Source organism: Sebastes umbrosus, chromosome 6, assembly GCF_015220745.1.
Source record: "Sebastes umbrosus isolate fSebUmb1 chromosome 6, fSebUmb1.pri, whole genome shotgun sequence".
Taxonomy (NCBI): domain Eukaryota; kingdom Metazoa; phylum Chordata; class Actinopteri; order Perciformes; family Sebastidae; genus Sebastes; species Sebastes umbrosus.
In genome coordinates, this window is record NC_051274.1 from 7,629,146 (window position 1) to 7,690,093 (window position 60,948).

Consider the following 60,948-nt stretch of genomic DNA (forward strand, 5'->3'; position numbering starts at 1 on the left):
TTAATGCACCACCCTGCCAGCACGCTCTGTGACCCAAATCAAACACACCAGAGATGTTGCAGACCAAGGTTATTTATAGGTTATTTTATTTATGTGGATTAGTAATGCTTGATGCACGTGGTGTCCATAGACTTATTTATTGTTCGTTATTTTAGTTTAATTGTCTGAATTTTTGTCTTTTTTCTGATTAATTCTGAAAAGGCTGCTCTGAGGAAGGCTGTTGTTTAGATATAATTGATGCTGCAAAGTGCGTCAATAGAGATATAATTTAATTGTTGGTTTGGACATCAGTGCTCTGTGGTGTGATGTTGCTTCACTAGTGTGTACATTGACTTTTAATGCAATTATTTTGTAGCCTAAAGGCGTAACAGTAGTATTGAGAACTTTGAATCAACAAAGGAACTGCAGAAGCAGCTGATCTGTTCAATCATGTCTTTCTGGATTCAGAGTTTCAGCAAAAAGCTTGTTTGATCAGTAAAAGAAAAATTGAACTGAATTTGAGGATGAGTCAGAGAAATATAGGAGCCATCACCAAGAAGTATTTTAAAACTAAACACTTAAATGTTTTCAATATGTGGAGCAGGTTTTAACCGAGGCTTCGTTGTAAATGAGGAAACAGAGGCTTTGTTCCAAATCGCATACTTTTTACTTTTAGTACATACTGCAGCTGTCCTTACAAAGTACGCACTGTTGCATGCAGTAATTGGGACATACTACTTCGCCTTGACCTTTGACCCTCTTTCTCATATATCTGCTGCGCAGAGGATTAGTGGGTCAGAACAGCCAGAAAAGCATGCTTACTTGCATTCTGCAAAATGTGACCAGATGTAGTAGGACATCCTGGTATTTTTGGCATACTGCATTTGACATACTATGTATTGGGACATACTAAATCTTTTTCTGTCATACTAAATAGTATGGTAGTGTGGGTATTGGAACGCATAGAGTTAAAATTCAACAAGCTCCGTGTAGCACACAGCTCCTATCACTATAATTATACTGGACCAGAATCAGAAGATAACAGACTCGAAACAGGAGGCATAAAGAGTTGATTGCAATATGCAAATGACCACAATTAGACAAAAGCTATGAAGCTGGTACCAGTGTATTTCAAAAAAATAACAAGAAAAATAAAATGAATACCCAGTGAGTTCAGTATACAGATAAATTCCACAAAGATGCTTTCAGTTTCATCTCAGCAACAAAATATTTCTTTTATCACACTCTGGGTTTGAACCACTTGAGTTTTTACCAGCTATTTTTTTCTGACTGGGTGCACCCTAATATCAATAACTCAAAATCTCAATTCTCAATATTTGGATCAAACATTCAATGAGTAACAATATTAAAACATTACCCGGTTCAATATTATCACTTCTCAACTTGTTTCAACCTTATTCAACAATAATTCAATATTAACTGTTTCCAGTAATAGACATTGTTACCAAGGCATAACAACAACACCATATCAATAACATGAATATTCAGTCCTATTTCCTTTAACCAGTGTGATGGTTAAAACTCAGTCCTTTCACCAGGACAGGGAATGTGTTTCAGGGAGCACGAAGAGGGCTAAATGTTTTTCAAGTCAAAGTAAAATAAAAGGGTTTAAGTCAGAGTCTGGGGTTTGAGGTTGTGCACGGGATGCTGGGAGTTGAGTGTAAAGGGTGGTGTAGCCTTGTACAGTTTGTGATGTTTACCCTACCGCCATGACAGAAGAGGGGTAAGGTCGACAGTTCTTGGCTCTGGGATCTTCACTCCAGGGATCTAGAGGTCTCGTCTGGGTTAGCTCGCCATCAACTTTGAATCACTCCAAAAAACCTGACCTGCAGTTATTGACATGGCCAGAATTGTTTCATGAATCAATTGCCATTTCTGATTCATCAGGAAATTGAATAATTCCTTTAACTTCAACACACATATTCATATAACGTAGATTTTACAATCAACATATTTTAAACAATCCTTCACGGTACATGAATTACAATGAACTGAGGTAACATGAGACTGCATTTCTATCTTAACATAACATACTTTTGAAATTAAAGCAAATAATGTTACATGAATTATAATATAAGTGTAAACCCTGAGACAATACTAATGCCTTCTTCTATGTCTGTCTTTTTATTTAAATCAAATTCACTATACAATGAAATAAAATACCTGACAAAAATAACTCATGTTGCTTCAGTATTAAACAGTTCAGTAGCTTTACTAGCCAGAGAAAACATTGAGCAATTAAACACTCTTTATGTCACGTTTTATATTCTTCCCAATGCAGCTTTCATTTAGTTGAGCTCTACAACAGTCAGCTAAATGCACTGTTCATCGCTTAATGCTAAGTCTGTTAACTCTGGGCCTTTTCACTTGAACTTGCCAGCTTAGCACATCGTGGCACAGCACTTCTTTATTACAGCGACTCAACGATTCGGGAGTTTCTCTGTGTCGCTCAGCAGCTTTCAGTGAGCAGGGCCTCTCTCACACACACATCTACGAGCTTATAACAGAGTTTCAGACTGTTACCATTCTGATTTGAACAACGTTATACTGTGTTTACTGTTTTATCTGAGCTATATTGTTACGACAGTGTCTCTCTAACGTTTCAGTAGCGTACACTGTCCTAGCCTGCCTAGGGTGCAGTAGACCTGCCTCTGATTGGCTAAGGCAGTGTCCGATGTTGTTAACTCTTTGTGGACCTGGATTACACAGAGGTGACGGGAGGCGCAAAACAGTCGGCCTTCATCGCTGCTGTTCTTGGTGTTTGTTTGGTGCGTCTGTGTCTTTAAGAATTTTAAGGTTAAGATGAAAATAACACATTTGAGTGTGGTCTCTGTTGATTAGCTGTGAAAATGCTGTAAAAACCCCAAACAACAAAAGTTTTATCCATGTTACTGATTCATGGATTCATATTAATCAACAAATGAACTGCAGAAGCAGCTGATCCGTTCAATCATGTCTTTCTGGATTCAGAGTTGCAGCAAAAAACGTGTTTGATCAGTAAAAGAAAAACTGAACTGAATTTGGGATGAGTCAGAGAAATATGGAGCCATCACCAAGAAGTATTTTAAAACTAAAAAACTTAAATGTTTTCAAATGTGGAGCAGGTTTTACCGGAGGCTTCGTTGTAAAATGAGGAAACAGAGGATATGTTCCAAATCGCATACTTTTGATTTTAGTACATACGCAGCTGTCTGTACACAGTACGCATGTTGCATGCAGTATTGGGGACATACTACTTCGCCATGACCTCTGACCCTCTTGCTCATATATCTGCTGCACAGAGGATTGTGGGTCAGAACAGACAGAAAAGCATGCTTACTTGCATTCTGCAAAAATGCGACCATATGTAGTAGGACACCCTGGTATTTTGGCATACTGCATTTAACATACTATGTATTAGGACATACTAAATCTTTTTCTGTCATACTAAATAGTATGGTAGTGTTGGTACTGGAATGCACAGAGTTAAAATTCACAAGCTCCGCTTCCTGGAATGAATCATAGCTTGATAACCCCTCCCTCCTCCTCCTGCTGCTCTCAAAACACAGACTGCTCCACGCTTGTCAGTTTATTTCCTTGTTCTCTCCCTTCAGATCTACAGTTTGAAGACGGGTGTAACCAACTGTGGTGAAGTGCAAGAGCTGACAGGGCCCCATTCACTGCATCACACATGTTGATTAGATCAGAGCTCAAACTAGTTTCAGTTATAGGGAAGTGAACTCAGACAGTCGTTAGTCACTGAGAGGTGAAATGGCGCAGAAAGGAGTTCATCTGGAGCGGGAAAACCTTCTCTTGTTCCATCTGTCTGGATCTACTGAAGGATCCGGTGACTACTTCCTGTGGACACAGCTACTGCTGAACTGTATTAAAAGCTTCTGGATGGAGAGGATGAGAAGAAGATCTACAGCTGCCCTCAGTGTAGGCAGACCTTCACACAGAGGCCTGTCCTGCTGAAAAACACCATGTAGCAATTTTAGTGGGGAACTGAAGAAGACTGGACTCCAAGCTGCTCCTGCTGATCACTGCTATGCTGGACCTGAAGATGTGGTCTGTGGATTTCTGTACTGGGAGGAACTAAAAGCCTTCAAGTCCTGTCTGGTGTGTCTGGTCTCTTACTGTGAGAAACACCTCCAGCCTCATTACGATGTAGCTAAATTAAAGAAACACAAGCTGTGTGGAGCCCTCCAAGCAGCTCAGGAGAACATCTGCTCTCGTCACGATGAGGTGATGAAGATGTTCTGTCGTACTGATCAGCAGTGTATCTGTTATCTCTGCTCTGTGGATGAACATAAAGGCACGACACCGTCTTCAGCTGCAGCGAAAAGGACTGAGAGGCAGAGAGACTGAGGGTAGTCGACTCAACATCCAGCAGAGGATCCAGGACAGAGAGAAAGATGTGAAGCTGCTCCACAGGAGGTGGAGGCTGTCAATCGCTCTGCTGATAAAGCAGTGGAGGACAGTGAGAAGATCTTCAACCGAGCTGATCCGTCTCATGGAGAAAAGAAACTGTGATGTGAAGCAGCAGGTCAGATCCCAGCAGAAAAACCCAAGTGAGTCGAGTCAAAGAGCTTCAGGAGAAGCTGGAGCAGGAAGATCACTGAGCTGAAGAGGAGAGACGCTGAGATGAAGCTGCTCTCACACACAGAGGATCACTACCAGTTTCTACTCAACTGCCCTCACTGTCCACCACTCAGTGAATCTACATCCAGCATCAATATACGTCCTCTGAGCTACTTTGAGGACGTGACGGCGGCTGTGTCAGAAGTCAGAGAGATAAACTACAGGACGTTCTGAGAGAGAAATGGACAAACTCTCACAGACAGTGACTGAAGTGGATGTTTTACTGCCACAACCAGAGCCCAAGACCAGAGCTGGGTTCTTAAAATATTCACGAGAAATCACACTGGATCCAAACACAGCAAACACACAGCTGTTATTATCTGAGGTGAACAGAAAAGCAACATTAAAGCAACAAAGTCAGTCTTATTCTAGTCACCCAGACAGATTCACTGGATGTTGGCGTCAGGTCCTGAGTAAAGAGAGTCTGACTGGACGTTGTTACTGGGAGGTGGAGAGGAGAGGGAGAGGAGTTTATGTAGCAGTCGCATACAAGAGTATCAGGAGAGCAGGGTGGTCGAATGAAAGTTTGTTGGATACAATGACAAATCTTGGGCGTTAGATTGTGACCAAAACGGTTATAGATTTTTGTACAACAATGTCAAACCCCCGTCTCAGGTCCTCAGTCCTCCAGAGTAGGAGTGTACCTGGATCACACTGCAGGTATTCTGTTCCTTCTACAGCGTCTCTGAAACCATGACTCTCCTCCACAGAGTCCAGACCACATTCACTGAGCCTCTCTATGCTGGACTTAGGCTTTATTCCAGTTTTGGAGACACTGCTGAGTTTCTGTAAACTGAAATAGACAGAAGTCATTTAAGGGTTCAATTCTGTGTTTTAACTCTTAAACTCATGTGGTCTCCATGTTTGTTGCTGAGAGCTGATTGTTGTGTCATTTCTTCACTGCACAGAGATCAGCTGTCAATCAAACATTATGGCGGTACTTTGACATCTTCTCATCAGTTGTTCTGTAAATGTTTGAGTGTCTTCAGGTGGCGCTCCTTCCTGTGTCTGTTTCACTGATCATGATGATGTTTGTTCACCTGAACTGATATTTCTCTGCATGAATATGTAAACTTCTCTGTGCTCTAAAAGATATTTTGTTCTTTCCGCTTTGTATTGACATTTATTTGTTTGGCAGACCTGTGAGCTTTATAAACCTGTAATTATCATGATCATAATCAATAAGGAGATCCTTCATTATTCTCGTTCACATCGCTGAGATTCTGGTCAAACAAACTGATTGTGTTGATGAAGGTGAATCTGAACATGAGATCATTGAACAAGAGTCATTTAACATACTTTACTGATTGGGATGTGTGAACAAACTGAAGGTTTATATAATCAATAAACAAATATGACCAAAGCATTTTCTTCCTGTCTTCATTCCAGGGTATCATACAAAGCTGATGGAGAAAATGTGAAACTAATATGAGAGAATAACTGAGGCAGCTTTTCCTCCTGAAACACCACAAAGTCCAGTGTTCATGTTTAGAGTCAGTCAGTCCTCTGTCCTTTCAAATAAAACAGTTTGTCACAGAGAAATGAGCAGAGTTTTCTATCAATTGCTGCATTTTTCTCTATATTTCTTTGTGCACTTAGTCAATAAAGAGGATTTATTACACAGACTTAAAAACTGTTAGAATAGTAAAGATTAATTTGGTGAAGTTTGGGTGTGAGGAGGTTTTGTTGAGTCCTGACACACATGAGACAACAGATATTGTGTATTTGATTCTCTACATTTGGGTTAAAAATATTTCAATGTTGTTTAAACAGAATTCAAGAAAATCAGAGAAAATTTAACCTACAGCCTCAAATCTCACATTCCCAAATACTATTTACAAAACCTGAGAGCTGATGTTATAATAATATTTGTAAAGTGGAAACTCCTCTCTACCATCTTTTTCCATGTGACCTGAATGCAGCATCAGTGTTACAGGGTGTGACTCCTGTGAACAAACTGACATAGTGTGATATTACATAGATTTAAATGTCTCTTTACTGATGTTGTTTGAAGCTGCCAAAGGCTCAGTAAAGTTTTGACATGTCTTCCTGCAGTGAACATCACAGCAGGTTAACAAGAGAAATGTGAAACCTGATGCACAACACAAGAGGGCGCCCTCATCCTGCTAACCAGGGATGTAGTGGAGGTTAAAGCACCTCTACTCAGTTTGTCTGCATGTTTTAAACCATGTTTTTAAGCCCATCACAAACTTTCTAATGTCTCATACATCATGGTCAGGGGTGTGGGACTTCTGTTAGTCAAAGTGAATTCTCCTTTTTAGTTAAAAACCCCCATAAATGAGTGATTTTCCTGGTGGTAGTTTGGCTTGCGTCCCTCACTAAACCGAGGCGTTTACTGTATGTCCTCCTTCATTTCACTTTTAAAAACCTCCCCTGTGTTTTTTAATGTTTTAACACTGTTCTAGTATATTTTCTACTAGCTTACTTTTTTTCTGCCAGCTACTGAAGTTCAGGTTGACCACAGTGTGTTTGGGTTGTGTGTCAGAAGGTTATTCTCATATTGATGCTTTCTTTTGTGAAGAATTGTATCGATAGCACTGATCAATAAATATCAGTAGTGTAGGTTAAAGCACCTCAACTCAGTTTGTCTACAGTTTCAGTTAAGAACATATTTTTAGTCTGATAAAAACCTTTATAGTAAAAGTACATTGTGTCATACATCATGGTAAATGGTGTCAACCCGATATTAGTTCTTTAGTTATAGTTATTTAGTGAGGAACCATACTGTCACTGATTTAATGCACCACCCTGCCAGCACGCTCTGTGACCCAAATCAAACACACCGAGATGTTGCAGACCAACAGGTGCATGCTGGATCTGGCCAACCTGCTAAATGCTAACATGCTCATGGTGCATCCTCCAGCGGTGACGTCTGTGTTCACTGAGGAACTTTTACCGTCAGTGAGGTGTGTGTGAGGCCTTTCTGCTGTTTGTGACAATAATCCCTGATGTGACTGCAGAGCCTCATTCAGCTCAACATGTCTGAAAACTTTGAGGAGGCAGCAGAGTTGAACCTGGAGCAGATCATGGAGGACTTCATGGAGCACAAGACTCCCAGAATAACGTCCAGACAGGTGAGTACAACAAACTCACTGATGGATGTAACTCACTGTACAGAGAGGGACGTCAACAAAACACTGCGCTGTATAGAAACGTAGCATTGTGTCTGTGTGTGTGTGTGTGTGTGTGTGCTACATGGTGTGTATAAAACTGTCCTTTACTTTAACATGTGTGTATGCAGCTGCAGTAGAGTTTATATAGTTTATATGACTCCATGTCTGCTGGGTGATGTTTTATTATGCTGTTGATTTTTTTTTTTAAACTTCTTTTTATTTCCTTTCAACAGGTACAGTCGTACAGCACAGTCACATGTTTTGACATAACACAGCAGGGTCACGTGTCCTTAAGAGGCAGTCCGTGAGCCTCAGCATCCCCACAATGTCCTCACATCGCTCCATCAAGTAGGAACGAGCAGCACTCTTCTTCCATAGGCCCAGAGAATACACAGATGTACAGGGAGGAAAAACAACATGCATACCCATACTCAAACTAGGCGAGAAGATAAGTATAAACAAGTAAACAGTGATAAAAAAAAATCACAAACAAAAAAAATAAATACATACAACAGAAATGAATAGAAGACTAAAAAATAAAAAATCCCCAGGTTGTTACATATTCATTTAGTTCACATCAATTAAGAAAAATTAGGATATTGGGACCACTTAATTAAGAATACATCTGTCCTTAGTTGTAACCTTGCAGTGATGTTTCCATGTCGTAAACCTCTTTAACCTTCTCCTTCCATAGTGTTACTGAGGGGGGCTGCAGCCTCAACCAGGAGACTGCAATCATCTTCTTAGCAATTAAAAGTAGGACTCTGAGTAGTAATGTCCGATTGTTGTCTTCTATATCCTCTGGTGTTATTCCCAGTATAAAATAAGATGGTTTTAAGGGCAGTTCTATATCCAAACATTATTTTATTTCTTTTGTATATTTTGCCAATATTCTAGTAGTTTTGAACAGTCCCAGAAGATGTGCGTGTGGTCTCCTCAGAGGAGTCCTGAAAAACCTCATCCTGACTTTCCAGTCAAATTCCTTCCAAGTGGGGCTTTTCATTATTCTATGTCCCTCTCTACACGATCGTTCCCAGTTTTTATCCGAAATTATAGTGTTCATCTCCAGTTCCCATTTTTCTTTAATGTCCAAGCTGTTATCCATTAGTTCTTATTGTAATATCTTGTATATATATGATATTATCTTCTTTTTAATCGTCCCTTTAATTTTTATTTTTTAAATTTTTTTATTTAAGGTTAAAGGAATACATACACATACTTGTAAAGGGACATACAGACAGCAGCAACAACATATATAAACAAAAAAAAAGAAACATAAGAATAAGAAAAGAGAAAAACTCTTACTCTTACTACCCGTTGTAATAGTGCAGGGTCAAGAGATAAGTTCATATTCATATACATACATATTCATATACAATTAACCTCATATATACAGTATATATATATACACACAGTATATACATATGTCTATATCTACATGCACATTCATATACATATCCACTTAGACACATTTGCTTACACAATTATCTATTCTATTATACAGACAAAAAAAGGACATATTTACATCTCTTGTTTCAAAAACATTTTGAAACGTTCAGTGTTTAACGGTTGTCTTTTTATAGCTTTAAATATAAAAGCTTTCCCCATCATAATGATGATTTTTGTTCAGGTTTTTACTTTTTCATCATCCCTTAAATCACCAAACATTATAGATAAAGGACAACTATAGAAATTTGATTTATAGACTGAGATCCACTTTTCAACTTGATCCCAAATAATGCAACTTCCTTACAATACCAAAATAAATGAATGTCTGACTCCTCTTCCTCCTCACAGAATCTACATAAGTCACATTGTTGGATGCCCCATTTTTTTTAGCATTCTCTTAGTAGGTAAGGATTTGTAGATTAGTTTTAGTTGTAAAATTCTAATGGAGACATTAAAAGAAGTTGTGTAAATACATGCATATACTACTGGCGCAGCAGAAATGTTTTTAAGATGCATGTATAACTGATATATTTTCTTGTTTATTTTTCTCTTATTCATCCATGTTGTGTTCTTAATGTAGGGGCAACATGCCATTTGCTTTGTACATAATGATAGCTTCCTTTCCAGATGTGAGGTATAGCTGCACAGAGTTGATTATATGTAAAACGGTCACAAACATTACCGTATACTATTTTAAATTCATCATAAGACTAGATTTCGCCCCCCACTATTCAAGAGGTCATTTATAAATAATATTCCTTTTCCAAACATTGATTCAATAAAGATAGGTTGATCATTAATCAAAATATTTCTATTGTACCACAACACTTGGCTCTGGATTTCATAACTTAACTCTGGTTGATGATATTGGTATTGAAACCAACTATCTATGGCCTCTTCCAATAAGTATGGAAATGACTTTCTCTTTAATATAGTGAACTGAAAAGCAGTTAACTGGAGGTAAGGATAGAGTTCTTTGTGGAACAGAAGATGAGCAGACCTCAATAATTTTGCTGAAAACCACTGCGGATTTAAGATACCTTTTGGTATAAGAGATGCTTTTAGTGCAAAGTTGAGTGCCTTAAGGTTTAACAATTTGAGGATATAGATAAACTGAGGAATCACTAAGGAATTTATCACTGTTATTTTCCCATATAAAGTTAGATTAGTCATTCCCCAAACTTTTAATTTTCTGTCGACTGTATGTAGCTTTCCATCAAAGTTTTCCTTCGTGATAAGTTCCATGTTTTTAGGGATATGAATACAAAAGACATCTATTGGGCCATCTGACCATTTTAGTGGCAGATTACTATAGATGTTAAAATGTGTACCTTTCAGAGATCCAATTCGCAGCATAGTACATTTATCACAGTTAGGTTTTAGTCCGGAAATAACTGAAAAGTTATTCAGCTCTTCAACTAATGCAGTAAAGGATGCGACATTTGGTTGAATTTGAAAGTTTACATCGTCCGCATAAATTGAGATTTTTGATTCCAAACTATTTATTCTCAAACCTTCTATTTTGTTATTCATTCTTACTTTTTGGGCTAAGATTTCTGTAGCTAGAATAAATAGATACGCAGACAGCGGACATCCTTGTTTCAATCCTCTGTACTGCTTAATTGTTTCAGAAAAAAAACATTGTTTATTACTTTACACTTTGGATTACTATACATTACTTTTATCCAACTAATTAAAGAATCTCCAAAGTTAAAATATTCTAAACATTTATAAATAAAATCAAAACGTACTTTATCGAAAACTTTTTCAAAGTTAGCGAAAAAATTAAAGCAGGGGTTTTTGTTAAGTCATAATATTCAATTATTTCAATTACTTGTCTAATACTGTCACTGATAGATCGACCCTGTAAGAAGCCACACTGATCTGGATGAATAATAATGGGCAGTACTAGTTTTAATCTATTTGCAAGACACTTGGCTAATATTTTAGCATCGTTACATTGTAGTGTGATTGGTCTCCAATTCTTTAAAGTAGTTGGATCTTTATACCTTCCACCTGAATCTTGTTTCAATAATAGTGAGATTAAACCTTCCTGTTGAGTTTCTGTAAGTTGTTTTTTGCTATATGACAAGTTGAAGGTGTTCAGCAAAGGTGTTTTAACAGACTCATAGAAGGTTTGATAAAAGTCTTCAGGGATGCCATCGGCTCCTGGACTTTTACCTTTTTCAAAGGAGTTAATGGCTTGATGTAACTCCTCCAGCGTAATAAGTCCCTCACAAGATTTTTTTTCTTTCTCTGTTAACACTACGGTATTATCGTCTTGAGAATTGGGGCCAGTATTTTGATGCAATAAATCCTTTGGTGGGCTCTGAAATGAGTACAATTTTGAAAAGTAATTATGTTGTTCCAGCAAACTTTCCATTGGTTTTTCAATAATTGTATTTCCTACTACAAGCTTCAAAACATTTTTCTTTACAGTGTTTTTATACTGCAGATTTAAAAGATATTTGGTTGATCTCTCCCGATTCTATTTCTCAAATATGATACGTTGGCTTTCTCTGCATATAGTCTTTCTAACTCTCTTTCCTTGTGCTCAAGATTGTCCAGTAGAGTTTGTGATATTGTATTATTGTCTACCCCAGGATGTCCAAACTTTTTCACTGAGGGCCACATACAGAAAAATATACGAAAGGCTGGGCCACTCACTAGAGGTGAGGTATATCGCCTCACCTCTAGGGTTTAAAATTAACAAAATTAATCAAATGAGGTAAATTATGCTTGATATTTGAATATGCTTAAAGAAAAAAAAATCCTACATCAGAACTTTCCATTAATGTGTTTTCATTTATTTTGTTACAAAAAGGGTTGGCAGCTCATTCTCAAAACAGCAGCCTGAGATTGCTTCTTAGTCAGGATGGTGATCCCCTTTCACAGCTCTGTATACAGGGAGACAATAAGGGGAAAAGGGGATGGGTATATTCATAATAAGTTATTGGGGTTGTTAACAAATCAACTAATGTTTTGATTAAATGTTATCAACTTTAATTGACTGAATTTATTAAGTAATTGGGCTTTTGAACACATGAATACTGTGTAATATATTTTAACTCACCTATAATGGGAACAGTACTGCACTTAGTGGGAGCAGTGATGCTGCGCTTTGGACTGAAGGATGGCTGGCAGGTCGGGAGTAAGTTTGGTGGTTGAGATGCGGAGGACATCACAGAGATGGCTGTCAGTCATTTTGGTTCTCAGTCTGCTTTTGTTCAGAGTTAACAGAGAAAATGTTTGCTCATGTATGTTGAGCCGAACAGACTCATCATTCGTTTTGCGTGGCGTCGCATCAGAGGAAACTTGGCCTCTTCCAAGCTCCGGTAGAAGTCGGGTAGGGGGAGAAGCTGATGCTGATTCTTCAGAGAATCATCACACTGCATTTCGATGAGCTCTAATTGCAGACTCTCTTCTACTTCTTCTGCATCCACATTCCATTATATTTTTAGAATTTGCTGCAGGCCAATTAAAAATGAACCACGGGCCGCAGTTGGCCCGCGGGCCGTAGTTTGCACAACCCTGGTCTACCCGTTCTGCTTAATTTTCTATCTCAGCTATCAATGTTTTTTCTTTCTCCAACGATTTTGAATTTTCCTGGAGCTTTATTGAATGCATTGTCCCATTAGAGTGCATTTAAAAGCATGCCATATAATCAAATGATCCGCTGTATCATTATTCACTACAATGAAATCTTTTATGAATTTGTTTGTTGTATCTATAAACTCTTTATCCTTCAATAGCTTCTGATTTAATTTCCAGTATCCTGGACCTCTATGAAACGTTTCGGTACAAATGCTCAAGGTTATAAGATGATGATCTGACCTAAATCTCTCTTTAATCTCAACTTTATTAATTTTTGGAGTCAATGAAAATGATGTTAAGGAATAATCTTTTCTGCTTGCCTGATTTCCTCGTCTCCATGTATATCTTGTTTGCTTTGGATTCTGCTATCTCCATATGTCAATCAAATCTAGTGAGGTCATGATGCCAGAAATAGCATTATATGCTCTAGAATGGTAATTCTTAGTTTGTATGCCTTTTTGATCCAGATCTACATCCAACACAGTGTTGTAGTCTCCTGTCATTATCACATTTCTATCATGTAGTTTTTTTTCTTGCAACATATTGAATATATCTTGAAAGAAGAGTGGGTCGTCAGAATTAGGTGCGTACAGATTTACTAATTCAAATTCTAGGCTATCCACTAATATATCTTGTATAATATATCTACCTGCTTGATGTGTTATTGTATCTTTGACCACAATATCTACTTCCTTTTATACATTATCATTACACCTTTAGAATTTGAGCATCCATGTGAAAAGTATAAGTTACCCCCTCCATTCTGTTTTCCATTTAATCTCATCCAGTTGGGTAGAGTGAGTCTCTTGCAAACAAATAAATCATAGTTTTTATCCGTAAGCCAACTAAAAAAGTGTCCCCTTTTCTTCTTATCAGCTAAACCGTTACAGTTGAAGCTTGATATTACTAAGTTGGACATATTTGATCTTCAGTGGATTCTATACTTTCCTGATTCTTGAAAAAAAGGAAGGAAATAATAATAGTGACACCAAAACAACAGGAATGGGCTGAAAAAAACAAACATACCAAAAGCAAAAACAACTAAGGTAATACAATAAAGTAAATTAAAAAAAATAAAATACAGAAAACAGAAGCATATAACGTAGGATCATATTTGGATCCCTCGAGTAAACTGACATGAAATGGGGATGCTCAGCCTGAGCTCGCCTTGCTTGATTATAAAAGGGGCACCTTAAGTCTGACTGTCTTAATTGAAGGTGGTTTAAATAATGCAATCTGCTTTGCTACACTAAGCTATTCCCCTCTCCCCTCTTCTCATTGCCCACTCCTGGACACACCTACCAACCCAGCTTCCCGCTTTCGCTTATTTCCTGATTCCTCCATCCTCTGCTAATATATTTCCCAGTGTCATATTTTTCTCCCTTGTAAATAGCGTCTAAGAGAAAATTGTACAATAACAAAACATCCAATCCCAATGTATGAGAACAAAACTAAGACCAAAAATCACCAATGCAGAAAAAAAAATATTTCCTTTAAATAGGGATCAAAAAAATACAAGACCACTTCGCAATTCTATCAAAGAGAACGGAAGGTGTTTCTAGTAGTACACAATAAATTCAAATTCCACAAGCCAGATGTAAAAGGGGGAAGTAGCACCATGAAGAAGACTGGCCCTAAGAAATGTAGCCTACAGCACAAAAAAAGCGTGTATATATACATAGAGTATCTTGTGGAGGACGATGGTGGGCGGGGGGTGGGGGGAGGAAGCCTTCAGGATGAGGATCAGAATAACCCCTCCATGAATTTCCGAGCTTCATCAGGAGAATCAAACAGGAGGGTCTCTTTATTGCGGGGGACCTTCAACTTGGCAGGATACATGAGAAAGTTCTATACTCCTTTTCTTCTTAGATCTTTCATGATCGGTGCAAAAGCCACTCTGCGTCTTGAGGTAAATGGGGAATAATCAGCAAACAGCAGCAGCTTATTTTTCCCATGGGCGATAGATGAGCCAGCCGCTCGGTAAGCATCCAGTATGGCCTTCCTGTCGGTTTAACGAAGTAGCCTGAATATAACTGGTCTAGGTTTGTTATCACCTGAGGATTTGGTGTACATCCTATGGGCCTGCTCCATCTCCATCACCCCTCTTGCCGACAGCGCCGGGAGCCATATAGGGAGTTTGTGCTGGAGGAAACCAATTATGTCACTGCCCTCCTCTCCTTCAGCTAGGAAGATTAATCTTAAATTGGATCTGAGTGAATAATCCTCCTGTTCAGCAACCCGTTCCTTTATGTTTTGGATTTTCCCTTTGTTTAGTTGAGGAGGCCTCACGCTGTGCACGTACAGTAGGTCGGACTGTATGATATCGGTTCTTTTGGAGAGCGCTGTGAGCGAGTTAGACAGGCCGTGAAACTCGCTCTCCATTCTGGAGACGGTAGTCTTTAAACTGCTCATGTCTGTCTGGATTGCAGTGACAGCAACTCTTGTAGCACAAACATCTTGACGGATTTCAGTCAGAGAGTCCTTTAAGTCAGCAATAGCTCCGGAGATATTGATCAGATGAGAGGTAACAGAGACATCCTACAGATGGACAGACACTTTGCATGGCAGCGTCTGTGTGTGGTTGCTCGGGGGTTGTGCTATATCAGTGTGGTCCGAGTCCAATATAGAGAACTTGGCTTTCTTATCATCTTGAATAAATGTGGGAGAAGGCGATGCAGGCTCCATCGTGTCACAGCTTTGTTTGGAAGAGTTATCCATTAATCCCAATGTAAGTTTTGAAATTTCTGTTACATTGGGAACACCATTAAATCAGCATAAAAAGTTTGCAAGGAGAGCTCCAGACTTACGCCGCCGTCTTACCCAGTGACCCGGAAGTCCATTCAAGTGATATTCTGAAATTGAAGTATTTTGTTGCTTTGTTATTATTCAGCAATTCATTGATTTTGTGACAGTTTATTTGATAGTTCTACTAACCTACTGTCAGACAGCTGTTTTAATCAGTTAAAGAAAATTTAACTGAATATGAGGATGAGTCAGAGAAATATGGAGCCATCACCAAGAAGTATTTTAATACTAAAAACTTAAATGTTTTCAGATGTGGAGCAGGTTTTAACCGAGGCTTCGCTGTAAAATGAAGAAACAGAGGCTTTGTTCCAAATCACATACTTTTTACTTTTGGTACATACTGCAGCTGTCCTTACAAAGTACACACTGTTGCATGCAGTATTGAGACATACTACTTCGCCTTTACCTTTGACCCTCTTGCTCATATATCTGCTGCACAGAGGATTGTGGGTCAGAACAGCCAGAAAAGCGTGCTTACTTGCATTCTGCAAAATGCGACCAGATGTAGTAGGACATCCTGGTATTTTGGCATACTGCATTTGACATACTATGTATTGGGACATACTAAATCTTTTTCTGTCATTCTAAATAGTATGGTAGTGTGGGTATTGGAACGCACAGAGATACAATTCACAAGCACTGCTTCCTGGAATGAATCATAGCTTGATAACCCCTCCCTCCTCTTCCTGCTCTCAACACAGACTGCTCCACGCTGTCGGTTTATTTCCTTGTTCTCTCCCCTTCAGATCTACAGTTTGAAGATGGGTGTAACCAACATGGTGGTGTAGTGCAAGAGCTGACAGGCCCCATTCACTACATAACACATGTTGTTTAGATCAGAGTTCAACCTAGTTTTCCGTTATAGGGAAGTGAAACTCAGACAGTCGCTGTCACTGAGAGGTGAAATGGCGCAGAAAGGAGTTCAGCTGGATCGGGAAACCTTCTTTTGTTCCATCTGTCTGGATCTACTGAAGGATCCGGTGGCAATTCCCTGTGGACGCAGCTACTGCATGAACTGTATTAAAAGCTTCTGGGATGGAGAGGATGAGAAGAAGATCTACAGCTGCCCTCAGTGTAGGCAGACCTTCACACCGAGGCCTGTCCTGCTGAAAAACACCATGTTAGCAGTTTTAGTGGAGGAACTGAAGAAGACTGGACTCCAAGCTGCTCCTGCTGATCACTGCTATGCTGGACCTGAAGATGTGGCCTGTGATGTCTGCACTGGGAGGAAACTGAAAGCCTTCAAGTCCTGTCTGGTGTGTCTAATCTCTTACTGTAAAAAACATCTTCAGTTTCATTATGAATCACCTGCCTTTGACAAACACAAGCTGGTGGAGCCCTCCAAGAAGCTCCAGGAAAACATCTGCTCTCGTCACGACGAGGTGATGAAGATGTTCTGTCGTACTGATCAGCAGTATATCTGTTATCTCTGCTCTGTGGATGAACATAAAGGCCACAACAACGTCTCAGCTGCAGCAGAAAGGACTGAGAATCAGAGAGAGCTGGAGGTGAGTCGACTCAACAACCAGCAGAGGATCCAGGACAGAGAGAAAGATGTGAAGCTGCTCCAACAGGAGGTGGAGGCTGTCAATCGCTCTGCTGATAAAGCATTGGAGGACAGTGAGAAGATCTTCACCGAGCTGATCCGTCTCATGGAGAAAAGAAGCTGTGATGTGAAGCAGCAGGTCAGATCCCAGCAGAAAACCCAAGTGAGTCGAGTCAAAGAGCTTCAGGAGAAGCTGGAGCAGGAGATCACTGAGCTGAAGAGGAGATATGCTGAGATGAAGCTGCTCTCACACACAGAAGATCACAACCAGTTTCTACTCAACTACCCCTCACTGTCACCACTCAGTGAATCTACATCCAGCATCAATATCCGTCCTCTGAGCTACTTTGAGGACGTGACGGCGGCTGTGTCAGAAGTCAGAGATAAACTACAGGATGTTCTGAGAGAGAAAAGGACAAACATCTCACAGACAGTGACTGAAGTGGATGTTTTACTGCAACAACCAGAGCCCAATACCAGAGCTGGGTTCTTAAAATATTCACGAGAAATCACACTGGATCCAAGCACAGCAAGCACACGTCTGTTATTATCTGAGGGGAACAGAAAAGCAACATTAATGAGAGAAAAACAGTCTTATTCTAGTCACCCAGACAGATTCACTGGATATTATCAGGTCCTGAGTAGAGAGAGTCTGACTGGACGTTGTTACTGGGAGGTGGAGTGGAGAGGGGGAAGCGTTTATGTAGCAGTCGCATACAAGAGTATCAAGAGAGCAAGGGGGTCGAATGAATGTGAGTTTGGATGCAATGACAAATCTTGGGCGTTAGATTGTGACCAAAACAGTTATAGATTTTTGTACAGCAATGTTAAAACCCCCGTCTCAGGTCCTCAGTTCTCCAGAGTAGGAGTGTACCTGGATCACAGTGCAGGTATTCTGTCCTTCTACAGCGTCTCTGAAACCATGACTCTCCTCCACAGAGTCCAGACCACATTCACTGAGCCTCTCTATGCTGGACTTAGGTTTTATTACGATTTTGGAGACTCTGCTGAGTTCTGTAAACTGAAATAGACAGAAGTCATTTAAGGGTTCAATTCTGTGTTTTAACTCTTAAACTCATGTTGTGTCCATGTTTGTTGCTGAGAGCTGATTGTTGTGTCATTTCTTCACTACACAGAGATCAGCTGTCAATCAGACATTACGGCGGTACTTTGACATCTTCTCATCAGTTGTTCTGTAAATGTTTGAGTGTCTTCAGGTGGTGCTCCTTCCTGTGTCTGTTTCACTGCTCATGATGATGTTTGTTCACCTGAACTGATATTTCTCTGCATGAATATGTAAACTTCTCTGTGCTCTAAAAGATATTTTGTTCTTTCCGCTTTGTATTGACATTTATTTGTTTGGCAGACCTATGAGCTTTATAAACCTGTAATTAACATGATCATAATCAATAAAGAGATACTTCATTATTCTCGTTCACATCGCTGAGATTCTTGTCAAACAAACTGATTGTGATGATGAAGTGAATCTGAACATGAGATCATTGAACAACAGTCATTTAACAGACTTTACTGATGGGATGTGTGAACAAACTGAAGGTTTATATAATCAATAAACAAATATGAACAAAGTATTTTCTTCCTGTCTTCATTCCAGGGTATCATACAAAGCTGATGGAGAAAATGTGAAACTAATATGAGAGAATAACTGAGACAGTGTTTCCTTCTGAAACACCACAAAGTCCAGTGTTCATGTTTAGAGTCAGTCAGTCTCTGTCCTTTCAAATAAAACAGTTTGTCACAGAGAAATAAGCAGTTTTCTATTAATTGCTGCTTTTTTCTCTTTATTTTCTTTGTGCACTTAGTCAATAAAGAGGATTTATTACACAGACTTAAAAACTGTTAAAACAGTCAAATTAATTTGGTGAAATTTGGGTTTGAGGGGGTTTTGTTGAGTCCTGACACACATGAGACAACAGATATTGTGTAGATGATTCTCTGCATTTGGTTACAAATATTTTAATGTTGTTTAATCAGAATTCAAGACATCAGAGAAAATTTAACCTACAGCCTCAAATCTCACATTCCCAAATACTATTTACAACCTGAGAACTGATATTATAGTTATATTTGTAAAGTGGAATCTCCTCTCTACCATCTTTCCCGTTTGACCTGAATGCAGCATCAGTGTTACAGGGTGTTACTCCTGTGAACAAACTGACATAGTGTGATATTACATAGATTTAAATGTCTCTTTACTGATGTTGTTTGAAGCTGCCAAAGGCACAGTGAAGTTTTGACATGTCTTCCTGCAGTGAACATCACAGCAGGTTAACAAGAGAAATGTGAAACCTGATGCACAACACAAGAGGGCGCCCTCATCCTGCTAACCAGGGATGTAGTGGAGGTTAAAGCACCTCTACTCAGTTTGTCTGCATGTTTTAAACCATGTTTTTAAGCCCATCAGAAACTTTCTAATGTTTCATACATCATGGTCAGGGGTGTGGGACTTCTGTTAGTCAAAGTGAATTCTCCTTTTTTAGTTAAAAAAAACACCAGAAATGAGTGATTTTCCTGGTGATAGTTTGGCTTGTGTCCCTCACTAACCAAGGCGCTTACTTCATTTCACTTTTTAAAAACCTCACCTTTTTTTAAAGGGACTATTTGTAACTTTCAGAAATGCTTCTTAACAGCGACACCTGTGGCCGTGAAATCAACGAAAGTCAGCGTCGGGCTCGCGCTTGCTCGCTCTAAATATACCTGAACGAGCATCGCTCAAAACAGTGAGGCGACACACGTCACCTAAAACCACAATATCACTCTATATTTCAGCTGCTTGGCAGTAATGTTAGCTGACCAGACGAAGGTCTCTCCATGAACATGATTTAGATCTGATCCTAGTGTTGGCTTTTCCTGCCTAAGTGCAGGCTGAGGCAGCGGGGCTCTGCAGCGTGTCTCCCTGCTCTCTCCGCCCGCAGCCGGAGAGAGCAGAGGAGACACCGGCACCCGGTCGGTAACGAGAAGACAACGTAAAGCTCCGTCACTTCACAAGACAAGGAAAACCTCTGTTGGTCTGGAGGAGCTGCAGCAGTTATTTCTGCACAAACCTCCCCTGTGCATTCACTAGATATTCTCAGAGCTAAACTAACTCTTCTGCAGTGAGGAGTGAGCACGCGTTCACGTTGAGAAGTGGAGCGAGCTGAGCTGTCTGAATGAAGGAGAGCAGGCAGAGGAGGAGGGTACAGCGGCTACACGCGAACGCGCATGTGTGACGACCCGCTACATTTATACGCTTACAAAGTTACAAATAGTCCCTTTAATGTTTTAACACTGTTCTAGTATATTTTCTACTAACTTTGCTTTTTTTCCTGCCAGCTACTGAAGTTCAGGTTGACCACAGTGTGTTTGGGTTGTGTGTCAGAAAGTTATTCTCATATTAATGCTTTTTTTGTGAAGAATTGTGTTCAATAAATATCAGTAGTGGAGGTTAAAGCACCTCAACTCAGTTTGTCTACAGTTTCAGTTAAGAACATATTTTTATTCTGGTAAAAACCTTTGTAGTAAAAGTGCATTGTGTCATACATTATGGTAAATGGTGTTAAAACCGATATTAGTTCTTTAGGTATAGTTATTTAGTGAGGAACCATACTGTCACTGAGTTAATGCACCACCCTGCCAGCACGCTCTGTGACCCAAATCAAACACACCAGAGATGTTGCAGACCAAGGTTATTATAAGGTTATTTTATTTATGTGGATTAGTAATGCTTGATGCACGTGGTGTCCATAGACTTATTTATTGTTCGTTATTTTAGTTTAATTGTCTGAGTTTTGTCTTTTTTCTGATTAATTCTGAAAAGGCTGCTCTGAGGAAGGCTGTTGTTTAGATATAATTGATGCTGCAAAGTGCGTCAATAGAGATATAATTTAATTGTTGGTTTGGACATCAGTGCTCTGTGGTGTGATGTTGCTTCTCTAGTGTGTACATTGACTTTTAATGCAATTTATTTTGTAGCCTAAAGGCGTAACAGTAGTATTGAGAACTTTGATCAACAAAGGAACTGCAGAAGCAGCTGATCTGTTTCAATCATGTCTTTCTGGATTCAGAGTTTCAGCAAAAAGCTTGTTTGATCAGTAAAAGAAAACTGAACTGAATTTGAGGATGAGTCAGAGAAATATGGAGCCATCACCAAGAAGTATTTTAAAACTAAAAACTTAAATGTTTTCAAATGTGGAGCAGGTTTTAACCGAGGCTTCGTTGTAAATGAGGAAACAGAGGCTTTGTTCCAAATCGCATACTTTTTACTTTTAGTACATACTGCAGCTGTCCTTACAAAGTACGCACTGTTGCATGCAGTATTGGGACATACTACTTCGCCTTGACCTTTGACCCTCTTTCTCATATATCTGCTGCGCAGAGGATTGTGGGTCAGAACAGACAGAAAAGCATGCTTACTTGCATTCTGCAAAATGTGACCAGATGTAGTAGGACATCCTGGTATTTTTGGCATACTGCATTTGACATACTATGTATTGGGACATACTAAATCTTTTTCTGTCATACTAAATAGTATGGTAGTGTGGGTATTGGAACGCACAGAGTTAAAATTCACAAGCTCCGTGTAGCACACAGCTCCTATCACTATAATTATACTGGACCAGAATCAGAAGATACCAGACTCGAACAGGAGGCATAAAGAGTTATTTGCAATATGAAATGACCACACTAGACAAAAAGCTATGAACAGGTACCATGTATTTAAAAAAATAACAAACAAAATAAAATGAATACCCGTGAGTTCAGTATACAGATAAATTCCACAAAGATGCTTCAGTTTCATCTCAGCAACAAAATATTTCTTTTATCACACTCTGGGTTTGAACCACTGAGTTTTTACCAGCTATTTTTTTCTGACTGGGTGCACCCTAATATCAATAACTCAAAATCTCAATTCTCAATATTTGGATCAAACATTCAATGAGTAACAACATTAAAACATTTACCCGGTTCAATATTATCACTTCTCAACTTGTTTCAACCTTACAATAATTCAATATTAACTGTTCCAGTAATAGACATTGTTACCAAGGCATCACAACACACCATATCAATAACATGAATATTCAGTCTATTTACTTTAACCAGTGTGATGGTTAAAACTCAGTCCTTTCACCAGGACAGGGAATGTGTTTCAGGGAGCACGAAGAGGGTAAATGTTTTCAAGTCAAATAAATAAAGGGTTAAGTCAGAGTCTGGGGTTTGAGGTTGTGCACGGGATGCTGGGAGTTGAGTGTAAAGGGTGGTGTAGCCTTGTACAGTTTGTGATGTTTACCCTACCGCCATGACAGAAGAGGGGTAAGGTTGACAGTTCTTGGCTCTGGGATCTTCACTCCAGGGATCTAGAGGTCTCGTCTGGGTTAGCTCGCCATCAACTTTGAATCACTCCAAAAAACCTGACCTGCAGTTATTCACATGGCCAGAATTGTTCATGAATCAATTGCATTTCTGATTCATCAGGAATGAATAATTCCTTTAACTTCAACAACACATATTCATATAACGTAGATTTTACAATCAACATATTTTAAACAACCTTCACGGTACATGAATTACAAATGAAACTGAGGTAACATGAGACTGCATTTCTATCTTAACATAACATACTTTTTAAATAAAAGCAAATAATGTTACATGAATTCTAAATTATACAGTGTAAACCTGAGACAATACTAATGCCTTCTTCTATGTCTGTCTTTTTATTTAAATCAAATTCACTATACCATGAAATAAAATACCTGACAAAACATAACTCATGTTGCTTCAGTATAGGGGTGGGCGATACATCGAATATAGTCGATGTATCGCGGCTTGTCCCACGCGCGGTATATAAAATGATTATATCGCGAACATCGACTACAAATTGTCACGTAATGTTTTTAAGCCACCCCGCCGGCATGAGACTCGCTTTGACGTTTCCTTCTCTCTCCTCCGGCTCCCTCTCACAGACACAATTACACACGTCACAGTCTCCAACTCCATCCAGACCACCACTCTCCTGGGCGAGTGTGTGACGTATTCGGCCAGCATGTTTTTGTCTATGGAGGGAAGCAGCGGAGAGGAGGAGCCCGAAAGAACTGAAGCGGCAAAGCGAGTATGGTAGCGAGAACACGACATAAGCAACGAGAACCAGCCCAGAGGCAAAGGACTCTGGCTTCCTCGCTTTCCAAAGCAATCCCATATGACAAAAAAGTGCAAAATGCAAAGAAAACATGGCCGCTGTAAACTGTAGTTGAAAAGCCCGGATTCAAAAGACTCATTAAGACACTTGATCCAAATATGAACGTCCAGCTAACAGAACCAAAGCTGTGAGCCTGAATAAGTGGACCAGACTGCAGTTTTTGGCCACAGGCTACACCTCGCAATTGGTGAGTCTTTCTACACTAGTGGGAAAATAATATTTTTTATTATCAGCGATGTTATAACAGCTTACTATTAAACATAACAATAAGTTACTTTACATTTATTACACGCCATTAAAAACGGTGTGTGTGTTATGTATTTATCAAAATAAACTGGAAAAACAAAGTTTGGAAACTTATGTTTGGTCGATTATTTCTCTGTTGTTACAATGCTAATTGGCATTGTATTTTACATCGTTGGAAAGCCTGTTTATTTACCTTCGCAATGATGTCCAACTTGTAAGGATCATGCATTTGTGGGATGAGCAGCACAGCTGAATATGTGGGGAGCGCCCAAGAAAATTTTGCCAAAATGCTCCGTCAATGGTAAACAGTGTATTCTCCTGTTGGTATTGACTCTTGTTTTGAGTTGTTTGGTGGATTGGATGATTGAACTCTCTATCAGTAACAAGGAACAAACAAGACATATTGGCAATTTTACACTTTATTCATTTAATACACCGTCAGGAGCCTCAGTAGCGGTGGAAGATCCATACGCAGCCACAACAGCCTGGCACCTCCTCCTCATGCTGGTCACCAACCTGGTCACACGTTGCTGTGGGATGGCGTTCCATTCCTCAACCAGGATTCGTTGCAGGTCAGCCAATGAGGTTGTGTTGGTCACTCTAACACATACAGCACGCCCAAGCTGATCCTACAAGTGTTGAATTGGGTTGAGGTGTGGACTCTTGGCAGGCCGTTCCATTCTCTCTACTCCCACATTGTGGAGGTAGTCTGTGATAACCCTGGCTCTGTGGGGGCGAGCGTTGTCATCTCGGAGGATGAAGTTAGATCCCAGATTGTGGAGATATGGGATCGCCACTGGCTGCAGAATCTCATCCCGATATCTCACTGCATTGAGATGGCCTTCAATGATGACAAGCCTTGTTTTGCCATTGAGGGAGATGCCGCCCCACACCATGACACAGCCCCCACCAAAAGCTGTTACTCCATCGGTTCAACAATCAGCATAGCGTTCTCCACGTCGTCTCCATACTTTGACCCTGCCATCCAACTTTGGCAGACAGAACTTGGACTCATCACTGAACATGACATTCCCCCACATGTTCAGGTTCCATTGTCTGTGTTGTCGACACCAGCGCAAATGGGCCTGACGGGGAAGGGCAGTCATTGCAGGCTTCCTGGTAGCCTTATGAGAATACACTGTTTACCATTGGCAGAGCATTTTGGCAAATTTTTCTTGGGCGCTACCCACATAATCAGCTGTGCTGCTCATCCCACAAATGCATGATCCTTACAAGTTAGACATCATTGCAAAGGTAAATAAACAGGCTTTCCAACGATGTAAAATACAATGCCAATTAGCATTGTAACAACAGAGAAATAATCCACCAAACACAAGTTTCCAAACTTTGTTTTTCCAGTATATATAAAGCATGTATTGCCAGATAACTATTTGGTTAAAGTGAATACTGTTGGATACTGTTTTGTTCAATTTAACTTGTGATTTCCCCCTTTTTGCATGCAAGATTAAAATAGTTCAAACAGAAACCACTAATGAATATAAACAAGAATGTTTTAATGCAGACATACAGTGTGCTGCAGGGACTACAAGAATCATCATATTGGTGTGATTGTACGTATCAAAGGTTTAAATCAAGCATTTATGAAATGCTTAGAGGATATTTGAAAATATCGCGATATATATGGTGTATCGCGATATTGCCTAAAAATATCGCAATATTATTTTTAGGCCATATCGCCCAGCCCTACTTCAGTATTAAACAGTTCAGTAGCTTTACTAGCCAGAGAAAACATTGAGCAATTAAACACTCTTTATGTCACGTTTTATATTCGTCCCAGTGCAGCTTTCATTTAGTTGAGCTCTACAACAGTCAGCTAAATGCACTGTTCATAGCTTAATGCTAAGTCTGTTAACTCTGGGCCTTTTCACTTGAACTTGCCAGCTTAGCACATCGTGGCACAGCACTTCTTTATTACAGCGACTCAACGATTCGGGAGTTTCTCTGTGTCGCTCAGCAGCTTTCAGTGAGCAGGGCCTCTCTCACACACACATCTACGAGCTTATAACAGAGTTCAGACTGTTACCATTCTGATTTGACAACGTTATATTGTGTTTACTGTTTTATCTGAGCTATATTGTTACAACAGTGTCTCTCTAACGTTTCAGTAGCGTACACTGTCTAGCCTGCCTAGGGTGCAGTAGACCTGCTCTCTGATTGGCTAAGGCAGTTCCGTGTTGTTAACTCTTTGTGACCTGGGTTACACAGAGGCGACTGGAGGCGGCAAACAGTCGGCCTTCATCGCTGCTGGTTCTTTGGTGTTTGTTTGGTGCATCTGCGTCTTTAAGAATTTTAATGGTATGATGAAAATAACACATTTGAGTGTGATCTCTGTTGATTAGCTGTGAAAATGCTGTAAAAACCCCAAACAAACAAAAGTTTATCCATGTTACTGATTCATGGATTCATATTAATCAACAAATTAACTGCAGAAGCAGCTGATCTGGTTCAATCATGTCTTTCTGGATTCAGAGTTGCAGCAAAAAACTTGTTTGATCAGTAAAAGAAAACTGAACTGAATTTGAGGATGAGTCAGAGAAATATGGAGCCATCACCAAGAAGTATTTTAAAACTAAAAACTTAAATGTTTTCAAATGTGGAGCAGGTTTTAACCGAGGCTTCGTTGTAAATGAGGAAACAGAGGATATGTTCCAAATCGCATACTTTTGATTTTTTAGCACATACTGCAGCTGTCTGTACACAGTACGCACTGTTGCATGCAGTATTGGGACATACTACTTCACCATGACCTTTGACCCTCTTGCTCTTATATCTGCTGCACAGAGGATTGTGGGTCAGAACAGCCAGAAAAGCATGCTTACTTGCATTCTGCAAAATGCGACCAGATGTATGTAGTAGGACATCCTGGTATTTTTGGCAAACTGCATTTGACATACTACGTATTGGGACATATGTGATAGGTAGAATATTATATGAGGAAAGCTGATCAGCTATAAATAACTTCGAGTAATAAAAACAGTTATAGTGACATAAAAGATTAATTAATTGTGAAATGGGTCATAAAAACATTTAAAAGGTTTGAGTGTTCGAAACAGTCTTTTTAAAAAAGATTAAAAACACTTTAAAAACATTATTTTGGTTAAAACCTCTCTAAATGTCAGAATATGTCCTATCTTCCTGTCCATCTGTGATCTACCTGTTAAGTCTGTTCAGAGATTGATTAGTAGTACCTGCCGAGGCCTGAAGGGGAAGCTCGCGACTATGGTGCCTCATTCTCATGAGACTGCAAGAGAGTAGGCGTCGTGTCAAGAGTCTCAATACAAATATTTCCCTATTCAGGGCACAACACATACTAAATCTTTTCCTGTCATACTAAATAGTATGGTAGTGTGGGTATTGGAACGCACAGAGTTAAAATTCACAAGCTCCGCTTCCTGGAATGAATCATAGCTTGATAACCCCTCCCTCCTCTTCCTGCTCTCAAACACAGACTGCTCCACGCTGTCTGTTTATTTCCTTGTTCTCTCCCCTTCAGATCTACAGTTTGAAGACGGGTGTAACCAACATGGTGCTGAAGTGCAAGAGCTGACACGCCCCATTCACTGCATAACACATGTTGATTAGATCAGAGCTCAAGCTAGTTTCAGTTATAGGGAAGTGAAACTCAGACAGTCGTCACTGAGAGGTGAAATGGCGCAGAAAGGAGTTCAGCTGGATCGGGAAACCTTATCTTGTTCCATCTGTCTGGATCTACTGAAGGATCCGGTGACTACTTCCTGTGGACACAGCTACTGCATGAACTGTATAAAAAGCTTCTGGGATGGAGAGGATGAGAAGAAGATCTACAGCTGCCCTCAGTGTAGGCAGACCTTCACACAGAGGCCTGTCCTGCTGAAAAGCACCATGTTAGCAGTTTTAGTGGAGGAACTGAAGAAGACTGGACTCCAAGCTGCTCCTGCTGATCACTGCTATGCTGGACCTGAAGATGTGGTCTGTGATTTCTGTACTGGGAGGAAACTGAAAGCCTTCAAGTCCTGTCTGGTGTGTCTGGTCTCTTACTGTGAGAAACACCTCCAGCCTCATTACGATGTAGCTAAATTAAAGAAACACAAGCTGGTGGAGCCCTCCGAGAAACTCCAGGAGAACATCTGCTCTCGTCACGATGAGGTGATGAAGATGTTCTGTCGTACTGATCAGCAGTGTATCTGTTATCTCTGCTCTGTGGATGAACATAAAGGCCACGACACCGTCTCAGCTGCAGCAGAAAGGACTGAGAGGCAGAGAGAGCTGGAGGTGAGTCGACTCAACATCCAGCAGAGGATCCAGGACAGAGAGAAAGATGTGAAGCTGCTCCAACAGGAGGTGGAGGCTGTCAATCGCTCTGCTGATAAAGCAGTGGAGGACAGTGAGAAGATCTTCACCGAGCTGATCCGTCTCATGGAGAAAAGAAGCTCTGATGTGAAGCAGCAGGTCAGATCCCAGCAGAAAACCCAAGTGAGTCGAGTCAAAGAGCTTCAGGAGAAGCTGGAGCAGGAGATCACTGAGCTGAAGAAGAGAGATGCTGAGATGAAGCTGCTCTCACACACAGAGGATCACTACCAGTTTCTACTCAACTGCCCCTCACTGTCACCACTCAGTGAATCTACATCCAGCATCAATATCCGTCCTCTGAGCTACTTTGAGGACGTGACGGCGGCTGTGTCAGAAGTCAGAGATAAACTACAGGACGTTCTGAGAGAGAAATGGACAAACATCTCACAGACAGTGACTGAAGTGGATGTTTTACTGTCACAACCAGAGCCTAAGACCAGAGCTGGGTTCTTAAAATATTCACGAGAAATCACACTGGATCCAAACACAGCAAACACACATCTGTTATTATCTGAGGGGAACAGAAAAGCAACATTAACGCTACAAAATCAGTCTTATTCTAGTCACCCAGACAGATTCACTGGATGTTATCCAGTCCTGAGTAGAGAGAGTCTGACTGGACGTTGTTACTGGGAGGTGGAGTGGAGAGGGGGAGGAATTCATGTAGCAGTCGCATACAAGAGTATCAGGAGAGCAGGGGGGTCGGATGAATGTGAGTTTGGATGGAATGACAAATCTTGGGCGTTAGATTGTGCCCAAAACAGTTATAGATTTTTGTACAACAATGTCGAAACCCCCGTCTCAGGTCCTCAGTCCTCCAGAGTAGGAGTGTACCTGGATCACAGTGCAGGTAATCTGTCCTTTTACAGCGTCTCTGAAACCATGACTCTCCTTCACAGAGTCCAGACCACATTCACTGAGCCTCTCTATGCTGGACTTAGGTTTTATTACTGTTTTGGAGACTCTGCTGAGTTCTGTAAACTGAAATAGACAGAAGTCATTTAAGGGTTCAATTCTGTGTTTTAACTCTTAAACTCATGTTGTCTCCATGTTTGTTGCTGAGAGCTGATTGTTGTGTCATTTCTTCACTGCACAGAGATCAGCTGTCAATCAAACATTATGGTGGTACTTTGACATCTTCTCATCAGTTGTTCTGTAAATGTTTGAGTGTCTTCAGGTGGCGCTCCTTCCTGTGTCTGTTTCACTGCTCATGATGATGTTTGTTCACCTGAACTGATATTTCTCTGCATGAATATGTAAACTTCTCTGTGCTCTAAAAGACATTTTGTTCTTTTCTGCTTTGTATTGACATTTATTTGTTTGGCAGACCTATGAGCTTTATAAACCTGTAATTATCATGATCATAATCAATAAGGAGATCCTTCATTATACACATCGCTGAGATTCTGGTCAAACAAACTGATTGTGTTGATGAAGTGACTCTGAACATGAGATCATTGAACAAGAGTCATTTAACAGACTTTACTGATGGGATGTGTGAACAAACTGAAGGTTTATATAATCAATAAACAAATATGAACAAAGTATTTTCTTCCTGTCTTCATTCCAGGGTATCATACAAAGCTGATGGAGAAAATGTGAAACTAATATGAGAGAATAACTGAGGCAGCTTTTCCTCCTGAAACACCACAAAGTCCAGTGTTCATGTTTAGAGTCAGTCAGTCTCTGTCCTTTCAAATAAAACAGATTGTCACAGAGAAATGAGCAGAGTTTTCTATCAATTGCTGCTTTTTTTCTCTTTATTTTATTTGTGCATTTAGTCAATAAAGAGGATTTATTACACAGACTTAAAAACTGTTCAAACAGTCAAATTAATTTGATGAAGTTTGGGTGTGTGGAGGTTTTGTTGAGTCCCGACACACATGAGACAACAGATATTGTGTAGATGATTCTCTACATTTGGTTACAAATATTTCAATGTTGTTTAATCAGAATTCAAGACATCAGAGAAAATTTAACCTACAGCCTCAAATCTCACATTCCCAAATACTATTTACAACCTGAGAGCTGATGTTATAATAATATTTGTAAAGTGGAAACTCCTCTCTACCATCTTTCCCGTGTGACCTGAATGCAGCATCAGTGTTACAGGGTGTGACTCCTGTGAACAAAATGACATAGTGTGATATTACATAGATTTAAATGTCTCTTTACTGATGTTGTTTGAAGCTGCAAAAGGCTCAGTGAAGTTTTGACACGTCTTCCTGCAGTGAACATCATAGCAGGTTAACAAGAGAAATGTGAAACCTGATGCACAACACAAGAGGGCGCCCTCATCCTGCTAACCAGGGATGTAGTGGAGGTTAAAGCACCTCTACTCAGTTTGTCTGCATGTTTTAAACCAGCCATTCTCAATCCGGTGTGCCGCAGAGCGCCATCTAGTGGGCCGCGGAGGCAGTGGTACTAGATTATTTTTTTATTATTATGTAGCAAAGTGAACAGGTAAAACCTAAAGGAGGTAAGATGCCAGCTGCTGTAAAACCAAAGCCTATTGAAGGAGGCTGAGACACGGGCGGACACGGGTCTTGCATTGGGTATAACACATGCGCAGTGTAACTGGAGCTGCGGTCGTGCGTTGCGATTGGCTCAATTTCGGCGAGTGCAGAGCAGATATTACTGCGAATGTGCGGTACCCCGAAGGCGCGTTGATTAAGTGTGACCCAACCTCCTTCAATAGGCCTTGTGTAAAAACACCAAACATCATCAGGTAGAGACAAACGTGTTTGCCACTGTTAGCTAGCTAACGTTCTGGGATGCAGTGAGACAAAATGGATCGGTTTTTAAAGCGAAAAAGTGATGTGGGAGACAACCCTGCGCCAGTAAAAGCTTCGAAGCGTGTGGTGAGGAAATATGAGAAGTGCACACATTTGTGGAAGAGCAGCACTCCCCTCTTGCTGAGCATTACACTGATGGTAACTTTTGTGCAAAACTGGCCTACTTATCAGATATATTTGACCAGTTAAATCAGCTCAATATATCAATGCACGGCAGAAACAGCACAGTGTTTTTGGTTTCAGACAAAATTGAGGGCTTCAAGAAAAAACTTATTCTGTGCAACAGAAGAGTCAAGGAGGGACGATTTGACGTGTTTTCACTCCTCAGTGAAACTTTGGAAGCCACTCCTCATGTCAACATATCCAGTGTTATAACCCAGCATTTGACTCAGTTGTCGGGAAAGTTTGCAGACTACTTCCCAGAAGATGCACAAGATGGAAACCTTTAGATTTTGGACCCTTTCTCTGTGGATCCTGCTTCAGAAGACATAGCTCTCTCCACTGTGTTGGAAAATGAACTGATGGAACTATCAGCAGACAGCAGCCTGAAGCTTCAGCTCACACAAGTAGACCTTGCTTCATTTTGGATACTGGCTGCCAGTCAATATCCCTCTCTGTCAAAACGGGCAATCAAATTTCTGTTGCCTTTCACCACCACCTATTTATGTGAGTCAGGGTTTTCCATTGTGACTGTCACAAAATCAAAGGCAAGGAACAAACTGAAAGCAACTTTGAATGCTACTCTGCGTGTCAGCCTCTCACCCATCCCACCACGACTTGATCTCATTATTTCCCAGAGGCAAGCCCAAGTGTCTCACTGAGGGTAAGCAGAAGATGTATTTTGGTCATCACAGCTGACAGTGGCATAACACATATCTACAGCCCAGTTTATTATTTGTTGTATAAACATGTTAGGTTTTTTACTCATTTATTTGGGAAGGTGGTCCTCGGAAATGTTTTGACAATCACAAGTGGGCCTTCAGTTGCAAAAGGTTGAGAACCCCTGGTGTAGATGATTCTCTACATTTGGTTACAAATATTTCAATGTTGTTTAATCACAATTCAATACATCAGATTTAACCTACAGCCTCAAATCTCACATTCCCAAATACTATTTACAACCTGAGAGCTGATGTTATAGTAATATTTGTAAAGTGGAAACTCCTCTCTACCATCTTTCCCGTGTGACCTGAATGCAGCATCAGTGTTACAGGGTGTGACTCCTGTGAACAAACTGACATAGTGTGATATTACATAGATTTAAATGTCTCTTTACTGATGTTGTTTGAAGCTGCCAAAGGTTCAGTGAAGTTTTGACATGTCTTCCTGCAGTGAACATCACAGCAGGTTAACAAGAGAAATGTGAAACCTGATGCACAACACAAGAGGGCGCCCTCATCCTGCTAACCAGGGATGTAGTGGAGGTTAAAGCACCTCTACTCAGTTTGTCTGCATGTTTTAAACCATGTTTTTAAGCCCATCAGAAACGTTCTAATGTCTCATACATCATGGTCAGGGGTGTGGGACTTCTGTTAGTCAAAGTGAATTCTCCTTTTTTAGTTAAAAAAAAACAGAAATGAGTGATTTTCCTGGTGGTAGTTTGGCTTGTGTCCCTCACTAACCGAGGCGTTTACTGTATGTCCTCCTTCATTTCACTTTTTAAAAACCTCACCTGTTTTTAATGTTTTAACACTGTTCTAGTATATTTTCTACTAACTTTATTTTTTTTTTTCTGCCAGCTACTGAAGTTCAGGTTGACCACAGTGTGTTTGGGTTGTGTGTCAGAAGGTTATTCTCATATTGATGCTTTTTTTTGTGAAGAATTGTGTCGATAGCACTGATCAATAAATATCAGTAGTAGAGGTTAAAGCACCTCAACTCAGTTTGTCTACAGTTTCAGTTAAGAACATATTTTTAGTTCAATAAAAACTTTATACTAAAGTGCATTGTGTCATACATCATGGTAAATGGTGTCAAACCAATGTTAGTTCTTTAGTTATAGTTATTTAGTGAGGAACCATACTGTCACTGATTTAATGCACCACCCTGCCAGCACGCTCTGTGACCCAAATCAAACACACCTGAGATGTTGCAGACCAACAGGTGCATGCTGGATCTGGCCAACCTGCTAAATGCTAACATGCTCATGGTGTATCCTCCAGCGGTGATGTCTGTGTTCACTGAGGAACTTTTACCATCAGTGAGGTGTGTGTGAGGCCTTTCTGCTGTTTGTGACAATAATCCCTGATGTGACTGCAGAGCCTCATTCAGCTCAACATGTCTGAAAACTTTGAGGAGCAGCAGAGTTGAACCTGGAGCAGATCATGGAGGACTTCATGGTGCACAAGACTCCCAGAATGACGTCCAGACAGGTGAGTACAACAAACTCACTGATGGATGAAACTCACTGTACAGAGAGGGACGTCAACAAACACTGTGTGTGTGTGTGTGTGTGTGTGTGTGTGTGTGTGTGTGTGTGTGTGTGTGTGTGTGTGTGTGTGTGTGTGTGTGTGTGTGTGCGTGCGTGCGTGCGTGCGTGCGTGCGTGCGTGCGTGCTACATGGTGTGTATAAAACTGTTTTTTTCTTTAACATGTGTGTATGCAGCTGCTGTAGAGTTTATATAGTTTATAAGACTCCATGTTGTCTGCTGGGTGATGTTTTATTCTGCTGCTGATTCTATAAGAAGTGGCAGGTTATTTTATTTATGTGGCTTAATAATGCTTGTTGCACCCGCTGTAGTGTCCATAGACTTATTTATTTGTTCGTTATTTCAGTTTAATTGTCTGAGTTTTGTCTTTTTTTTATATTAATTCTGAAAAGGCTGCTCTGTGGAAGGCTGTTGTTTAGATATAATTGATGCTGCAAAGTGCGTCAATAGAGATAAAATGTAATTGTTGGTTTGGACATCAGTGCTCTGTGGTGTGATGTTGTTTCACTAGTGTGTACATTGACTTTTAATGCAATTTATTTTGTAGCCTAAAGGCGTAACAGTAGTATTGAGAACTTTGATCAACAAATTAACTGCAGAAGCAGCTGATCTGGTTCAATCATGTCTTTCTGGATTCAGAGTTTCAGCAAAAAGCTTATTTGATCAGTGAAAGAAAATTGAACTGAATTTGAGGATGAGTCAGAGAAATATGGAGCCATCACCAAGAAGTCTTTTAAAACTAAAAACTTAAAGGTATTTCAAATGTGGAGCAGGTTTTAACCGAGGCTTCGTTGTAAATGAGGAAACAGAGGATATGTTCCAAATCGCATACTTTTGACTTTTAGTACATACTACAGCTGTCCTTACAAAGTACGCACTGTTGCATGTAGTATTGGGACTAATACTTCGCCTTGACCTTTGACCCTCTTGCTCATACATCTGCTGCACAGAGGATTGTGGGTAAGAACAGTCAGAAAAGCATGCTTACTTACATTTCTGCAAAATGCGACCAGATGTAGTAGGACATCCTGGTATTTTTGGCATACTGCATTTGACATACTATGTATTGGGACACACTAAATCTTTTTCTGTCATACTAAATAGTATGGTAGTGTGGGTACTGGAACGCACAGAGTTAAAATTCACAAGCTCCGCTTCCTGGAATGAATCATAGCTTGATAACCCCTCCTTCCTCCTGCTGCTCTCAAACACAGACTGCTCCACGCTGTCGGTTTATTTCCTTGTTCTCTCCCCTTCAGATTTACAGTTTGAAGACGGGTGTAACCAACATGGTGGTGTAGTGCAAGAGCTGACAGGCACCATTCACTGCATAACACATGTTGTTTAGATCAGAGCTCAAACTAGTTTCAGTTATAAGGAAGTGAAACTCAGACAGTCGTTGTCACTGAGAGGTGAAATGGCGCAGAAAGGAGTTCAGCTGGAGCGGGAAACCTTCTCTTGTTCCATCTGTCTGGATCTACTGAAGGATCCGGTGACTACTCCCTGTGGACACAGCTACTGCATGAACTGTATTAAAAGCTTCTGGGATGGAGAGGATGAGAAGAAGATCCACAGCTGCCCTCAGTGTAGGCAGACCTTCTCACAGAGGCCTGTCATGCTGAAAAACACCATGTTAGCAGTTTTAGTGGAGGAACTGAAGAAGACTGGACTCCAAGCTGCTCCTGCTGATCACTGCTATGCTGGACCTGAAGATGTGGCCTGTGATGTCTGCACTGGGAGGAAACTGAAAGCCTTCAAGTCCTGTCTGGTGTGTCTGGTCTCTTACTGTGAGAAACACCTCCAGCCTCATTACGATGTAGCTCAATTAAAGAAACACAAGCTGGTGGAGCCCTCCAAGAAGCTCCAGGAGAACATCTGCTCTCGTCACGACGAGGTGATGAAGATGTTCTGTCGTACTGATCAGCAGTGTATCTGTTATCTCTGCTCTGTGGATGAACATAAAGGCCACGACACCGTCTCAGCTGCAGCAGAAAGGACTGAGAGACAGAGAGAGCTGGAGGTGAGTCGACTCAACATCCAGCAGAGGATCCAGGACAGAGAGAAAGATGTGAAGCTGCTCCAACAGGAGGTGGAGGCTGTCAATCGCTCTGCTGATAAAGCAGTGGAGGACAGTGAGAAGATCTTCACCGAGCTGATCCGTCTCATGGAGAAAAGAAGCTGTGATGTGAAGCAGCAGGTCAGATCCCAGCAAAAAAGTGAAGAGAGTCGAGTCAAAGAGCTTCAGGAGAAGCTGGAGCAGGAGATCACTGAGCTGAAGAGGAGAGATGCTGAGATGAAGCTGCTGTCACACTCAGAGGATCTCAACCAGTTTCTACTAAACTGCCCCTCACTGTCACCACTCAGTGAATCTACATCCAGCATCAATATCCGTCCTCTGAGCTACTTTGAGGACGTGACGGCGGCTGTGTCAGAAGTCAGAGATAAACTACAAGACGTTCTGAGAGAGAAATGGACAAACATCTCACAGACAGTGACTGAAGTGAATGTTTTACTGCCACAACCAGAGCCCAAGACCAGAGCTGAGTTCTTAAAATATTCACGAGAAATCACACTGGATCCAAACACAGCAAACACACATCTGTTATTATCTGAGGGGAACAGAAAAGCAACATTAATGAGAGAAGAACAGTCTTATTCTAGTCACCCAGACAGATTCACTGGACGTTTTCCGGTCCTGAGTAGAGAGAGTCTGACTGGACGTTGTTACTGGGAGGTGGAGAGGAGAGGGAGAAGAGTTTTTGTAGCAGTCGCATACAAGAGTATCAGTAGAGCAGGGGGGGATGACTTTGGGTTTGGATACAATGACAAATCTTGGGCGTTAGATTGTGACCAAAACAGTTATAGATTTTTGTACAACAATGTCAAAACCCCCGTCTCAGGTCCTCAGTCCTCCAGAGTAGGAGTGTACCTGGATCACAGTGCAGGTATTCTGTCCTTCTACAGCGTCTCTGAAACCATGACTCTCCTCCACAGAGTCCAGACCACATTCACTGAGCCTCTCTATGCTGGACTTAGGCTTCATTCCAGTTTTGGAGACACTGCTGAGTTCTGTAAACTGAAATAGACAGAAGTCATTTAAGGGTTCAATTCTGTGTTTTAACTCTTAAACTCATGTTGTCTCCATGTTTGTTGCTGAGAGCTGATTGTTGTGTCATTTCTTCACTGCACAGAGATCAGCTGTCAATCAAACATTACGGCGGTACTTTGACATCTTCTCATCAGTTGTTCTGTAAATGTTTGAGTGTCTTCAGGTGGCGCTCCTTCCTGTGTCTGTTTCACTGCTCGTGATGATGTTTGTTCACCTGAACTGATATTTCTCTGCATGAATATGTAAACTTCTCTGTGCTCTAAAAGATATTTTGTTCTTTCTGCTTTGTATTGACATTTATTTGTTTGGCAGACTTATGAGCTTTATAAACCTGTAATTATCATGATCATAATCAATAAAGAGATCCTTCATTATTCTCGTTCACATCGCTGAGATTCTGGTCAAACAAACTGATTGTGTTGATGAAGTGAATCTGAACATGAGATCATTGAACAAGAGTCATTTAACAGACTTTACTGATGGGATGTGTGAACAAACTGAAGGTTTATATAATCAATAAACAAATATGAACAAAGTATTTTCTTCCTGTCTTCATTCCAGGGTATCATACAAAGCTGATGGAGAAAATGTGAAACTAATACGAGAGAATAACTGAGGCAGTTTTTCCTCCTGAAACACCACAAAGTCCAGTGTTCATGTTTAGAGTCAGTCAGTCTCTGTCCTTTCAAATAAAACAGTTTGTCACAGAGACATGAGCAGAGTTTTCTATCAATTGCTGCTTTTTTTCCTTTATTTTCTTTATGCACTTAGTCAATAAAGAGGATTTATTACACAGACTTAAAAACTGTTCAAACAGTAGAATTAATTTGGTCAAGTTTGGGTGTGAGGAGATTTTCTTGAGTCCCGACACACATGAGACAACAGATATTGTGTAGATGATTCTGTACATTTGGTTACAAATATTTCAATGTTGTTTAAGCAGAATTCAAGACATAAGAGAAAATTTAACCTACAGCCTCAAATCTCACATTCCCAAATACTATTTACAACCTGAGAGCTGATGTTATAATAATATTTGTAAAGTGGAAACTCCTCTCTACCATCTTTCCCATGTGACCTGAATGCAGCATCAGTGTTACAGGGTGTGACTCCTGTGAACAAACTGACATAGTGTGATATTACATAGATTTAAATGTCTCTTTACTGATGTTGTTTGAAGCTGCCAAAGGCTCAGTGGAGTTCTGACATGTCTTCCTGCAGTGAACATCACAGCAGGTTAACAAGAGAAATGTGAAACCTGATGCACAACACAAGAGGGAGCCCTCATCCTGCTAACCAGGGATGTAGTGGAGGTTAAAGCACCTCTACTCAGTTTGTCTGCATGTTTTAAACCATGTTTTTAAGCCCATCAGAAACTTTCTAATGTCTCATACATCATGGTCAGGGGTGTGGGACTTCTGTTAGTCAAAGTGAATTCTCCTTTTTTAGTAAAAACAAAATAAAACAGAAATGAGTGATTTTCCTGGTGATAGTTTGGCTTGTGTCCCTCACTAACCGAGGCGTTTACTGAATGTCCTCCTTCATTTCACTTTTTAAAAACCTCACCTGTGTTTTTAATGTTTTAACACTGTTCTAGTGTATTTTTTACTAACTTTTTTTTCTGCCAGCGACTGAAGTTCAGGTTGACCACAGTGTGTTTGGGTTGTGTGTCAGAAGGTTATTCTCATAATGATGCTTTTTTTTTTGTGAAGAATTGTGTCGATAGCACTGATCAATAAATATCAGTAGTGGAGGTGAAAGCACCTCAACTCAGTTTGTCTACAGTTTCCGTTATGAGCATATTTTTAGTGTGATAAAAACCTTTATAGTAAAAGTGCATTGTGTCATACATCATGGTAAATGGTGTCACACCGATATTAGTTCTTTAGTTATAGTTATTTAGTGAGGAACCACACTGTCACTGATTTAATGCACCACCCTGCCAGCACGCTCTGTGACCCAAATCAAACACACCCGAGATGTTGCAGACCAAGCTTATTTATAAGGTTATTTTATTGCTTATTTTATTTACTGTCATACTAAATAGTATGGTAGTGTGGGTACTGAAACGCACAGAGTTAAAATTCACAAGCTCCGTGTAGCACACAGCTCCTATCACTATAATTATACTGGACCAGAATCAGAAGATACCAGACTCGAACAGGAGGCATAAAAAGTTGATTGCAATATCAAATGACCACATTAAACAAAAAGCTATGAACTGTTACCGTGTATTTTAAAAAATAACAAACAAAATAAAATGAATACCCGTGAGTTCAGTATACAGATCAATTCCACAAAGATGCTTCAGTTTCATCTCAGCAACAAAATATTTCTTTTATCACACTCTGGGTTTGAACCACTGAGTTTTTACCAACTATTTTTTTTCTGACTGGGTGCAGCGTAATATCAATAACTCAAAAATTTAATTCTCAATATTTGGATCAAACATTCAATGAGTAACAACATTAAAACATTTACCCGGTTCAATATTATCACTTCTCAACTTGTTTCAACCTTAATTCAACCAATAATTCAATATTAACTGTTCCAGTAATAGACATTGTTACCAAGGCATCACAACAAACCATATCAATAACATGAGTATTCAGTCCATTCACTTTAACCAGTGTGATGGTTAAAACTCAGTCCTTTCACCAGGACAGGGAATGTGTTTCAGGGAGCACGAAGAGGGTAAATGTTTTCAATTCAAATAAATAAAAGGGTTAAGTCAGAGTCTGGGGTTTGAGGTTGTGCACGGGATGCTGGGAGTTGAGTGTAAAGGGTGGTGTAGCCTTGTACAGTTTGTGATGTTTACCCTGCCGCCATGACAGAAGAGGGGTAAGGTCGACAGTTCTTGGCTCTGGGATCTTCACTCCAGGGATCTAGAGGTCTCGTCTGGGTTAGCTCGCCATCAACTTTGAATCACTCCAAAAAACCTGACCTGCAGTTATTGACATGGCCAGAATTGTTCACAAATCAATTGCGTTTCTGATTCATCAGGAATTAATAATTCCTTTAACTTCAACAACACATATTCATATAACGTATATTTTACAATCAACATATTTTAAATAACCTTCTGTGGTGGCAGTTTCTGTTAAAACAAGACACAAACCAACGTAACAACTTGTCTTTCAGTGAATTTAATAAAAAGGCATACATTAATAACTAAAACATCTGCAGATGGACTGCAGATGGACTCACGAGCACAGCCACCTGTTGTGGACTGTGGCAAGTGAGCCCCGAATACAAAGAGTAGTCAGTATTTATACATTTAAAGCATAACATGAAGATAAGTGCAAAGAAGAAAAGAAGAGAAGGATAGAAAGTGTATCATTACGTCAGCACACAGCAGACAACAGAGCATCACAAGACATAACAAGTATTTCAGCAATCTGTTGTTTGCAGTTACAGAGATCTAAAATGTCAGGTCACTGTCCTATGGTGACGAAGTTGAACATGTGAGGCCCTGAGATTATCTAAAGGTACAGTGTTAAACTGCAGATATGAAAATTGCCATTACACTTCACAGTACATGAATTACAAATGAAACTGAGGTAACATGAGACTGCATTTCTATCTTAACATAACATACTTTTTAAATTAAAGCAAATAATGTTACATGAATTATAAATTATACAGTGTAAACCTGAGACAATACTAATGCCTTCTTCTATGTCTGTCTTTTTATTTAAATCAAATTCACTATACCATGAAATAAAATACCTGACAAAACATAACTCATGTTGCTTCAGTATAGGGGTGGGCGATACATCGAATATAGTCGATGTATCGCGGCTTGTCCCACGCGCGGTATATAAAATGACTATATCGCGAACATCGACTACAAATTGTCACGTAATGTTTTTAAGCCACCCCGCCGGCATGAGACTCGCTTTGACGTTTCCTTCTCTCTCCTCCGGCTCCCTCTCACAGACACAATTACACACTTCACAGTCTCCATCTCCATCCAGACCACCGCTCTCCTGGGCGAGTGTGTGACGTATTCGGCCAGCATGTTTTTGTCTATGGAGGGAAGCAGCGGAGAGGAGTAGCCCGAAAGAACTGTAGCGGTAAAGCGAGTATGGTAGCGAGAACACGACATAAGCAACGAGAACCAGCCCAGAGGCAAAGGACTCTGGCTTCCTCGCTTTCCAAAGCAATCCCATATGACAAAAAAGTGCAAAATGCAAAGAAAACATGGCCGCTGTAAACTGTAGTTGAAAAGCCCGGATTCAAAAGACTCATTAAGATACTTGATCCAAAATATGAACGTCCAGCTAACAGAACCAAAGCTGTGAGCCTGAAGAAGTGGACCAGACTGCAGTTTTGGCCACAGGCTACACCTCGCGATTGGTGAGTCTTTCTACACTAGTGGGAAAATAATATTTTTTATTATCAGCAATGTTATAACAGCTTACTATTAAACATAACAATAAGTTACTTTACACTTATTATACCCCATTAAAAACGGTGTGTGTGTTATGTATTTATCAAAATATATAAAGCAAGTATTGCCAGATAACTATTTGGTTAAAGTGAATACTGTTGGATACTGTTTTGTTCAATTTAACTTGTGATTTCCCCCTTTTTGCATGCAAGATTAAAATAGTTCAAACAGAAACCACTAATGAATATAAACAAGAAGGTTTTAATGCAGACATACAGTGTGCTGCAGGGACTACAAGAATCATCATATTGGTGTGATTGTACGTATCAAAGGTTTAAATCGAGCATTTATGAAGTGCTTAGAGGATATTTGAAAATATCGCGATAAATATCGTGTATCACGATATTGCCTAAAAATATCGCGATATTATTTTTAGGCCATATCGCCCAGCCCTACTTCAGTATTAAACAGTTCAGTAGCTTTACTAGCCAGAGAAAACATTGAGCAATTAAACACTCTTTATGTCACGTTTTATATTCTTCCCAGTGCAGCTTTCATTTAGTTGAGCTCTACAACAGTTAGCTAAATGCACTGTTCATCGCTTAATGCTAAGTCTGTTAACTCTGGGCCTTTTCACTTGAACTTGCCAGCTTAGCACATCGTGGCACAGCACTTCTTTATTACAGCGACTCAACGATTCGGGAGTTTCTCTGTGTCGCTCAGCAGCTTTCAGTGAGCAGGGCCTCTCTCACACACACATCTACGAGCTTATAACAGAGTTCAGACTGTTACCATTCTGATTTGACAACGTTATATTGTGTTTACTGTTTTATCTGAGCTATATTTTTACGACAGTGTCTCTCTAACGTTTCAGTAGCGTACACTGTCTAGCCTGCCTAGGGTGCAGTAGACCTGCTCTCTGATTGGCTAAGGCAGTTCCATGTTGTTAACTCTTTGTGACCTTGATTACACAGAGGCGACTGGAGGCGGCAAAACAGTCGGTCTTCATCACTGCTGGTTCTTTGGTGTTTGTTTGGTGCGTCTGTGTCTTTAAGAATTTTAATGGTATGATGAAAATAACACATGTGAGTGTGGTCTCTGTTGATTAGCTGTGAAAATGCTGTAAAAACCCCAAACAAACAAAAGTTTATCCATGTTACTGATTCATGGATTCATATTAATCAACAAATGAACTGCAGAAGCAGCTGATCCGGTTCAATCATGTCTTTCTGGATTCAGAGTTGCAGCAAAAAACTTGTTTGATCAGTAAAAGAAAACTGAACTGAATTTGAGGATGAGTCAGAGAAATATGGAGCCATCACCAAGAAGTATTTTAATACTAAAAACTTAAATGTTTTCAAATGTGGAGCAGGTTTTAACTGAGGCTTCGTTGTAAAATGAGGAAACAGAGGATATGTTCCAAATCGCATACTTTTGATTTTTTAGCACATACTGCAGCTGTCTGTACACAGTACGCACTGTTGCATGCAGTATTGGGACATACTACTTCACCATGACCTTTGACCCTCTTGCTCTTATATCTGCTGCACAGAGGATTGTGGGTCAGAACAGCCAGAAAAGCGTGCTTACTTGCATTCTGCAAAATGCGACCAGATGTAGTAGGACATCCTGGTATTTTTGGCAAACTGCATTTGACATACTATGAATTGGGACATATTAAATCTTTTTCTGTCATTCTAAATAGTATGGTAGTGTGGGTACTGGAACGCACAGAGTTAAAATTCACAAGCTCCGCTTCCTGGAATGAATCATAGCTTGATAACCCCTCCCTCCTCCTCCTGCTGCTCTCAAACACAGACTGCTCCACGCTGTCGGTTTATTTCCTTGTTCTCTCCCCTTCAGATCTACAGTTTGAAGACGGGTGTAACCAACATGGTGGTGAAGTGCAAGAGCTGACAGGCCCCATTCACTGCATAACACATGTTGATTAGATCAGAGCTCAAACTAGTTTCAGTTATAGGGAAGTGAAACTCAGACAGTCGTCACTGAGAGGTGAAATGGCGCAGAAAGGAGTTCAGCTGGAGCGGGAAACCTTCTCTTGTTCCATCTGTCTGGATCTACTGAAGGATCCGGTGACTACTTCCTGTGGACACAGCTACTGCATGAACTGTATTAAAAGCTTCTGGGATGGAGAGGATGAGAAGAAGATCTACAGCTGCCCTCAGTGTAGGCAGACCTTCACACAGAGGCCTGTCCTGCTGAAAAACACCATGTTAGCAGTTTTAGTGGAGGAACTGAAGAAGACTGGACTCCAAGCTGCTCCTGCTGATCACTGCTATGCTGGACCTGAAGATGTGGCCTGTGATTTCTGCACTGGGAGGAAACTGAAAGCCTTCAAGTCCTGTCTGGTGTGTCTGGTCTCTTACTGTGAGAAACACCTCCAGTCTCATTACGATGTAGCTAAATTAAAGAAACACAAGCTGGTGGAGCCCTCCGAGAAGCTACAGGAGAACATCTGCTCTCGTCACGACGAGGTGATGAAGATGTTCTGTCGTACTGATCAGCAGTGTATCTGTTATCTCTGCTCTGTGGATGAACATAAAGGCCACGACACCGTCTCAGCTGCAGCAGAAAGGACTGAGAGGCAGAGAGAACTGGAGGTGAGTCGACTCAACATCCAGCAGAGGATCCAGGACAGAGAGAAAGATGTGAAGCTGCTCCAACAGGAGGTGGAGGCTGTCAATCGCTCTGCTGATAAAGCAGTGGAGGACAGTGAGAAGATCTTCACCGAGCTGATCCGTCTCATGGAGAAAAGAAGCTGTGATGTGAAGCAGCAGGTCAGATCCCAGCAGAAAACCCAAGTGAGTCGAGTCAAAGAGCTTCAGGAGAAGCTGGAGCAGGAGATCACTGAGCTGAAGAGGAGAGACGCTGAGATGAAGCTGCTCTCACACACAGAGGATCTCAACCAGTTTCTACTCAACTACCCATCACTGTCACCACTCAGTGAATCTACATCCAGCATCAATATCCGTCCTCTGAGCTACTTTGAGGACGTGACGGCGGCTGTGTCAGAAGTCAGAGATAAACTACAGGACGTTCTGAGAGAGAAATGGACAAACATCTCACAGACAGTGACTGAAGTGGATGTTTTACTGTCACAACCAGAGCCCAAGACTAGAGCTGGGTTCTTAAAATATTCACGAGAAATCACACTGGATCCAAACACAGCACACACACATCTGTTATTATCTGAGGGGAACAGAAAAGCAACATTAATGATGCAAGAACAGTCTTATTCTAGTCACCCAGACAGATTCACTGGACCTTTTCCGGTCCTGAGTAGAGAGAGTCTGACTGGACTTTGTTACTGGGAGGTGGAGTGGAGAGGGGCAGGAATTCATGTAGCAGTCGCATACAAGAGTATCAGGAGAGCAGGGGGGTTGAATGAATGTGAGTTTGGATGCAATGACAAATCTTGGGCGTTACATTGTTACCAAAACAGTTATACATTTTTGTACAACAATGCCGTAACCCCCGTCTCAGGTCCTCAGTCCTCCAGAGTAGGAGTGTACCTGGATCACAGTGCAGGTAATCTGTCCTTCTACAGCGTCTCTGAAACCATGACTCTCCTCCACAGAGTCCAGACCACATTCACTGAGCCTCTCTATGCTGGACTTAGGTTTTATTACAAATATGAAGACTCTGCTGAGTTCTGTAAACTGAAATAGACAGAAGTCATTTAAGGGTTCAATTCTGTGTTTTAACTCTTAAACTCATGTTGTCTCCATGTTTGTTGCTGAGAGCTGATTGTTGTGTCATTTCTTCACTGCACAGAGATCAGCTGTCAATCAAACATTATGGCGGTACTTTGACATCTTCTCATCAGTTGTTCTATAAATGTTTGAGTGTCTTCAGGTGGCGCTCCTTCCTGTGTCTGTTTCACTGCTCGTGATGATGTTTGTTCACCTGAACTGATATTTCTCTGCATGAATATGTAAACTTCTCTGTGCTCTAAAGGATGTTTTGTTCTCTCTGCTTTGTATTGACATTTATTTGTTTGGCAGACCTATGAGCTTTATAAACCTGTAATTATCATGATCATAATCAATAAGGAGATCCTTCATTATTCTCGTTCACATCGCTGAGATTCTGGTCAAACAAACTGATTGTGTTGATGAAGTGAATCTGAACATGAGATCATTGAACAACAGTCTTTTAACAGACTTTACTGATGGGATGTGTGAACAAACTGAAGGTTTATATAATCAATAAACAAATGTGTACAAAGTATTTTCTTCTTGTCTTCATTCCAGGGTATCATACAAAGCTGATGGAGAAAATGTGAAACTAATATGAGAGAATAACTGAGACAGTTTTTCCTCCTGAAACACCACAAAGTCCAGTGTTCATGTTTAGAGTCAATCAGTCTCTGTCCTTTCAAATAAAACAATTTGTCACAGAGAAATGTACAACGGAGTATTAGGGCCTTATTGAGGAAAAATAATTAAATCTTAGATTTCAAGAATAAAGTCATAATATTACGAGAATAAAGTCATAGGTTTATGAGAAAAAAATCGTATTACGAGAATAAAGTCATAACTTTACGAGTAGAGAATTTGTAATATTACGAGAATAAAGTCAGAACTTTATGAGAATTTTTTTTTAATATTATGAGAATAAAGTCATAAATTTCCAAGAAAAAAAGTCATAATATTAAGAGAATAAAGTCATAACTTTACGACTTTATTCTCGTAATATTACGACTTTATATATATATATATATATATATATATATATATGTATAGGGAAAGAGCTACTTCATAGTTCCTCCAATCATTCCCTCAAGTCAAGTCAAGGGAATGACTTACTAACTTGAGGGAACGAATTAATAAAAATTTTTTCTATGGGTCTAGGGGAGCTCCGTAATATATATATATATACAGCGGGTAAAATAAGTATTGAACACGTCACCATTTTTCTCAGTAAATATATTTCCAAAGGCGCTATTGACATGAAATTTTCACCAGATGTTGGTAACAACACAAATAATCTATACATACAAAGAAACCAAAACAAATAAGTTCAGAAATTAAGTTATGTGTAATAATGTGAAATGACACAGGGAAAAAGTATTGAACACGCTTACTGATATTTATTTAATACTTTGTACAAAAGCCTTTGTTGGTAATGACAGCTTCAAGACGCCTCCTGTATGGAGAAACTAGTCGTATGCATTGCTCAGGTGTGATTTTGGCCCATACTTCCACACAATCAGTCTTCAAATCTTGAAGGTTCCATGGGCCTCTTCTATGAACTCTGATCTTCAGTTCTTTCCATAGATTTTCAATTGGATTCAAGTCAGGTGATTAGCTGGGGCCATTCTAGCAGCTTTATTTTCTTTCTCTGAAACCAATTGAGAGTTTCCTTGGCTGTGTGTTTGGGATCATTGTCTTGCTGAAATGTCCAGCAAGTGACGTGTTCAATACTTATTTTACCCGCTGTATATGAGTTGAAACACTATTGCTAAGCTTGTTTGCATATATATACATAAACATGTATATATATATATATATATATATATATATATATATATATGCAAACAGGCTTAGTAATAGTGTTTCAACTCAAACCTGATTTCTTTTTAGCTTTAGAGGGTATGATTTAAATTTTGTTTCATATTTATTCTCATTATTATCTACCCACGATCTTCCTCTTTGTTTGAGTTTTGGTTCATTTTGTAAAAAGAAATTTAATGAAATCTTAAGTAAAGAGGTAAACATGTAACACCAAAGTACGGTATACATTTTGTACTACCTTGTCATTTGCAAGTGCCTTCATCATTTCAAGTGTTAATTGTAAATAAGAAATGTATATATTTTACGGAGCTCCCCTAGACCCCTAGAAGAAAATGTTATTAATTCGTTCCCTCAAATTAGTAAGTCATTCCCTTGACTTTACTTGAGGGAATGATTGGAGGAACTATGAAGTAGCTCTTTCCCTATACATATATATATATATAAACATAAACATACATACATATACATATATATATATATATATATATATATATATATATATATATATATATATATATATATATATATATAAACATAAACATATATATATATATATATAAACATAAACATATATATATACACACACAAACATTACACTTCTTGTAGCATTCATCATCTTACAGCGGAAATGAACCGTATTTAACAGTGTTTATCAGTTTAAATATATTTCATGAATTGGTCCAAATGTTCCTAAACTTAAAACTGAACCGTGTCGTCAGTCCGTAGCCTACTTGTGTGTGTAGTTCCCGCACAGTAAAGACAGACAGCAGTACTCTCACATCAACAGCTCCTCCCATTGTCCCGGCACGCTGCGAATCAGCTATCAGACACGGAGTTGTGTTCAAAACTCCATTCACTTCTACTACTAGTACTAGCCTACTACTACAAACAGTGTGAAGCTAGCCGACGTTAATACCACAACTAATACACTCTGCCTTCACAATACATGTATGCAACTGGACGAGAAGCACCTGCCTGCATAGACTAGTGCAAATATAGAAATAAAAAGACAATACAGACTTTTACTTCTGAAGCTTTCAACCGCATATGAACTGAGCACATAGGCCTATAGGGTTGTGTTTATTTCCATCCATAGGGTTGTGGTTATATTAAAGCTCTGGAGAACAGCTTTAAATGGATATATTTGGTCAAACTAAGGTCAAGAATTAATGGTGAGCATTTCCAAATTAATGCCTACAAACAATACTGACTGTATGATTATGAAACGCTGTTGCAAACACGTTTTGCAAAAAGAAAAAAAGAAACCAGTTCTCTATTATGTGCTTTAATTCTGAAGGTTGTTACCGGAAGTCCTTCATGTGAGCGTCTCTAGCTTTGTCACACACAGACGCACCGAGGCTTGTTGTGTCTGCTGCTCGGAGGAGAAGGAGAAAAGCTGAAACATTAGAGGTTATGAATCAGCTGCTAACTTTGCGTGTGGTCGTGTAACGGCTGGACCCGGCGGCTCGTTTAAACCGGAGAAGCGCAGTCGGTGTATCACGTGTGTGACCGGCTCCTCCTCACAGAGGGAGTGTAAGTAAATGAACGCGTTGTTTGGAGCCGCTAAACAAAGAGCTTTTCTTCCCTCTAACGTTACACCATTGTTACCGAGCAGAGCGCCTGTTTCTCTGACTCATTCAGAGCTGCTGCTTCTCAAGTTTTACTGTGTTTAAAAACGTGAGCTTTCATGCTGTGTAACTTAATTAATTCAACATAATCAACCAGCAAACCTCTGTAACGTTAACCATAACTAACTCACTTGATACCAGGCTATAGCAGTAAGTTTACCAACAATGATATCGGCAATTAACTCTAGTTTGGTGTTCATAACCTCCACTTAAATATCATTTGTGTGCAATTTAACCGGGTGAGGCGAATTATTTGGATTTAACAGGCTTATTAACGTTCAGTTATTCTTTACATCCAACTTCTATTTTTCACTAGCAGTCATAACGTTACCAGATCATGTGTATGGCAGGTGTTCAATCAGTCTTTTCTAGTGTAAATACATTGAGAGCAATGGAAAAAGTCGAATTCAAGAATCAAATTCATTGTATATGTGCACACATACTTGGCCAATAAAGCTAAATCTGACTCAGGATCTGTGATTATTAGTTTATTATTAGTTATTATTAGTTTGGATAATAATCCCAGCTTGAGTTTCCACATCAACAGTGTGCACACCATGTCCACTGATCCTCAGAGTCAGATTTAGCTTTATTGGCCAGGTATGTGTGCACATATACCAGGGATTTCTTGAATTTGACTTTTTTTCCATTGCTCTCAATGTATTTACACAGAAATAAGACAAAAAAATAGCCAAGAACAAGGACGACAAAGCGTCCACCAATCGGAAGGTCGGTGGTTCAATTCACCGGCTGCTCCGGGTCACATGTCAATGTGTCCTTGAGCAAGACACTTAACCCCCCAAAATTGCACCCGAAGGCATAGCCATCGGTGTGTGTGAATGAGTATTAAGATTAGATCCTGATGGGCAAAGTTTGCACCTTAGCAGTCTCTGCCATCAGTGTATGAATGTATGTGTGAATGGTTGAATGCTGACATGTAGTGTAAAGCTCTTTGAGTGGTCGGAAGACTAGAAAAGCGCTGTATAAATGCAAGTCCAATTACCATTACCATTTACCAACAAAGCTGAACAAATAAAGGTAATGATGTACACAGTGTGGACTGCCTTCTGAAATCTGTGTGACAGATTGGGATCCACTCTTTACATCGGCCCACATTAAAACTCCTCGTAGAACTGAATCTCTGTGTATGTGACTGAGTGCAAGAAGATTGTCGACGAAATAAAGTTAACAAATTACAAAATAGGACATGTAATTTAAAAAAAAGTGCTGCTTTAGTGGATTATATTTATGCCATATTCAAAAGTGGTTCTCAATGAGTCAAAATAACACCTGTCGTATGTCGAGCAGGAATGATACTAACACTGTTTATTTTTGCCAAAACATTGGGTAACATTAAACTGCTATGTTGGCATTGCATTCTTTGTGTATTTGAGCTATTGGGGGTGGGGGGCCAGGTCCATGTGGCAGCACTTGTTGAGTTTGCCATGCTGCTTGTGTTGACAGGCGAGGGGCAGCCTGTGCTCCAGTCATGACCTCTGGGAATGGGAACACTAACAGCGACAGCAGCAGCCAACAAAGTGGAGAGAGCAAACCAGCCCAGGCACTAGTCAAGTCCCACATCCTCACCCATCTGATAGAAGGCTTCGTCATCCAGGAGGGTGCTGAGCCTTTCCCTGTGAGTACTGGAGCTCTCCACGTGTCTTTCTGTAAAGTCACAAACACACAGATACAGAATATGAATCGTTATAGGACGGGGAGGGTAATCAAAGACCTGGCAGTCGACTACCCAAAGTGGCAGGTAACTCAAAAACAACATTGGCCGTGCTGACTTGTTGACCGGTTGCAGGAAACGCCCTGATCACATTCGCACATTCGTTACACACACATACATACCTGGAAGCTGTCCGGTACGACCACAGTCTGTTCTGTTCTGTTCGGCTACTGCGCAGCTCCACTAGTGGTTGTCAGTGGTGGTAATGACAAGTGCCGCCCAGTGCTTTTTATTGTATGAATAAACACAAGTTGCAGCAGCCTTCAAGGTTTGTGTTCGACCAATCAGCGTTCAGCTCTGCGAGCTCCATCCTGATAGTTCCTATGCCTAAAAGCAGGAACTTTTTTTGGCACTAGGAACAACGGTAGAGGAACTAAATTTCGACCCTGGCTCCTGCAGTCAAAAGGTTAATGAGGTGGAAACAGGCTATTAACAAAACAGAACCTTAAAACGTCTTGACCACCTATGCAAGTAGCATTCATTGACAAAATCTTTGGGCAACCTCACCCCCGCCCCTTTCTCTCCATGTTTCCTGTCATTCTGAACATAAAAATAAATAACTATCCATCCATCTGTACATTTTCCATACTCCATTCAAGCAAGAAGCCAGAGCACATTTGTACATTGTGTTCTTATAGTGTTCTGTGATTATCTTTTGCAAGCGGTTATCAGCTGCCTTAATGAAGTATATTTTGTTCTGTCTGCAGGTGGAACGTCCATCTTTCTCGATTGAGAGCCTGAGGAGACACACTGCGGACTCAAAGATGAACGGCATCTCACCAAAGGGTAAAGTTCTGTAGATTTAAAGTTCTCAGACTAGTAGCACAGCTTCGTTGTTTCTTTCTCAGAGCATGGTACACACTGGGAGCGGATATTTCTCTTCTCCGTGTACAAATGTGATACTGTAGAAAACATTACGTTGTCACAGGATTGCACCTTCTCCCTGTATCAATCTATTTCACTTGATCTGGTTGGCTCATCACATTGAATTGCATAATAATAATAATACAATAATTACGGTGAAGTCTGTCACATTGAACTGTGTGAGTGTTTCAGAAATCTGACTTGAAGAAATCTGACTTTAGGCCCAGACACACCAAACCAACATCAAAGAACTAGCCGAAGGCCGCCTGTTGCGTCGCGTCACGCTGCCTTTGTCTTGGCCAAAAAGTAGCACTTGAACACACCGCAAAGACTACAGCCAATGGCCAACTAGCATGTACGGTCTGCACCTGCGTGAGAGGAAATAAATCTCCACACCAGGAGGCTGCGGTAGTCTGTATTCGTCATTCAAAAAGAGAAACCAGAAGACCGAGGACATAATTAATCAAATTTTTTGGAAAACTGTCATAGAATAAAGAACACACCGCCGTATGCATAAAATCTGAGTAAAAAAAGTTTACTTTTTTATGCAGTCAGAACAGTGGGATCTGCATTTGCATTTATCATAGTCCCCTGTAACATCCAACATCATAGCACTACTTTGAGAGGACACACACACTGAGAGGGTGCATCTCTTTGCAAATTAAATAAAGTATTGACTGAGTAAATCTTTGCATGTAAACTATTAATTAAGAATCAATACAGTGTTTTTGAGAATCGATACAGTATCACAAAACATAATCAAAACATCCATATTTTATTTTAAAATATTTTCTTACACCCCTTCTATCTCTAAAGGCCAAACTGTATACCTGTTCTGAATGGACACACTCAAAGGTGAGGTGAAAAGTCTGCTGGCACAAAGAGGGGAGAGACTCAATGAATAGTACAAATGGGAATAACGGAGCACAATCAGACATGTCTGTCATTGAAAGCATTCATTACACTCGCCTGTACACGTAAGTGACAGAAGTAGTGAAGAATGGGGAAAAAGAGCTAAGAGAGAAGGCCAAACCTCACTCACAACCTGCTGTTTGACGATTTGACAAGCACTTTGTTTGCAGCATATTGAAGCTCTAAGGGTGTTCCCTGCGAATGAAACTCATTTTAGCCTTTTGCAAGCGATCTCATTGGTGAGATCATGAGACATAGATGTGTGCTGAGATGTATATCAGCCAGTAAACTGAGAGCTTCGCTTTCATGCTCAGCTTCCACAGCGGAGTGCTCCAGGTTTCACTATGAAAGGACGACAGACTGGATACTGTGTGCCGTGTCTTGCAGTACTTAGTCCTCGTCCCTACACGGGTGTGTTTTCAGTGGATGTTGCTGCTGGCGATGGTACCTCTTCTGTGCCCCTGGTGTTTGACTGTGTGTTGGCTGCTGTGTTCCCTCAGAGCTAAAGGCCCAGCAGGAGCCCATGCTGACCTGTGAGCTGTGTGGCAAGGTGGATTTTGCCTACGTTTTCAAGAGGTCCAAGAGGTTCTGTTCTACAGTGTGCGCCAAACGGTAAGGCAAGGCAGGGAAGACATTACTCTCTCTTAGTTTCCTTCATTTCCACAGTTCACCCTGAGGTGGAAATTGTGTCCCGATCAAGTGTCGATCCTAATCTGAGTCCTTTAATATTGGGTTTTGGAGTCCAAACGGATGCTTATATTTTCATAAATGTTGATTCAATATGTATCTGAAACATTGGAATAACAGCTGTAGACTACTAAACCTGGCATACTTTATGTTTCACGGGCTACTTGATCCAAATAGGGAAGGTCCTGGTTTAAAATGATTAAGTTGATAATGTTGAGTTATTGATATGATATGAATAAAAGACTCCTGTAACTGATGTAACGTGATCAGCTAGAGAGAAGATATCTCACTCGGTTGGAGTTATTGGGACTACAAAATCGGTCCACTAGCGATTCTACAGCGGTGTTACAGAGTGGAGGTTCTTTTTCCCTCAAATTCAACTTCAGTTTATTCAAAGTCATTCAATCCGAATGAAATGATTGGACGGGCTGCATGTCTACCTACCTGCCTCTGTCTTCCACAGATGTTCCAACTGGTTGTGAAAATAAACAATAAAGCTTAGATTCATTATCAGGCATTAAGACTAAGTTTCAGCTTACCATGTTAACTTTCTTCGTAGCTACAATGTGGGATGCACAAAGAGAATGGGTCTCTTCCCAAACCGCCAAACCACCCTGGAAAACATGAAGAAACAACGAGCACTGAATGGAGACCACAAAAACTGCAGTTTAGAGTCTAAAAAGAAGGTGAGACAACAGTGACCTTTTGACTTTTAATTTCTAATGTTATGTTGTGCAATTCCTTACCATGAAGCATGACTGCCTGTATGGAACAATGTATGTATTGTATGTTTCTTTCTTTCTTTCTTATAGCTCTTATCTCATCTACATTAGATTATGTCATCATGTCAGAGATATATATAAATGTAATTAAAGTCTCTGACAGAAGTGTTGTATTGAAACCCGTCTGACTGCTCCGTCTGTGCAGAAGCCTGCTGCTGCTGCTCTGTCCACTGATCACTCAGTCTACCCTGCGCCGGGAGAGTCCAGCCAATGTTCGGACTTGTCTGGCTACAAAAGACCCCCGTCCCCCCTGTCGGCCATCCAGCCCCACAGCTTCCTGCCCAGTGACCCCGGCCGGTGGAACATAGAGGACGTCTACGAGTTCATCTCCTCTCTGCCAGGTGGGCGCCGCCTCAACTCTTACTTTATTACACATTCATCGTCTTTAAAGGCTCTGAAAACCCATTTTCAGTTTCTTACTCCAAGCAAAAGCACATTTTTTTAATTATTTTGCAGACATCACAGACACACCTGACAGCAGCCTGAGCTGGACAGTATTGCTAGAATAATGTTGAATGTAGCATCAACTAATATGGCAACTGTATAACAAAAAGCGTTGAGAGGGCATGGACAAAAGGAATGAATGTGACAATAACGATTTTAATATGAAGGAATTAATTCAGTATTTGAATATGTTTTTATCACAGAAGTTGGGGATGAGTAAAGTGTTTTATATATATTGTAGAAATCCTTTGCCAAATCTGTCCATTACTTGATATAAGAATTCCCATCCGATAGAATCAACAGCCTTCTCAACATCTGATTATTAATATGATCGATAATGGGTTTTTTTTGTATTAGTTTATTTGACAGTGACAATACATTGTTACACTAAAAGAGAAAAGAAATAAAAAAAAATACAGAATAGCACATCATACATAAAATCACATAATACAACATCGTACATTACAATCAATTTACATATGTATGTTCCCAATCGATAATCAGTGATCACAGGTTTGGTTTAGTTTCAGCCAGTGTTTCACCTTTTCATTTAACGTTTTCAGGTCAGGTTGTATTTTTATTTCCATTAGTAGGGCGTTCCAGAAATGCATTCCTTTTACTGAAAAAGACGACTGACTTGCGCTGTGCCACTCTGCAGTTACCATTCTTGATCCCCTAGTGGCTATTCCATTGGTATTCATTTTGTTAACATATGGACAAAGTACAGCTGGGGCGAGATTGTTCATTGTTTTTGAGCCATTATTTTCAGTGCTTGTTTATATAGCGATGCAACAGGTTTGACAGTCGACTGTGAAGCCTGGCTCCATACAATAACACAATAAGACAAGCGTGAAAATATCATGGCACGCATAAACAGTTGAGCTGCCTTAAGGGGTATGTATTGTCGTATCCTTCTAAAACATTTCAGAGAACAGTTTAGATTTACCTATGTGTGAGGGCTTTATCTATTTCCTCAATTGAAATTTCATATATAAGATATGTCATTATGTGCTTTGCCAAAAAGGGGAAGTTCTAATGAAATTAAAAACAGTTCCATATTTTGTTCACTAGCTTTGTCTGGTTGAGTGTATAGTGATTTGTGATATTAAAGGGCCAGTGTGTAGCGTTTTGGGGGGGGGGGATCTATTAGCAGAAATAGAATATAATATTCATAACTATGGCTATGGTAGAGCGGGCGCCCCATGTACCAAGGCTGAGTCCTTACTGCAGCGGCCCAGGGTTCGAAATCCAACCTGTGGCCCTTTGCTGCATGTCATCCTCTCTCTCCCCCTTTCAATACTATCTCTATTATTATCAATAAAGGCATAAAAGCTAAAAAAAATATATATATATATATATAATCTAACTATGGCTGTGTCCTAAATCATTCACTCATTCACTACTCCCTTCTCACCATCCCGGAGATCTATCCAGACGGGGCTATATAGTGAGCTCATCGGCAAAAGTACGCCGTTAGTGTCATGATGCGCTGCTCACGTTAAATATATTACTTTAATGCTACAACTCATGGATATGTCTCAATCGTGCTGCTCGTCTGCCATTTTACCTTGAACGCAATTAATGATATATAGTGCCTGGTTAGTGACCATCGTTGTACACTACTTTTCATCTGCAACCACACCACTAGATGCCGCCAAATCCTACACACTGTACTTTTTTTAATTAAAAATTTGTTTCAAATTATTACTGGATTCCTTCTAAATTCAATTCGTTAAAGGGTCTCTAATTTTATAAATTGCGTTTTCTGCTTGTTGCTTGTGGAGCCTCCAGGCTAATGGTTTTAGGGCTTTTGGACCTGCTTCATAAATCATTTTTTTTCCCTCAATCTCCTCTATGATATTTAATTGATTTCCTGTTTAACGGTTCTCATTTCCGATAGGGCAGATGGATCGATGGATCCTGGATTAGTGGAACTATAAGTATCCGTTCCAGATCGCCAAGTTGATCTTGCAGATTTTCAGATTTTTTTTACCATTTAACTTTTTTAAGAGGGCAGTCTGAGCTTTTATTTTTTCCTCTAAGGAAGGCTTGGGCTGCATCCCACGATATAACCGGATTGACTTCTCCATTACCGTTGTGCTTTAGATAAACCTTCAGTCCTCTGCCATTCCTGCTCTAAATGTAGCACTGTTCAACAAACCTGTGTTTAAAATCCACAAAGTTTTCTAGTAACACGGCATGCAAAGACTTTAAAAATGTCTTTCAGTAATTATAAATAAAGAATAATGAATACAAAAAAAAATTCAGTGTACTTACAGTACATACAGATACAGATTATTCTAATACCAACCATGGTGACAAATGAATGTAGTTACCCATCATGGTGATTATCATGAGACATCAACCTAGTGCAGTTGTCTGTGCAGGGCTGTGGAGTAAGCTGACGGTCGATGGTTTGTGGTTGCAGGTTGTCTGGAGATTGCTGAGGAGTTCCGCTCTCAGGAGATCGATGGACAGGCCCTGCTGCTGCTGAAGGAGGACCATCTCATGGGAACCATGAACATCAAGCTGGGCCCTGCACTCAAGATCTTTGCCCAGATCAGCACGCTCAAAGACTCGTAGCCCATCTCGCCCTTCACACAAACACCAATACACTGCCGTCAGAAGGCAGCTCCGCTATGACTGGACAAACGCGATGTGCTCAGGATCTCCCACGTGTTGACGTACGTGTGAGCTGAGTTCAGGTACTGGGCCAGAATTGTTTGATGGACGTTTTGTCGTGGCCTGCTGAACACGAGGACATCAGCTGGGACTGTTTGACTCACCTTTTACACTGATAACTTCACTCTGGCACTACTTCAGGAAAACTTCACCCCATAGTTTAGATGGGAATGGTGTGTTAGGTAGGCTGTGTTGGGAAAAGTTTCTTTCATTGAGAACATATTGTTTTCATGATGTATTACTGTACCTTGTGTTCCTGCAGGGGAGGTTTAACGTTAGCAGTTGTTTTGTTCTAGTATTTCTCTGGAGCGTGACTATGAAGCAGGGTTATTATAGCAAACTTAAACGAAAATAAGCAGTGGAAAATATTGTCGTAAAACTGAAACTAAATATACATCATTTCAGAAAAACTAATAATAATGAACGTAAATTCATTTCAGTCTTAGTTTTTTAGCTATAATATACACCGATCAGCCATAACATTATGACCACATGCCTAATATTGAGTAGGTCACCCTTCTGCGCCAAAACAGCCCTGACCCGTCGAGGCATGGACTCCACTAGACCTCTGAAGGTCTGCCGTGGTATCTGGCACCAAGCCGTCAGTAGCAGATCCTTTAAGTCCTGGAAGTTGCGAGGTGGGACCTCCGTGGATCGGACTTGTTTGTCCAGCACATCCCACAGACGCTCGATTGGATTGAGGTCTGGAGAATTTGGAGGCCAAGTCAACCCCTCCAACTCGTCGCCATCCACATGATGTAATAGAAAACGTGATTCATCAGAGCGAGCCACCTTCTTCCGTTGCTCCTTGGTCCAGTTCTGATGCTCACGTTCCCATTGTAGGCGCTTTTGGTGGTGGACACGGGTCAGCACGGGGCACCCTGACCGGTCTGCGGCTACGCAGCCCCGTACGCAACCAACTGCGATGCACTGTGTGTTCTGACACCTTTCTATCAGAACCAGCGTTAACTTTTTCAGCAATTTGAGCTCCAGTAGCTCTTCTATTGGATCGGACAACACGGGCCAGCCTTCGCTCCCCACGTGCATCAATGAGCCTTTGGTCTGACTCTGTCGCCGGTTCACCGGTTTTCCTTCTTTGAACCACTTTTGGTAGGTCCTGACCACTGCAGACCGGGAACATCCCACAAGAGCTGCAGTTCTGGAGATGCTCTGACCCGGTCGTCTAGCCATCACAATTTGGCCCTTGTCAAAGTCGCTCACATCCTTACGCTTGCCCATTTTTTCTGCTTCCAACACAAAGTTCAAAATGTTCACTTGCTGCCTAATACATCCCACCCACTGCCAGGTGCCATTGTAACGAGATACTCAATGTTATCCACTTCAACTGTTAGTGGTCTTAATGTTATGGCTGATCAGTGTATAAGTACCGAAACAATGAGGCAGCCTGAATTTCCATCAATTCTCGTGAAATTGAACCACAGAAATTGAAGCTTGACATTCCAGGTGATGCCGCTGTGTCGCAATTGCTTCACTAAAGTAACGTGAAGATTAAACATAATGGCCATTCCTACACTGTTCTCCAACCATGTATTTTGTATGTATACTTCAACATTATACCTGGCCCTAACAAAAACAAGCTAAAACTACTGTAGCCAACACACTCTGAAAACTAAACTAAACTAAAATGAAGTCCAAACTAAAATAAAATAAAAACTAATTGAAAATTCAAACCTATTATAAACTTGCTGGGAGGAATTTCAGATCTGTGTTTGCCGTTTCAGGTCAACATTTTGGAATACATGCCTGCTTCATTAAAAGATCAATGTTATGTGCATCCTGTGCAGAGCTACAGTCACTGTCAAACTACCTGCACTGCTTATCTCTTTCAACTGTGGACATTTCAAGTCACTGAGTGGCTCATAAACTTCATTACAGGGAGAATTTTGAAAATACAAACTCAGTGGATGGTGACAATCTTTTTAGCAGCTTAAAAGGTGGAAAAATGACATGATGTAAGATATACTTTTATTGTCCCCGTGGGGAAATTCTTCCTGGAATCCTGGTCTAACTGCAGTTTCAAACACTAAATTAAAACAACAACAAGAATGATAAACGATTCCACGTGAGACAGGGAAACAGTTTCACAGAAACGGATGCTTCAACACATTCACAGTCCACGTAGATAATGGCACATACCATCACACAAACCATGGCAGGTATTGCACCCAGGTAGTGCACTGCACCGTCTACCATCTTGCCCATATTGCACAGACAATAGCCCAATATTACACAGATGCAACACATTGCACTGTCCTAACATAATGCACATAATGCAGAAGAACTCTTCCACGGTATGTTCCATTAAAGTCAATACAAACCATGTAGAATCAAAGGAAACAAGAGAAGGAAGGAATGTAAAGAAGGGAAGCTATAGAAAGGGGACTACCACTTCCATTAAATTCAGCAGTATTGCTGCAATATCTCTTCCAGCCACCAGTGGCAGCACTGAGTTCACTGCTGCTGAGCAGCTCACCAGTTGGGAAAAAGAAACCCTGGCTGCGGTCGAATAGTCTTTTTTGCTTAGGAAGGTTCCTAACGGAGTGAAATGACCCAGAAGTACCTAAGTAGCAGCCATGATAAGAGCTGTTCGAATTCTCCATATGCTGAGGAAAGGTGTTTCAATGCTTCCTTTATTATCTCATTTAGCATAGGATACACTGGACCATCCTTTACCAGAGGAAAAGAGAGAATAACATCCCACAATTCCTTGCGGCTGCAGCATTTAAAGCGACGAACCATTCGGCCGTTCCTGATAACAAACGATATGCTTATTTTGCATATTTATTTTCATACAGTCATACACTAATTGGGATTCATGTTTAATATGAGTGGACAGTGAAAACCGTTTTATTTCACTTTATTTTTAATTAATTATTTATTTCGAACATGCAACAAAAACCTAATTAAAAAACGAAACAAGAATAACAAATAAAATGAACAGATAATCAATTAACAAATAATATTACATTGTTGGAAGAAATATATGGTCCTACACCTTCTCCATAACTCGAACAATTAACTCAGTATTTATCATATATTCCTTTGTTTATTTCAATTTCAACCTTGGTAATGAAGTGATATTTTTCACTGGTTGTCCACGTTAGGTCAGATAATCCTTTATTATATGTTGATAGAGTGTTCCAGCAGCAGAAGGACCTGTGGTATCTCTCTTTCACACACCGCGGGTGAAGCAGCCTGTCACCGAAAGGCCTATTTACCAACGCACGGTGGGAAGCAGCGCCTTTCCTAGTCTATCTTCAGAACATTGCAGTTTCACCACAGCAGATTCACGTCACTAACATCCGCCGCCGTCGCATCATAATTATGGAGCCTAGCGTAAGTGCAGTCGGATTCTCTTAATACCGTGGTTGTCTTTTCCTAAGTCATTGTGAATTCTCCTTCACATCTTTCCTGACGTTTTCTATCGAGGTCAAGGAAAAGTGGTTAGGAAAAGACGTTAGGATGTCATTTTTTGACTTTTCGACCGCAGCCCCTGTGCCATCTTTGATTGTGCACGGTTGTGTTTCAACTTCAAGGAAAGAGATTTTTCTTGGTGAATTCATCAGCGGAATGAGCTTACTCAGTTTCTTTGTGACTCTATTGATACTATGAGCCGCTCAGTGACTGAAACAATAAGATTTTCAGGAGATGGCGATGCAGGACTGTGATGTGCTGATTGACAGTCCTGGATCAGGGCTGAGATAGGAGTCCAGAATGAATGTTTAGACTGGGACTGGAGGACTGGAAGCAGTGAGAAACTATTAGACTAACTCCATCGGCAGTTGTGAGAAAAGCTGTCAAAGACATTGACACTGTGGTTTATTAGTTATTGACCAACAACCATTAACAAGATCCAGTACTGTGTGTGAGCAAGACACTTTAGAAGTTAATGGAAGACAGACTTTGTCACTTGTTGCAGACCACTTTTATCTCTGCTCACACACAAGCTTATGTCCCCTAAATAAACTGACTTGTAAGAAAACACCTTGCTTACAGCTAGAGTTGGTACTTTTCTTTAAAAACATTTTTTTGTTATATTTCTTGAAATTGTCATTAAATCCCAACAGCAATCAATAAAACAAATGCTCTGACAAGAACAAGAAAAGAAATCTGACTTTGTGACTTTCTCGTTAGATTTTGGAGCTAGTGCTGCTGTCATTGGAAAAGAGTTGGCAACACTGGGCTGCATTTTTCAGTTGGATCATTTTTAAAATCCAGCGAACTCTTGCTAGTTTCATAAAATTACCAACCCTAGCTTTAATTGTAATAATTTAAGAACCATTTCCCTGAAAACAGATATTGGTTTTGGATACATAATAACACAGAGTAGAAACACACTGACTCAATAAACCTCATGTAAAACTGTTGTTTCCAGGTCAAAGCTGATTTATACTTCAGTGTCACAGTGTCTCTGTACATGACAACATGGACACATTTAACATGTAATGTGATCCAGCGTAATTGTATTTATTCAGCTTTTCAGTCATGTTTGTGGGAATGTTAGGCTACATTTTATCAGAAGGTGATCTGTCAGTTTTGTCCACTCAGTTATGTGCTTAGGCTACAAACAAGCTTTTTGTTATTTTCATGTAGCAAAGCCATTTTAATGCAGACGTTCTGTTCTGTTAACCCCCACTGGTACAGTTCTGTATGAGAAAAGAGTGAATGAGAATGAATGCAAACATGAATTTTCTCACGTTCCACACTGCCATTTAGTGTTGCAGCAGTGATATTACAGTGATCATAAGTGCCTATGGTGACATATTGACGCAGAAGTATGATTCAAGTGTGAAAGCTATGGATAGTTTGTATGCCCTTTTTAATTATACTTTTACCAAAGTCAAGGCAGAGTCACTGCTGAATTGCTGTCACAAGGGACATATCATGCTCATTTTCAGGTTCACACTTATATTTTGGGTTTCTACTAGATGTTCACACGCTTTAATGTTCAAAAGGCAAATGATTTTTCTCATACTGTCTGTCTGAATATACC

General features: G+C 40.3%; 5 protein-coding genes across 5 annotated transcripts; all 5 read left to right on the forward strand.

Annotated features, from left to right (window-relative positions):
* Positions 1-16,473: 16,473 nt before the first annotated feature.
* LOC119489285 (tripartite motif-containing protein 16-like) lies at positions 16,474-18,740 on the forward strand. Its single transcript, XM_037771521.1, has one exon. The coding sequence runs from the start codon at positions 16,508-16,510 to the stop codon at positions 18,176-18,178; it is 1,671 nt and encodes a 556-aa protein (XP_037627449.1). The 5' UTR covers positions 16,474-16,507; the 3' UTR covers positions 18,179-18,740.
* Positions 18,741-27,173: 8,433 nt separating this feature from the next.
* LOC119490657 (tripartite motif-containing protein 16-like) lies at positions 27,174-29,318 on the forward strand. The gene has a single exon (XM_037774174.1). The coding sequence runs from the start codon at positions 27,260-27,262 to the stop codon at positions 28,928-28,930; it is 1,671 nt and encodes a 556-aa protein (XP_037630102.1). The 5' UTR covers positions 27,174-27,259; the 3' UTR covers positions 28,931-29,318.
* Positions 29,319-34,115: 4,797 nt separating this feature from the next.
* LOC119490658 (tripartite motif-containing protein 16-like) lies at positions 34,116-36,811 on the forward strand. The gene has a single exon (XM_037774175.1). It carries the CDS (start codon positions 34,582-34,584, stop codon positions 36,247-36,249), a length of 1,668 nt encoding a protein of 555 aa, XP_037630103.1. The 5' UTR covers positions 34,116-34,581; the 3' UTR covers positions 36,250-36,811.
* A 5,653-nt stretch (positions 36,812-42,464) lies between these two features.
* On the forward strand, positions 42,465-44,915 carry LOC119489300 (tripartite motif-containing protein 16-like). Its single transcript, XM_037771539.1, has one exon. It carries the CDS (start codon positions 42,685-42,687, stop codon positions 44,353-44,355), a length of 1,671 nt encoding a protein of 556 aa, XP_037627467.1. The 5' UTR covers positions 42,465-42,684; the 3' UTR covers positions 44,356-44,915.
* A 2,612-nt stretch (positions 44,916-47,527) lies between these two features.
* Positions 47,528-56,435, forward strand: LOC119489281 (polyhomeotic-like protein 2). Its single transcript, XM_037771518.1, has 7 exons — positions 47,528-47,736; positions 49,296-49,467; positions 50,271-50,349; positions 51,840-51,951; positions 52,586-52,712; positions 52,954-53,149; positions 55,681-56,435. The coding sequence occupies exons 2-7, from the start codon at positions 49,321-49,323 to the stop codon at positions 55,833-55,835; spliced, it is 816 nt and encodes a 271-aa protein (XP_037627446.1). The 5' UTR covers positions 47,528-47,736; positions 49,296-49,320; the 3' UTR covers positions 55,836-56,435.
* The last annotated feature ends 4,513 nt before the right edge of the window (positions 56,436-60,948 follow it).

Excerpts from the sequence above, each read along its gene's own strand:
- LOC119490658 (XM_037774175.1), top strand. The coding sequence starts at position 34,582 with ATGGCGCAGAAAGGAGTTCAGCTGGAGCGGGAAACCTTCTCTTGTTCC.
- LOC119489285 (XM_037771521.1), top strand. The coding sequence starts at position 16,508 with ATGGCGCAGAAAGGAGTTCAGCTGGATCGGGAAACCTTCTTTTGTTCC.
- LOC119489281 (XM_037771518.1), top strand. The coding sequence starts at position 49,321 with ATGACCTCTGGGAATGGGAACACTAACAGCGACAGCAGCAGCCAACAA. Across the intron at positions 51,952-52,585 it reads TCTACAGTGTGCGCCAAACG|CTACAATGTGGGATGCACAA; the intron begins GTAAGGCAAGGC and ends CTTTCTTCGTAG. Across the intron at positions 53,150-55,680 it reads GTTCATCTCCTCTCTGCCAG|GTTGTCTGGAGATTGCTGAG; the intron begins GTGGGCGCCGCC and ends TTGTGGTTGCAG.
- LOC119489300 (XM_037771539.1), top strand. The coding sequence starts at position 42,685 with ATGGCGCAGAAAGGAGTTCAGCTGGAGCGGGAAACCTTCTCTTGTTCC.
- LOC119490657 (XM_037774174.1), top strand. The coding sequence starts at position 27,260 with ATGGCGCAGAAAGGAGTTCAGCTGGATCGGGAAACCTTATCTTGTTCC.